The sequence below is a fragment of the Populus nigra genome, chromosome 4, assembly GCF_951802175.1.
Source record: "Populus nigra chromosome 4, ddPopNigr1.1, whole genome shotgun sequence".
Taxonomy (NCBI): domain Eukaryota; kingdom Viridiplantae; phylum Streptophyta; class Magnoliopsida; order Malpighiales; family Salicaceae; genus Populus; species Populus nigra.
Window position 1 is genome coordinate 6,202,557 of NC_084855.1, and position 60,948 is coordinate 6,263,504.

The 60,948-nt window shown below is 33.1% G+C and overlaps 5 protein-coding genes and 2 long non-coding RNA genes across 9 annotated transcripts; 4 read left to right on the top strand and 3 right to left on the bottom strand.

Moving 5' to 3' along the window:
- Positions 1-525: 525 nt before the first annotated feature.
- On the bottom strand, positions 526-8,352 carry LOC133691341 (fluoride export protein 1-like). Of its 3 annotated transcripts, none has more exons than XM_062111806.1 (8): positions 7,880-8,352; positions 7,433-7,507; positions 4,287-6,428; positions 4,021-4,104; positions 2,696-2,794; positions 1,775-1,967; positions 1,197-1,603; positions 526-859 (listed from the first exon to the last, which is right to left on the bottom strand). In XM_062111806.1, exons 3-8 carry the CDS (start codon positions 4,695-4,697, stop codon positions 641-643), a joined length of 1,413 nt encoding a protein of 470 aa, XP_061967790.1. In that variant the 5' UTR covers positions 4,698-6,428; positions 7,433-7,507; positions 7,880-8,352; the 3' UTR covers positions 526-640. The 3 variants fall into 3 exon arrangements, with proteins under 3 accessions (XP_061967790.1, XP_061967788.1, XP_061967787.1); XM_062111804.1 differs by having other exon boundaries at positions 4,287-6,415; positions 7,770-8,352; XM_062111803.1 differs by having other exon boundaries at positions 7,770-8,352.
- Positions 8,353-10,930: 2,578 nt separating this feature from the next.
- LOC133691342 (uncharacterized) lies at positions 10,931-11,592 on the bottom strand. Its single transcript, XR_009841646.1, has 3 exons — positions 11,509-11,592; positions 11,196-11,429; positions 10,931-11,013 (listed from the first exon to the last, which is right to left on the bottom strand). It is a non-coding gene; the product is annotated as an uncharacterized LOC133691342 (long non-coding RNA).
- A 6,423-nt stretch (positions 11,593-18,015) lies between these two features.
- On the top strand, positions 18,016-19,052 carry LOC133690909 (glycine-rich protein 2-like). Its single transcript, XM_062111190.1, has one exon. The coding sequence runs from the start codon at positions 18,268-18,270 to the stop codon at positions 18,829-18,831; it is 564 nt and encodes a 187-aa protein (XP_061967174.1). The 5' UTR covers positions 18,016-18,267; the 3' UTR covers positions 18,832-19,052.
- Positions 19,053-27,802: 8,750 nt separating this feature from the next.
- LOC133691019 (auxin transporter-like protein 3) lies at positions 27,803-30,806 on the bottom strand. Its single transcript, XM_062111326.1, has 8 exons — positions 30,563-30,806; positions 30,253-30,438; positions 29,924-30,036; positions 29,616-29,799; positions 29,370-29,467; positions 28,766-28,973; positions 28,332-28,589; positions 27,803-28,250 (listed from the first exon to the last, which is right to left on the bottom strand). Exons 1-8 carry the CDS (start codon positions 30,716-30,718, stop codon positions 28,056-28,058), a joined length of 1,398 nt encoding a protein of 465 aa, XP_061967310.1. The 5' UTR covers positions 30,719-30,806; the 3' UTR covers positions 27,803-28,055.
- A 5,852-nt stretch (positions 30,807-36,658) lies between these two features.
- LOC133691854 (pathogenesis-related thaumatin-like protein 3.5) lies at positions 36,659-38,483 on the top strand. Its single transcript, XM_062112469.1, has 3 exons — positions 36,659-36,814; positions 37,387-38,050; positions 38,153-38,483. Exons 1-3 carry the CDS (start codon positions 36,757-36,759, stop codon positions 38,274-38,276), a joined length of 846 nt encoding a protein of 281 aa, XP_061968453.1. The 5' UTR covers positions 36,659-36,756; the 3' UTR covers positions 38,277-38,483.
- A 4,198-nt stretch (positions 38,484-42,681) lies between these two features.
- Positions 42,682-53,722, top strand: LOC133692141 (ubiquitin-fold modifier 1). The gene is made up of 4 exons (XM_062112860.1): positions 42,682-42,844; positions 42,934-43,031; positions 52,911-52,943; positions 53,453-53,722. Exons 1-4 carry the CDS (start codon positions 42,756-42,758, stop codon positions 53,524-53,526), a joined length of 294 nt encoding a protein of 97 aa, XP_061968844.1. The 5' UTR covers positions 42,682-42,755; the 3' UTR covers positions 53,527-53,722.
- A 1,395-nt stretch (positions 53,723-55,117) lies between these two features.
- LOC133690657 (uncharacterized) lies at positions 55,118-58,074 on the top strand. The gene is made up of 2 exons (XR_009841490.1): positions 55,118-56,255; positions 56,540-58,074. It is a non-coding gene; the product is annotated as an uncharacterized LOC133690657 (long non-coding RNA).
- The last annotated feature ends 2,874 nt before the right edge of the window (positions 58,075-60,948 follow it).

The window sequence follows — 60,948 nt, forward strand, 5'->3', positions numbered from 1 at the left end:
GTGTCATCGGACATAGATTTTGCTTTTGGTTCAATTTTTCCCATCATTTTGTTGCAAACAATTTCCATACCCTGTATCTCAAAAACTCTAAATAAATTTAAAAAAACCCCATGTTCATCAAGAAGTTACAGGAAATATATAAATATTTTTTTTATATACATTAAGAATATATTTGTGACTCAATATGGTGTAGAACTTCGCTTACCGGCAGGATTTTTAGCTTTGGAAGAGTACTTCTCTTGTGCCTATTTGCAATGTTCGAAGGACGAAATCTCCGGTCCGACAAGAAAAGGAAGCGCTTTTGGTCACGACACCTGTTTATGAAATCTCCCTGTCTAGAGGTTGTGGGCATTTTGTTTATTTTTATATTTTAAAAATATTTTTTAAAAAAATTAAAATTTAATTTTGTTTTAAATTAATATTTTTAAATCATTTTAATATACTTATATCAAAAATAATTTTAAAAATAAAAAAATATTATTTTAATACATTTTAAAATAAAAAATATTTTTAAAAACAATCATATATTTTCAAACACAGAAACTATATCTATTAAGCAAGAGTCATGTTCTGCATAATGTCAAAATTGACAGACGGGAAGACAGCAACCGAAAGAGAGAATTAAAAGTAAACTGACATGCTATTTGTATCCCCTGGTCCAAACAGGTACAGAGTATATCAGGATCCCCAAGCCAAATGAGACAGCTATTGTAATCAGGGCATATGCATAAGCTCTCCAGTTTTTCTGGCTTTCTTCCATGGCGTTGTACTCGGCAATGAAAGTGGGAATTGTACTTAGAGAACCCAAAAATCCGAATTGTATGCCTGTTGCAATAGTATCGCAGGTTTTGGTATGGACCTGCATCACCCAGATCTCTTGTCATCAAAATTTTCAAAAAACACACAATTTATGATGTTGTATTCTTACTAAAACTCACTCCAGCTAAATAAGGATGGTATCATCACTGGGGTTAAAACAATTGAGGAAAATAAGAATTTAGAGCACAATAAACAAGGTGTGATTCATGCCTGCCCTGAAAGTTGAGATTGTGGTACTGGACCTAATAATGTAGAAATAGAATTAGCCAGGGCTATAATAATAATAATAATAATAATAATAATAAATGACTTCCGAAGGTATAGCACATGCAAGCAGGAGGGGAAACTAAGATTGGTTGGGAGAGCTAAAACCATACCGCTTTCTTCACAGTAGACAGTGCTGCCATGATACAAGCTGAGGAAACATTGGCAATAAGGGTTCCAAATGGAACCCATTTCAGAGAACCCGCCTTCCCTAACCCACGCCCATTGAGCCGTGCTAAGAACCACCTGATCCACACCCCTGGGGGTGCAACTATGCAAGCCAGCCATAGCTGAGCCCTACCACTGTCGTGGTTATACTCTTTCTTGAGCATTGCCCAGCTCCCGCTCCATAAAAGGCCTAGTATTACCACCAATACCACCAGGACTCCCAAATGATAATAGCGGTTGTCCACCCTCCGACTGGCTATATCTGAACTTCTGTTTGACCTTTCGAGAAATGACTTGAAACATTTGGCTGTACCAACACCCAATTTTATGGCGTATGCTGCAAGGAATAACCCTGCAAAGATACACAAGGAGAAATTACCCGTTTAACTTTTAATGGTCGGGCACAGTCGAGGTTTGTCTGCCATTAAAATTTTAACAGCACATACACGAGCAATAGTTGAGTTTCTATATGCCGCTTAACCTAAAACCTTCATGTTATATTAATCTGCGAGTGCCACATTACCTATGAGAAAGCCAACAAAAGAAAACACCCAATGGCCATCAACACTGAGATCAAGCATTTTCTGATTCCAACCACTGAAAGTTCCGAGACTTCCTAAGTAACCAGTGGTTAATCCAATAGCCAAATGATCAGACACTCTGGATATATCTCCTACGAACACAACACCCCACCATCCCATCAAGAACGAACCAACCTAGAAGAGCACATATTACTGATAAGTTAATGAACTTCGTTTTTCAAAGTTGAAAGAACAGAGTCCTCCAAGTATTAGTGAAACATTATAATTTATTAATCCATGCATCTTGAAGGTGACAGACAAGTTGTGGTATTCTTACACGATATTTTCAGTTTATTGAAAAGCCGGGGACGAACTGAGTGCCAGTGACCACAAGAAGAAGCTCTAATTCTGGATCATTCTATTGCAGTGGAGTTTCACCACAGAAACCCCAAAATTCAAATTACATGACAGTTGAATCTATCAAACACTAGTAACTCTACTTTTCCAAACAATATCAAGAACCTCTTAGATTCAATTAATCCAGTAATATGGGAATATCAGGGTCGTATTTAGAATGGGAATCATCCTGTTCAAGTTCCATGATGAGCAATGAGTAATGACATTTTTATACCATAACAAAATCAACCAGTTATATTTTTGTTAATCATATTTCAGGAAACTCTTGATCCAACCAAATCAAAACCTCATGAATCCTAATGAAGCCAATGTACGCATTACAAGGAACCAATTGAATGAAAAGCCGCCTAAAAGCTACGAAGATATTCTTTGGCGAAAGATGTTGCTTTTCTGTTCAAAAAAAGCTATATAGCTTATGAATAGAATGATCTCTACTTTAAACATAAAAATGATGAGATGCAAGATCTATGTGTGTATCTAAGTTAGTGAGTGCGGGAGAGAGAGACCATATTGGAAGGTAGGCCAAGAAATAGCGGGTAGTTGTCGCTTGTCACCCCAGCAACACCAGGGCCAAAGAGTTTCTGTACCATGTACCTTGTTAAAACCTGCAAATTATGCCATGCCCGAACATTAAGTTTTTTTTCATTTCAATCCGCATGCAACCCTTAAACTGCCCCCTCCCCCAACTATGACCAAATTTTCTTTTTGGTTGTGCACTCCTATCTAGCACAATAATTAATTAATGCATACATCAATCACCAAAAAACAAGGCAAATGGGAGAAATGGAAGCAACATGATAATCGATTTGAAAGAGAAACTAAATGCAACATTGCTTTATAGGTTGTGCGGCTGCTGCAACGTTTTTCTTATAAAACCAATTCAGGATGATGGAATTATGTATTAAACGTTACAATCGATCCAGATTATTTATGGAACAACCGAAATCAGATTAGACCTCTTCTGCAAACTTGACAAATAGAGTAGAGCAATATGATCCTTGCGTGCAAGAGTATTAGTAACTGATGGAAGAACATGACTGCTGGATGCCTTTTTCAAGGAATAGATTACACTCTGTTGCTAGATTAGCAAAGATACAGCAGATGTAAAAATCACTCGCCTCAACTAGTCCTCTTCTGACCAATATAGACTGTTTTAAGTAAATGAAATTAGCAAAAGCATAAGAAAGGTATTATAAAGTTTTCTTACTATCAATTTACGAAATCAAAATCCTCTTTTGGGTTATCTGCAAAGAAAGGCATAATAAAGTTTTCTTAGATGCATCACAAATTTCACCCAGCTAGTTTCCAAAGCAACACTTCCTAGGATTAAACATCCTCCTTGAAAGATACCCACTCCTTATAGTGATAACTAAAGAGCACCACTTTCCATAAACACTTATGTCAAGCAAAGAACATGTTCTATTGTTCTTTAATCTAGCTTACTGTATAACAATGTCCATGAGGCTATATGACTTCAATTTCAGATTCTATTCTTTTCAAGTGGTCACGTGAGTACTGAAAACTCTAAGTGATGGTAATGATGGAGTTATAGAAGAAATTTCATTAGCTTCCATAAAAATACTATTTGCCTTCTAAAATTTTAGGGGGTCAGTGTTTCTAGTACCGGAATGCTAGCAGGGAATGCAGAAGCAAGTATTCATGACAAAACTGCTCCAAAAAAAACCAACAAAGGTGACAAATAAGAAAACAGGGGAAAAGCACCAGAATCCAACTTTACAGGGAAAAAAAATAAAAAAGTTGAAGTGAGGTTACCTTTTCTAGTGCCACTTTAAAGTTTCAGAAAGTAAAAAGAAAAGGTTATGCATATTACCCCAAGAATTCCAAAAACTGCCAGATACACAAGACTGGACACATACTCGAGTAATGGTGGCAACGCAAATGCTTTCTCTTTGTCCTGGATTTAGTAGCGAGAAACGGAACTATCAGATAAACAAACATGGACAGGAACTGAAAGTTTGATCTTATATCATTTGACAAACAGTCGCTAAAGATAGAAAGCCTATTCATGAGGCAATAAACCAAACAAATCCTGTCAACAATAATGAAATTCATGCAAATGATCAAATGAATTCTCACTTCTTGTTTTTCCTTGGAGCAGACCAACACATCAATCGATATAGGAGGTATGGTTTCTTCTGGCAAAAGTGACACTGGGGATCTTGTATTCAAAGCTGTGGAATCATGACTCCACAACCCATAGGATTGTAATAAAATGTCCTCTGAAATGGGAACCGCCATACCATTTTCTAATTCCTTGTCAATGGATAGCCTGATGCTGCCACTTTCACTGTGTCTCTTGCCATGTAGAGCCCTGTCACCAATATCACCTTTCTCTGACACATTTTCACTTTCAATATCATCATCTATCTGGAAGGATAAGCTGCGCGGTAAAATTAAAGAGCGTCGACTCACTGGAGAGCCCACACTGCTTGTCTGACAAAATGAACCACTCAGATCGGGTTCCGCCTCATTAGTTTCATGATCCATGACTCCAACTCCAGGGTGCAAGAATTCGTTCCTCGAATAATTGTTAGGAAATTTCAGAAATAAAAAACACACAATTTATATGGTTCGGTAACTTGTTTACTTTGTTTACTTGATGGAGATACTGGTTTGTATTGATCTAAGTTTAGAAACCATTCAAATAACAAAACAAGAAGGAGAAAAAATTCGACTTAACTCTCTCTAGCTCTCTTTCTATGTTTCTCTTATTTCTTGTGTTTTTCAGCTTTTATTAGCACCGTATATTTATAGTTGATATGAAAGATAATTCTCCTCGTTTTAGTCAACTATAACAGTCATTTCTATTACCGTATTTAATGTGAAGTAATCACTCTTGACCTTCACCATGCAGCTATATTTGACATGAAAGCCAATAGCCAATAATAACTACAAGAATAGCATGAACACCGTTGTGACCATATATTGATACGAGATCCCAGAGATACGACAAGGATGTGATGTAAAGGCTGACATAGAAGAGGTTGATGAGATTAGCAATTGTTTATTAAAAAAATAATTGCAATGATACCAAAATAAAAATATAATAAGCAAGATCAGAAAGGAGGATACGACTTTATAAACAAATTAAGAAATCCGTTTTAGTCAAGGGGCAGCAAAGCTAATCTCACGAACAGCAGTACCACATTGGCTGTGTATCACCTCATCAACCATGAAGATTTCTACATTCCATCAAAATAGTAAGGTTGACCATAAAAAGCAGTGCATTTTTTTCCGATACAACTTTTTACAAGTTGCTTATTTGATTTGAACTTTTTAAGCTGACCAGAATCATCTTAAAGGGGTTGGTTCTTGTGAAAAATTTACTCAACTACAGTAACGGTTTAATAAGAGCAGGCGTGTTTTAGAATGAGATTATCATTGTTTTTTAAAATATTTTTATATCAAAATAATATTTTTTAAAAAAAAATTATTTTTGATATCCAAAAATATCAAAAAAATATTAATTTAAAAAAAAAAAAAAAATTTAAATTTTTTCAAAAATAATTTTAAAACACAAACAAATAAGGATGAATATGTGCAGCTACCGCATATTCAAATGATAGCATCAACAATATAAATTTATCAGATTTTTTTATATAAAATTAGCACAGTAAAAATAAAAATTTAATAGAATAATATTATTTCAAAAAACAATGAGTGAAATAGCACAATTTGATCATGTTGTGCTTTGAAAGTGCGACATTATCAAACTCTAATGTTCTGTATCAACTATTCAACCGGTTAGATCCAATTATATTAACTGGTCGACCGTTTCACACAAAAATCATAATTTTATAAAGTTTTTCCTTCAAATATGTTTTATAGGTCAAAATATACATCTTTGTCCATTTGTAGATTAAAAAATAGACTCTAATTAAAATTTCAAAAAGTTATGATTCACACATTAGTATGTGATTTTGAACAGTCGGGTATGAATTTGTCATGTCTAAATGAGAATTTGCTCCAAATAGATTATGTGGCTGGCCTAGCAAATGTATTTATATACCAGTAAAACAAGTTTAGACCCAAAAGAATGTTTGATCACGCTAGACCCTAATAATACAAGAAGAAAGATAATTTCTTTTGAAATTCATATTTAAAACAATATTTAAAAAATATCCAGCTCTTTGTGATTAAATAAAGAAAACACCGATGATAATCACATGCCCGTTTTGCAACTTCAGAAGGAGATCCATATGACCCTGTAGATAGCAGCTGATATAACATGTTTATCAATCATTATTTTAGTCATTAATAAATAAAATAACAACAAACCAAAAGCAACATTTACAAAATTCTTAATAACAGAGCAGAATTATGAATAATTTTTTAATCCTAAATAATAATACTATAGATTGTTATTATTGTTATTCACTGGAATTTCCAAAACCCCAATTCTAGTATTGTATTGAAAAAAATTTATTGAAGATTTGAGAATTGAGAATCATGCAACAAAGAAAAGAAATTAATAGTGTCGAAAAAATAAAGATGGCAATAATAAAAGAGTGTTTAAGAGTGATAATAGTTGTTTTTTAAAGTGTGTTTTTTAAAAAATATATCAAAATAATATATTTTTTATTTTTAATATTATTATATTAAAATAATTTAAAAATATAAAATAAAATTGTATTTGAAATTTGACGCTTCTTAATCTAAGAGAAAGAGCCTATCGTTTTTGAAATTTGACGCTTCTGAATCGAAGAGAAAGAGCCTATCAACCGACGAGCATCTCCGTTTGAATTACTCTACTCGATTCAAAGCTCACGGTCTCCAATGTAGGCCCAATAGAAGGCATTCGATGTGGGCTTCCTCGAAGTTTGCGTTCTACTGTATAAAAAATTATGAATATGCCCCGAAGACAAGCTTCAATTTACGGGGCTGTACTTGATAATAATATTGATTCTGGAAAAACGAGGAGGAGGACATGCTTCCTTAAAGGAACAAAATAAGTTAATATGCGTGATAATTGAATGGAAGTTCAATTGCCCAAGAACTTGCATATAATCTCTGCCTTGTGTCATCGGACATAGATTTTGCTTTCGGTTCAATTTTTCCCATCATTTTGTTGCAAACAATTGGCATACCCTGTATCTCAAAAACTCTAAATAAAATTTAAAGAACCCCATGTTCATCAAGAAGTTATGGGAAATATATAAATATATTTTTTTATACATTAAAGAATATATTTGTGATTCAATATGGTGTAGAACTTCGCTTACCAGCAGGATTTTTAGCTTTGGAAGAGCACTTCTCTCGTGCCTATTTGCGATGTTCGAAGGACGAAATCTCCGGTCCTACAAGAAAAGGTAGTGCTTTTGGTAACGACACCTGTTTAGAAAATCTCCCAGGTTGTCCGGCGGTTCATTTTTAAGTTAGCTTGTTTGTTGCTGTATTTTAAAAATATTTTAAAAAAAAATTATTTTTTTATTTTTTTATTTTAAATTAATATTTTTTTAGTATTTTAAAATATTTTAATATATAAATATCAAAAATAATTAAAAAAATAAAAAAATACTTTTTAAATAAAAAATATTTTAAGAAATAATTACAACTCACTCTCGACAACCCCTACACGATCTTCATTAAGCGAGAGTCAAAATCTGCATAATGTCAAAATTGACATACGTAAGACAGCAACTAAAAGAGAGAATTAAAAGTAAACTGACATGCTATTTGTATCCCCTGGTCCAAACAGGTACAGAGAATATCAGGATCCCCAAGCCAAATGAGACGGCTATTGTCATCAGGGCATATGCATAAGCTCTCCAGTTTTTCTGGCTTTCTTCCATGGCGTTGTACTCGGCAATGAAAGTGGAAACAGTACTCAGACAACCCAAAAATCCTAACTGTATGCCTGTTGAAATAGTATCACAGGTTTTGGTACGCACCTGTTTAGCACATGCAAGGAGGAGGGGAAACTAAGTTTGGTTGGGAGAGCAATAAAACCATACCGCTTTCTTCATTGTACACAAAGCTGCCATGATACAAGCTGCAGAAACATTGGCAATAAGGGTTCCAAATGGAACCCATTTCAGAGAACCCGCCTTCCCTAACCCACGCCCATGGAGCAGTGCTAAGAACCACCTGATCCACACCCCTGGGGGTGCAACTATGCAAGCCAGCCATAGCTGAGCCCCACCACTGTAGTGGTTATACTCTTTCTTGAGCATTGCCCAGCTCACGCTCCATAAAAGGCCTAGTATTACCACCAATACCACCAGGACTCCCAAATGATGATAGTGGTTGTCCACCCTCCAACCGGCTAAATCTGAACTTCTGTTTGACCTTTCGAGAAATGACTTGAAACATTTGGCCGTACCAACACCCAATTTTATGGCGTATGCTGCAAGGAATAACCCTGCAAAGATACACGAGGAGAAATTACTCATTTACCTTTTAATGGTCGGGCACAGTCGAGGTTTGTCTGCCATTAAAATTTTAACAGGCACATACACGAGCAATCGTTGAGTTTCTATAAGCCGCTTATCCTACAACCCTCATATTATATTAATCTGCGAGTGCCACATTACCTATGAGAAAGCCAACAAAAGAAAACACGCAATGGCCATCAACACTGAGATCAACCATTTTCTGATTCCAACCACTAAAAGTTGTGAGACTTCCTAAGTAACCAGTGGTTAATCCAATAGCCAAATGATCAGACACTCTGGATATATCTCCTTTGAAAACAACACCCCACTATCCCATCAAGAACGACCCAACCTAGAAGAGCACATATTACTGATAAGTTAATAAACTTCGTTTTTCAAAGTTGAAAGAACAGAGTCCTCCAAGTATCAGTGAAACATTATAATTTATTAATCCATGCATATTGAAAGTGACAGGCAAGTTGTGGTATTCTTACACGATATTTTCAGTTTTTTGAAAAGCCGGGGATAGACTGAGTGTCACTCACCACAAGAACAAGCTCTAATTCTGGATCATTCTAATGCAGTGGAGTGGAGTTTCACCACAGAAACCCCAAAATTCAAATTACATGACAGTTGAATCTATCAAACACTAGTAACTCTACTTTTCCAATCAATATCAACAACCTCTTAGATTCAATTAATCCAGTAATATGGGAATACCAGGGTCGTATTTAGAATGAGAATCATCCTGTTTAAGTTCCATGATGAGCAATGAGTAATGAAATTACCACAACAAAATCAACCAGTTATATTTTTGTTAATCATATTTCAGGAAACTCTTGATCCAACCAAATCAAAACCTCATGAATCCTAATGAAGCCAATGTACGCATTACAAGGAGCCAATTGAATGAAAAGCCGCCTAAAAGCTACGAAGATATTCTTTGGTAAAAGATGTTGCTTTCTGTTCAAAACAAGCTAGATAGCTTATGAATAGAATGATCTCTACTTTAAACACAAAAATGATAAGATGCAAGATCTGTGTGTGTATCTAGGTGAGTGAGTGTGAGAGAGAGACCATATTGGAAGGTAGGTCAAGGTATAGCGGGTAGTTGTCTCTTGTCACCCCAGCAACACCAGGGCCAAAGAGTTTCTGTAGTTTGTACCTTGTTAAAACCTGCAAATTATGCCATGCCCGGTTTTTTTTTCATCTTAATCCGCATGCAACCCTTAAAGTGCCCCCTCCCCCAACTATGACCAAATTTTCTTTTTGGTTGTGCACTCCTATCTAGCACAATAATTAATTAATGCATACATCAATCACCAAAAAACAAGGCAAATGGGAGAAATGGAAGCAACATGATATCGATTTGAAAGAGAAACTCAATGCAACATTGCTTTATAGGTTGTGGGGCTGCTGCAACGTTTTTCTTATAAAACCAATTCAGGATGATGGAATTATGTATTAAACGTTAGAATCGATCCAGATTATTTATGGAACAACCGAAATCAGATTAGACCTCTTCTGCAAACTCGACAAATAGAGTAGAGCAATATGATCCTTGTGTGCAAGACTATTAGTAACTAATGGAAGAACATGACTGCTGGATGCTTTTTTTAACGAATAGATTACACTCTGTTGCTAGATTAGCAAAAATACAGCAGATGTAAAAATCACTCGCCTCAACTAGTCCTCTTCTGACCAATATAGACTGTTTTAAGTAAATGAAATTAGCAAAAGCATAAGAAAGGTATTATAAAGTTTTCTTACTATCAATTTACGGAATCAAAATCCTTTTTTGGGTTATCTGCAAAGAAAGGCATAATAAAGTTTTCTTAGATGCATCACAAATTTCATCCAGCTAGTTTCCAAAGCAACACTTCCTAGGATTAATCATCCTCCTTGAAAGATACCCACTCCTCATAGTGATAACTAAAGAGCTCCACTTTCCATAACCACTTATGTCAAGCAAAGAACATGTTCTATTCTGCTTACTGTATAACAATTTCCATGAGGCTATATGACTTCAATTTCAAACTCTAAGTGATGGTAATGATGGAGTTATAGAAGAAATTTCATTAGCTTCCATAAAAATACTATTTGCCTTCTAAAATTTTAGGGGGTCAGTGTTTCTAGTACCGGAATGCTAGCAGGGAATGCAGATGCAAGTATTCATGACAAAACTGCTCCAAAAAAAACCAACAAAGGTGACAAATAAGAAAACAGGGGAAAAGCACCAGAATCCAACTTTGCAGGAAAAAAAAATAAAAAAGTTGAAGTGAGGTTACCTTTTCTAGTGCCACTTTAAAGTTTCAGAAAGTAAAAAGAAAAGGTTATGCATATTACCCCAAGAATTCCAAAACTGCCAGATACACAGGACAGTACATATACTCGAGTAATGGTGGCAACGCAAATGCTTTCTCTTTGTCCTGGATTTAGTAGCGAGAAACGGAACTATCAGATAAACAAACATGGACAGGAACTGAAAGTTTGATCTTATATCATTTGACAAACAGTCGCTAAAGATAGAAAGCCTATTCATGAGGCAATAAACCAAACAAATCCTGTCAACAATAACGAAATTCATGCAAATGATCAAATGAATTCTCACTTCTTGTTTTTCCTTGGAGAAGACCAACACATCAATCGATATTGGAGATGATTTCTTCTGGCAAAAGTGACACTGGCGATCTTGTATTCAAAGCTGTGGAATCATGCTGTGCAGAGCCCTCTAAAATGGGAACCGCCAAACCATTTTCTAATCCCTTGTCAATGGATAACCTGATGCTGCCACTTTCACTGTGCCTCTTGCTGTGCGGAGCCCTGTCACCAGTATCACCTGTCTCTGACACATTTTCACTTTCAATATCATCATCTACCTGGAAGGATAAGCTGCGTGGTAAACTTAAAGAGCATAGACTCACTGGAGAGCCCACACTGCTTGTCTGACAAAATGAGGCACTCAGATCGGGTTCCGCCTCATTAGTTTCATGATCCATGACTCCAACTCCAGGTTGCAAGAATTCGTTCCTCGCACAATAACTACAAGATTAGCATGAACAACGTTGTGACCACATATTGATACTAAAACCAAGAGATACGACAAGGATGTGATGTCAAGGCTGGTATAGAAGAGGTTGATGAGATTGGCAATTGTTCATAAAAAAATAATTGCAATGATACCAAAATAAAAATATAATAAGCAAGGTCAGAAAGGAGGATACGACTTTATAAACAAATTAAGAAATGCGTTTTAGTCACGGGGCAAAGCTAATCTCACGACCAGCATTACCACATTGGCTGTCTATCACCTTATCAAGTATCAACCATGAAGATTTCTACATTCCATCAAAATAGTAAGGTTGACCATAAAAAGCAGTGCATTTTTTTCCGATACAACTTTTTACAAGTTGCTTATTTGATTTGAACTTTTTAAGCTGACCCTAGTTCATCTTAAAGGGATTGGTTCATGTGAAAAATTTACTCAACTACAGTAACAGTTTAATAAGTGCAGAGGTGTGCTGGGAGTCTGGTTGCAGTAACTTTTCAAAGTATTTTTTACTCATAAATATATCAAAATAATATTTTTTTTATTTTTAAAAAATTATTTTGGACATCGACGCATCAAAATGATCTGAAAACATAAAAAAATATATTAATTTAAACCAAAAAAATTAAAAACAATAAAATTCTTTCAAAATACTTTTGAAACGTAAAAATAAACAAGAACAAACATGTGCAACTACCACATATTCGAATGATAGCATCACTAATCTAAATTGATCGGATTTGTTTATATAAAATTAGCATAGTAAACATAAAAATTTAACAGAATAATTTCATTTAAAAAAATGAGTGAAATAGCACAATTTGACCATGTTGTGCTTTAAAAGCGCGACATTGTCAAAATCTAATATTCTGCCTCAACTAATCGACCGGTTGGATCTAGTTATATTAACTAGTCGACCGTTTCATACAAAAATCATAATTTTATAAAAAATTTCCTCCAAATATGTTTTATAAGTCAAAATATACATATTTGTCCAACTTTTAGGCTAAAAAATACTCTAATTAAAATCTCAAAAAATTATTATTCACATGTTAATATGTGATTTTGAGCAGTCGGGTGTGAATCTGCTATATATAAATGAGAATTTGCTTCAAATAGATTATGTGGGTGGTCTAACAAATGTATTTATAGACCAGTGAAACAAGTTTAAGCTCAAAAAAAGGTTTGATCGCACCAGACCATAACAATAGCTTAAAAATACTATAACTTTTTATCCGACTTTTAGATTGTGATTAAATTTTTACAGGATTTTCTGGAGGTAATTTTCCCTATAATAGTCACAGTGTCGCTACGCGGACCGTCGATTATTTAGATATAAAAAATCTAGAACCTCGGTTTTGACAATTTTGATATTTTTCTTGTTATTTTCAAAGTCAGTCAACCGGTTTAACTAATTATTATGAATCGATCGGCCGGTTGAGCCAAAAATAGCATAGTTTCACTATGTCGCATTTCAGAAACGTAATATTTACTAAATAATATTATTTTGAAATATGACAACTATCTAGTTGTGTTTAAAAATAACTATATTATTTCGTTAAAAAATTTTGCTTCTATATTAATTCGTCAATCTTTTTTTAATTTTGTATGATAATTGCGAAATTTAATCAAATTTATCTTCCATCAGAATCAACATTATAGCTAAACGATAAAAACTACTTGTATTTTCTAAGTCCTAGAAAAACAAAGAGGGGATTGTCACTATCAGTATCAGCCACATGGGCTTCAATAATTTATATATTTATTTTGGCATAAGCTTCAATAATTTAATGGGTTGTTCTGTTTATTTATAAAGATACTAATAGAATACTTGCGCAACCCCGCTCTGATTTGACTCTGCTCAAGTTCTAAGTTCTAAGTTCTAACAGCAAATGAAATTGCTAATAATTCATCTTAAAAGTGCAGCTTGCTTTAAATGGCCTTTTTTGACGTTAAAGTAAACTACAGCTGATAGAGAAATACTCGTCATCTGAGCACACCTAAGCGTAGCCACCCAAAAAAGCAATTGTTAAATCAAATCACGAGAGAGAAAGCTAACTTTATTAGAAGATTCAATCCAAATAGAATAGCAAGAAAAAATCACCATGATACAGAAAAAAATGGAAAACTGATTTATAATATGAGCAGTCACAGAATTGGTGTGGAAATTGCCATAATAAAATGTGTAAGAGAATTAACCAGATGGGGAATCTCGAGAAGAGTCACCTTGATCTGGAGATGAGACGGAACACAGCTGATAAAACAGATGTCCTTCCGGATCCGGGGTTTCTTGGTTTTACCAAGTATTTAATTTAATTCGAGCACAGAAGACTTGATCGAATGAGGATTCCCTGGTGACTGCAAAAACAAACTGTAAGCGCTCTGTTCATGCAAGGATCATGAGACGAGACCTGATGGCAAAAAGAAAAGGGAACAAGAAGAAGAAAACGATAGTTATGGAGGGTTAGACGGTGCAACGGCTGTCGCCGTTAATTTTTGCGGCGGTTTTATACACAAACACGGCCCCCGGCTGGGGATGTTAATGACTATTTACGATCTGGTTTCTAGAACATATATATTAGTTATTAATTAAAAAAAATAAGTCATGCGGTAATTTTATTGTTGAAGTTGCATTGTTGCCTCTCTCTTCGATCATGAGTGTGAAATAGTTAATTTTTTTTCTAAAATTTTAATTTAACGTTTGATTTTTTATTTAGTAGAATTAAACCATTTTAAGTACAAATCAGAACTTAATTGCTTATATTTTTTTGAAAAAAAAGTTAGATTGAAAGATAGATAATGAAAATGAAAAGGGTAGGAAAAATAAAAGAAGAATTTGAATTTTGTTTGAAAAAATATCTTGTTTTTCTTCTTTTTTTAAACTGAAAAGTGATTAATCTTTTTAGTTGTCAGAAATTCAATTTGATACTAAACTTTATTTCTTTTATTTTTTAATTTTTTTTATAAGATGAGAGGAATTCACTGGATTCTGATATAAAAAGAAAAACACTCAATTAATAACAATTCTTGCGACCAAAATAGTCGTTATCAATGTCAATAAGTTTCTTTTTATGATAAAAGTTTTACCTATGTGTTTTTCTTTCTTTCTCCTTGATCGAGGAGGCAAATATGACTACAATAATATTTTCATGTTCGAGTTGATTTGAGCTATTTTTGAGGTCATTGATAGATTTATTAAAATATTTAGAGTGTTTTCTAGGTATTTTTGGGTCAAAAAGAATTAAAAATAGGTTTTTAGCAAAAAAAACTCGAGGTCTCGTTCTTTCAGCGACCTTTGGTTGTTGGATTCTGCAGATTGCAGACAACATGTTGTCTACTGTCTTTTTTCAAACAAAAAATAGGACGGAGACGTTTAAGAAATTTTTTTAAAATAAAGTCAAGCCAAAGTGCGCAAGCTGAGTTGGAAGGCCTATATGCCTAAGCTATTTGTTTTTAATGTCCATACATGTTGGGTCATCAAGCCTACGAGTTTAAGTTTTTTTATGCTTTTTTTTTATTTTTTATTTTTTATTTGCTTTAAAAAATTAATAAAAAATATTGAATCCGATTGAGTCCATAAGTCGAGCTGTCTGTTTAACAAATTAATTCGCAACATCCGAGCTATCTCGGAATGATCTACTTTTATTATCTTGGCTCAATGCCCTTACCACAAATTTTTTCCTTTTAAAAAAAATATTCATACAAAAAAATTCTCATGATCTTTGTTATCATGTAATAAAATAAAAAAATCTGCAATAAAAAATTTTATTAAATCTGATAACGTATATAACTTGCATCACTGATTTGTTTGGTTGACTCAAGTTCACTTAGGATTTTTTTTTAATTAAATGGTAATTTTTACTTATTTAATCTTTTAACATTAAGTTAATTAGAAATTGAGGTTTTTAATATGTTTTTTTTTAAATTATCCCTGCGAGTTACACAATTTAATCTAAATTAACTCAGATAGATCCAATATATTTCCATTTCAATATTAGAAAACAATACATTTCAATTCATAGTTAATTTTTTTTTTTGAAGACGCATACATTATCAATACCTATATGTTTTTTACACTTAAATTTTTTTTGCTCCGACCCCGGCATAGCAGGGACTAATGGGCTTGTGCGTGTGTATATATATCATCAAATAAAATAATTATTTAAAAATAACTCACGTTGTTCAAGTTGGTATCATTAAATTTAGGTTTAAGTTGTAATTTGTTATAAGATATAACTAGTGCTGGTATTGTATGACTTATTGCATGTTTGGAAGTTTTTAAATTGGATTTAATTTATAGGATTATGTTAATTTTTTTTTTCATTTTTTAAAAGATGTTGATTTCATAAAAAAAATGTAAAAGTAAACAAGAAGAAAAATATTTTTTTAAAAAATAATATTAAAACAATATTTAAAAAATATCCAGCTCTTTGTGATTAAATAAAGAAAACACCGATGATAATCACATGCCCGTTTTGCGACATCAGAAGGAGATCCATATGACCCTGTAGATAGCAGCTGATATAACATGTTTATCAAGCATTAATTTAGTCATTAATAAATAAAATAAAATAAAAAACCAAAAGCAACGTTAACAAAATTCTTAATAACAGAGCAGAATTATGGATAATTTTTTAATCCTAAATAATAATACTATAGATTGTTATTATTGTTATTCGCTGGAATTTCCGAAACCCCAATTCTAGTATTGTATTGAAAAAAAAATTATTGAAGATTTGAGAATGGAGAAAAAGAAAAGAAATTAATAGTTTTAGAAAGATAAGATGATAATAATAAAAGGGTTTTTGAGAGTATAATAATAATTTTTTTTTAAAGTATTTTTTATTTTAAAATATATTAAAATAATATTTTTTTATTTTTAATATTACCACTTCAAAATAATTTAAAAATATAAACAAAACTTTTTTTTAAAAAAATGAAATTTGACTGCTGCGTTGTTTCTAAATCTAAGAGAAAGAGTCTATCAACCGACGACCATCTCCGTTTGAATTACTCAACTCGATTCAATTCAAAGCTCATGGTCTCCAATATAGGCCCAATAGAAGGCATTCGATGCGGGCTTCCTTGAAGTTTTCATTCGACTCGCTTCGCTTGTATCAAAATTTATGAATATGCCCCGAAGACAAGCTTCAGCTTACGGGGCTGAACTTGATAATAATATTGAGTCTGGAAAAACGAGGAGGAGGACATGCTTCCTTAAAGGAACAAAATAAGTTATTATGCGTGATAATTGAATGGAAGTTCAATTGCCCAAGAACTTGCATATAATCTCTTCAGGCACCAAGTGTAAACTCACTTGTAAATTGTAAATCTTGATTATGGCTGTCTTTCTTGTCACCAACAAGGAATGTCGATCATGATGCTCAGCTAGTTATTCATTGAATTCCTGCGATGAGATTTGCAGGCCATCCTCTGGAGATCAAATTTTTCCCATTGCTGGAGATATCGCTCTTCCCAGCTGGTGTAAGATGATCATCATACTTTGTAGTCTGCCCTTGTTCATCATATCTGTCTGTCTCTTTCACATCCCCAGCATGATCTGTTGATGATGCTGCATTTCCATCTGACAACCTCCAAAATGAAACACCCTGTTAGTTAAAACCAAGAATTCATGAATCAAAGCCATATTAACTGATAACAATGAATGATTTAATGAACAAATTGTAGAATGCATCATGACATCGCAGAGAGTTGGTTAATAAAAATGTAGAGACCCCCCCCCCCCCCAACTCTCCAGCTTCCCATTCTCTCCCCTTGGTTTCCCTTTCTCTCAGCTCCCACGCACTGATCCCAAAGGAAACATTATCCAATACTAATTATAATCTTTACACATCTCGCCAACACATGACCGGCCTTCACATATTTTTCTTTTTTATAAAACAAATAGCACTTAGGAAAGAGCTTCCTTTAGTCAAATACTAATTAAAGGATATTTAATATATATATATATATATATGAACATCCAACATTTATTTTTATTGTTAAATGAAAAGAGCCTTTAACACGGAGAGCTTGTCAACCTTCAAGCAACTCACCATACAAGGTCAATGCACCAATATAGAATTCAAAGATCAAGTGTCAAATATATATATTAATTAATTACTTTGTTACACTAAACTAATTCAGCTAGAAGAATTGTTAAGCAATTTATATAATTCTGTCTTTTATTTTATTATATGCACAGGCAAAGCTAAAAAAATTAAATATTTTTCATACAAGAAAAGTGGCCAACAACTATTCTTTATTTTGTTTTCATTATTTCGTGGCAATGACTTGACGTGTATAATAAGAGGCTATTTTTTATGGTTGGCCAATCAGGCACAAGCGGATAGAAAGAAAAGCCCCCACTTGGCCACCCCATATGAGTGGTCAAAACTGGATTGGATAAAACACTAAACCCTTATCAACCGTTTGTACATGCCAATCGAATACCCTCCAGATCATCCGACCTCCCAACAACTGGGTCCTGCTTTACAAACTCATAAAACCCCAAACTCTGACACTCGCTAACACACAGCACACGCCATACTACATGCACTAACGCAAACATTCAGCCACTGACAAGCTCAAACCAAGTTGACAGCCTTCTAGGTTCTTCTGGAAGCTCATTTCCATGGCAGAGACCAAGAGATCCACTGGCACTGTCAAGTGGTTCAGCGCACAGAAAGGTTTTGGCTTCATTGCTCCCGATGACGGCGGAGAGGATCTGTTCGTCCACCAGACCTCGATCCAATCAGACGGCTTTCGTACCCTCTCCGACGGACAGCCCGTGGAGTTCTCTGTCGGTTCAGGAGAGGACGGCCGCGCCAAGGCCGCTGATGTCGTGGGAGTCTCCCGATCTCGCCGTCCTCCTCGTGGCGGCCGCGGTGGAGGTGGCGGAAGAGGGTACTACAGCGGAAGGGGACGAGGCGGCGGTTATGAGAGAGGCGGCCACTCAAGGGGTAGGGGATATGGCGGCGGAAGTAGCGGTGGTGCTTGTTTTAATTGTGGACGGTACGGTCATTTAGCAAGGGATTGTTATGAAGGTGGCGATGATGGTGGGAGATACGGTGGCGGTGGAGGCAGGAGATATTCTGGCGGAGGTGGAGGTAGAGGTGGAGGTGGAGGTGGAGGATGCTATAATTGTGGAGAGGAAGGGCATTTTGCGAGAGACTGTCCTAATGCTGGTAACAAGTGAGAGAATATATATGTCGGTGGTTTCAGTCAATGATCACACGACTGTGGTGTATTTCAGTAATTCTTTTGTGGGTTGTTGCCTTTCCAAGGTTTAGTGATTGCTTCTTCTTCCCCTCCTATTTTTTAAGGATGCAAATCAGCATAGAAGATGGAACAGAATTGCTTCCTGTTCTATTCATTGGGTGTTTTTTTATATATATATTTACTTGGTAATGTTGGTAATTGTTTGCGTAAGATATAGGTTCTTTTTTTATCGGTTATGTTTAACATGCAATTGATCACATTTTATCGGTTAATTTTAACCCTAATTTAAAGCTGGATAAATATTATTGGGGCGTGAATGTGATAGCCACTGTTTGAAAGTGATGGCACTGCTTCTTTTTTTTTGGATCTCTCGGTTGTGGATCAGATAGCAGTATTTATCTTAATAGTCATAAGTATTTGGTGAACGGATGACTATGCATATACTTTATTTTATGGCTAGAATTCATGCACAATCTTATCCAAAATTTGGTAGCCTATGAAAGGTTGAAATTGTATTTTCTAAGATTGGAGTTCTCCCGGGGCTAGACCAGCCACTCCCTGAAGGGTATCGTGTGTGTGGTCTTAATATCCCGCATCTCCTGTTTGGCTCCATGATATATCCGCAGTTTTGTTGTCTATGGTCTTTATCATTCACAAACTTGTACGAGAGATTATTGAAAACAAAGAGAAAGAATAATGTCAGATGACTGTATGCAATGATTACAATAGAAGGGTATAATGTTGAGAGGATTATGTATTCTTTTTTAACTGTAACATGCTGTCTCAAACCCAGAATGATGCTTGCAATCTATTATTGCATGCAGCTGATAAAAGTGTACTGGTTCCTTGAAATTCATTCGAGTGCCAGCTGGTTTCAAGGAAGGCCCAACTTCACATTTTTCCAATTTGTGAAATCCAATTCTCTTGTATTCCGGGCAATTATTTAGAAGCCTCCGCTACTGACATGATGGTGTTTTTCAGACTACAAGGATTTTGACGTGTGAGAGAGACATCATCACCTGAGTATCAAAATTAGCTCCTGAAATCGTGTCTGATTTGTCCAAAAAAAGTGTCAATATACATCCCATGTTTCTTTGCCCTCTTGTTTGTTTACGTTGATATAAGAGTGTTTTGAGTTCTGATGAAATGTGAAACTTCAGGATGCTGTTTCTTTGAATGGAGACACATATAAGGATTGACTTCATGAGCAGCTTGGCTCAATGTTTTGATGTGGTTTTAATTAATTATAGATCTGTAACGGGCGTGGTGAAAACTTGTTTCTCTTATCATCTATTCCCAACCCCTTAGGTTTTTTAGGAGGAATCTTGGTTAATAATTAGCAACTTAGCATACAGGCCTGTTTTGGTTATCTTTGAAGAAATCCCCGAGTTAGTAGCATACAGGTGTGTGTTAGTAGCTTGCCTGTGTCATTGCTGCTCCATATGAGAAAAGAAACGAAATTGAGAATTGCTTGTTTTTCTTTATCCTTTTCTTTTTACTCAAATCTGTGAGTTGAGAATGGCTGGTTCATCTAGCTGGCCTTTTACCTTGGAGTTAACCATAAATTTGTCACAAACTATGATACTTGTCCCAGCTGAGCCCGTCATCTATTGAGGGTTGATTCAATTAATTAATCCCATTGTTATATATTAGATTTGATGGTGCAAAATTGATGCTTTTTTTTTTAGAAGTATAATATTGCATTAAAATACATCAAGATCTAGCGGAGGAGACATATAAAACATAGATAATCTGCTTATAGCAAGTTTAGCAGATTTATAGAATAAAATGATGAACGATCCAATAAACTAAGAAAACAAAAAACAGCTAAGAGAAGCAAATATAATGTCAAAATAACAGCTAAAAGATACAAAATTGATGTTTTCTGAAACATTAATTTTGGCGTTATCAATAAAGATCTTTCGACGCTGAAATTGTAGATCATATTGTTGTTAAGAGGGCATGTGGTTGTATTTTTCAGCTCGCATATATTTTTCAGAGTCTCCGATGTTGTGTTGAAATGGGGAAGGCTCGCGGGTGTCGTGTTTGTAGATGATAGGAATTAATTGAGTAAAATCTCAATACATGGGGGCCTCAATTGAGACTTTTGGTAGGTGGGAGAACTCAATCAGCTTGACTAGCTTTGTACCTTGCAGTTGCTTTGATTTTGGATATGGCTGCCAGCATGCTCTCTTCCTCAAGTGGATTTAATGCTCTATAAGAACGGAGGGCTATGTGAGAAGTCTTTGTTGTTGCTAATTGGAACATGAAGAACAATGCCCAGTTACGGCCACAATTTCAAGCCGCATTGGATAGATTTTCCATAGTACTTTCCTTGCTCCCTCTCTCTGCTATACCTTTTGACCTTTATTCTTGGGGTGGATTCTACGCTTGTGGGAGACTGGGGTTCCTTGGTTAATTGGTGTTACAGTTTAATGGCCAATATTATTCAGTAAATATAATTGCAAAAAACAAAAACAAAAACAAAAAGCTTTGACAGGGACAAGTCCTGAAGAACCATTACGAAAGTCGCGCTTTTAGAAGTGGGCAGCCATAAAATATCAGGAGAAACTTCCATGAACCCCAGTGGTTTTGACCAACAGAGCCATCCATGAGCTCAGCTTTTATTTGAACCTCTTTTACCGCAGGCGGGCTCATTATAAAAGCCACGTGGGTGGCTTTCGCGAGCCGCTGTACTCAGTCTTGAGGAATTTCGAGGGAATTTCGCGTCACTTCTTTACTACTGGTCAGCTAGTGATATGGTACCATGTACATGCAAACGCACAGAAAAATAACAGAATGAGTAATAATAATGCGGGACAAAAAATAAAAAAATAAAAATAAAAAAAGTTTTTAAAATAAAAACTTAGAAGAAAACGTGAAGAAAAAAAAAAAAAAAGGGAGATCTGTAGTATTTTTATTACTCATCAAAACTCTAACATTTAGAAAAATAAGATATAACTATTAAAATTCTAATTAAAACAAGTATTTGGGTTTATGGTCCATTACATAAAATGTCCAATAATAATTAAATCTAACCCAATAAATAAAATCAAATTAATAAACTTTAACTAAAAATTCATATAAATTAAGTCCAAAAACATAAATTAAAATCCAATTTTTTAATAGTTTGAACTATTTTCTATTGTCTACAATCATACATGTACATAAACAATCAGTTCAGTGTACCATAAAATAACTCTACAGCCTCTTCATCAAAACTCAACTGCGTGAAATCCCCCAAAACAGGCATAGAAGTAGTTCCCATTTTCCAGTGTCCTGGATATCTTTCTGCCTATGACCTAATGTGGCAATAAATGCTTGCCACGGCTATTAACACCCAGTAAGCTAGGTCATATTGTCCAAATTTTGGTTAGATTCTAGACTTCACTTAATTTTGAAAATAGGAACTTATTACCTCATAAAATCTGATACCAACATGAAACGTCAAATATGCATGGGTCTATGCATGGTCTGGTACATGCTCGAGACAATCAAGAGAGTCCAACTACTTGGCGATGCAAGTTGATTCACATCACATGAGGTTTGTCAGATTGTCAGAGGTGACGATGGAGGACCCACACCCGTGTACCTTATCTACACTATAGACTTGATTTAGACGATCCCTGATCAAGATTTGATTCTTGCTCTACAAGCTTACAATATGCATGCATACAATAAAGTTTGATTTACTTGATACTTATTATGTTGTTGTTGTCTAGTAGATGATGTTGTTTTCTCTTTTCATCGCTGCTTCATGTAACAGTCATCGCATTTGTCAAGCTGGCAAGTTCCTGCTAGCTAACTCTTCAACATTACGATTGATGTATATGTTTTCATTGTTCATCATGGTATAACGAATGAGAGGCAGCTCCATCCTTTCTCCTATATATAATTTGAATCAAGTCAAACTCTCTCATTGCTTCTGTACGTAATTTTACCTTTCAGATCATACAATATGATGAGAATTGAGATCTATATATATTTATAACTGCAGTGTCCTAATCTTGTATGTTCTCAGTTTTAGTAGTGAAACATATTAATGCAAAGCAATTAAATATTCAAAAAAATTTGCGATGTTTCTTTATAGCCTGCTATACGTTTTTCACATTTGTACGAATTAGAAGGTACACTGTGCTATTGGCTGTTGCCTCGCTCGCTGATTTGATCTTTGAGGGGAAGAAGGAAAAAGGAAAAGGAACACCGATCTTCACGACCACTCCATGAGGATTAGGGTCCCCGCTGATCCAGGAAAGTCGCGGTTGCTGGTCAAAAGCAATCTTGGTAAATAGCCAAATTCATTGATGTTGGAGAAAGAAAGAAGAAAAATAATTCAAACATTCCACGACAATGACCTGATATTCCTTGTCTTGGAGAGTTCTTAAAAAATGTGATGGTCTCCTACTGATCAGTGACTGATCATGTGTATCTTTTGGTCAAGAACTAACCTACAACAAGTAGTTTTTATGGACAAACTGGGCAATTAGCACGGAAAAATCAAAAGAAATGGTGAGTTCAAACATGCAAAAGGCTTTGTCGAAAATAGCATATCTTTTATGTCGTGGTTTATGACATTAACTAAATTGGTCTGAGAATTCATTTAAATTTCATGACATGTAAGTTATTGTAATTTTAAAACATAATATGTTTAAATATAGATATTTTGAAAGACAATAATCATATATATCATTATTTAGTAAATATTGTATTTTGAAAATGCGATAAAGTAAAAATTTGTTATTTCATCAAAAAAAAATTAATATTATTTTTATGTCAAAAACTTTTAAATTAGTGTTATAATTTTTTTTTGAAAAAAAATCAGTTCTTAGTGCATTTTCGATCGAATGACAGTTCCCGCATCCAATTATTTGCTTTCTTATTTGTGCAGTGCAGTACTGCCTCTTTCCACACTCCCTTGCCATGCACACCATCGCTTCTTCGGAAGTAGTTTAATTTCCACGAGATGGTTTTGGATAAGGTTTTGAAAGTGGAATATTTGCTTTTGAGTTGCAGAGTACGTGTCCACTGTCCAGTAGTCATCGGTAATAGTATAGATTGCTTTTTGGAGCTTTTCTCCATGCTGTGATCATTCTCTATTTCTCAGATTCAAAGTCACTGTAGCCTTAAAGGCTGATGGTCGTTATAAGCCCACCAATTCCACCGGCCCATACTCTTTGCTAGATGCTTGTGACCCACAAAACCACAAGGCCTTTTACTTCTAAGAATCGTCCAAAAGAATACTGAATTAAAAAAATAATATATTATAAATTGAAATCGAATGATATAAATTAAAATGAATTAAAATTTTATGAAGGAGTTAATAATAAAAATTAAAAATTAAAAGAAAAGGAATGACAGTAGAATTCTCCTTAAATTAGATGACAATTCTAAATTTTTAAAGTTTTGCCGACAACAAACTGTATCACTACCAATTACACTTGTCGTCGTAAAAAAGAGAGGACATTGATGCCTTTCTAATGACACAATAAAAAGAGGTTTTGGCAATAAGGAGGCGTTGCACATGTCACCTGAAAGACACAAGCAGCTCCTGCACGCTAGTATGTATACTACATGTACCAATAATTTTTTTTATTTAATTAATATTTAATATTTATTAAAAAACTATAATAGAAAAAAAAGCCTTTGAGTGAAAGGACTAAAAAAACCCTCATCACAATCTTTAAAGTTTTGCAACAAAGTATAAAATTATCATTTTATTATAGTTTATACCTGTTTAAAAGTATGGTTGTGGTTGCTTTTAAAAGTGTTTTTTGTGCCAAAATACATCAAAATAATGTTTTTTTTTATTTTTTTAAAAAATTATTTTTAAAATCAGCGTATCAAAACGATCCAAAATACATAAAAAATTTAATTTTTAACAAAAAAATAAAACAAATTAATTTTTTTTAAAATACAAGTATAACCATATTTCCAAACTCTTGCAAGTACAGAAGCCCTTACATCGCCAACTTTAAAAAATCTATCTTTAATGACAATGTAAATCATTCACGGTGCTTAAATTTCCAGGAAAGACACATTTATTTTTAATTAATTTTTTAATAATTAATGAGCTGTATGAATAGATTTTAATAACTTCTATAATCGTTTAAGGATTATTTTTTTTACGAGAAAAGCAAAATCATCTCCCACTGTTTCATTGAACGGTGCACATAAATCTATATAAACAGTATTTTTCCAATCATAATTAGCCTCGGTTAATTAACACCTAATTTTCTTGCTGTCGCCAATAATTTATGTTACACTCAGGAGTCAGGACTCAGCTACTCCACCCAATCACAAAGCGTATGCATTTCCAAGTCGTTTTGTTCATTTCATTTGTCCTCTAGGAAGACTACAGACAGACCACATTGGACTATGTCTGCTTTCAATTTTAGCTATGTAAGAGGACCTAAGAATGCGAGAGGCACATCAAATGATCAGTAACCAGACCTTATATTTATCAGGATAGACCACTGTGATACACCATTTCTGGGTTAGAAGCTTGGAGTTCGTTAAGCATCTCTATCTGAATAGTTATAAAATGGAAATGGATCGATTGAAAGGAATAAATGGACGTATAAAAGAAATAACAAGAAACTTCAACAAAATTGTCATCTTCATCTTCTCCAATACGAAGAATCAATAAGAAATTCAAACCCGATCGAGCAAAAGTGAAATCCAACACCCACAACCCCTCCCTGTTGCAGATTGCAAAACGAATTAACCCAATCGAATTGCAAAACGCAGCAACACCACCCTCAACCTCCACAACGCAGAACCTGTAATCGTTGATGGTCGAATGAAACCCAAACCACGGACGAATTCATAGCCAAGTCAATTACAACACAGATTTCTAATATTAGTTGTCAAAGAATCTGCGTAATCTTGCCATTTTTAATTATTAATTTGACGACAAGCTGAGAGTTTTCTGGAGATGCGAGGGGACTAAAAAGACAAAAAAGGCTATTTTCTTCAAAAGGAAAAAGGACGAGGAAGATGTTGGATTTGGGGTTCTTCAAATGTCTTTGATTTTTTTCAAGTTCATAGAGGGCGTGTTGCTTGGTTAAAGGAGAAGGAATACAAAGTACTGGCAATAGGACTATAGTTTTATAAGGTTGCTGCTTTAAATATTTTCAGAGGCTTAACCCTATTAAAAAATATGTGGATTTCTTTTTCCATATCATCATCCAAAATTTCAATCTTAAAAAAAGCTCTGTGAAAATTAATATTTCTGAATGTATTGATCTAAGCATTAATGATTTATTAAAAACTGATCAATATTTGATGTTTATATTATACCTTTATGATTAATACAAAAAGTAAAAAAATAATAATTTAGGTAGTACAAACTTACATCATTGCAAACAATATTCTTTTGTAGTTAATGTGATATCCAAACAAGACTATAATTATCATTCTAGTTGTATTTTAAAGTATTTTTTATTTAAAAATAAATTTAAAAACTATATATATATATTCAGAAATTTTAAAAAATAAAAAATTTACAAAAATACAAAGTTATAAGATGTTTAAAAATTAATGTTAAGAAATATATATAAAAAAATCAATTTTAAATGAAAACGCACATGCTACTCAAATAAAAAGAGAAAATGTTATATATCTTTTATTGTTTCGGTGTTTTTTTTTAAAAAAAATCATTATTTACTCTTGTGATTTTTATATATTTTACATAATTGATGAACAATTTGACTTGATGATCTAAATCTTTTGAGGATTAATTTTCGAATCAAATATGATTAAACGGATAATAAAATTATGCCCTTCCTTTCCATGCACATTTGGGTCCATGAATATAACCCCAGACTTTGCGGCCGATGTTTACAGCTGTCTGTTTGAACGCAACACCTTGCAATGGCCGTCCCTCACAACATGGTGTGCAAGGGGTCATCCTGTAGCACATCACGCTTTTTCACACAAACTGATGAATTAATAGTCTAGATTTCCTTCCAAGAAAAAATTAACTATCAATTTTAGAAATATCCTAAGGTGCGTTTGTTTATCCTTAGTTTTTGTATTTGTGGTGTAAAAAATACAGTTAGATATTTGGTAATATATCAAATTATGTTTTATATCATGGATTCATTAAAAAATTAAGTTTGAAACGCAGTTTTTATAAAATAATTTTTATTTATTGAGTTTCGTAAAATTCTGTTTATTTTTGCGTTTCAAAAATATTTTTTAAAAAATTTGAAAATTTTTTATTTTTTTTCCTTCAAATTATTTTTTTTTGTATTTTCATATAAAACAATTTTTATTTATTGAGTTTCGTAAAATTCTGTTTATTTTTGCGTTTCAAAAATATTTTTTTTAAAATTTGAAAATTTTTTATTTTTTTTCCTTCAAATTATTTTTTTTTGTATTTTCATATAAAACAATTTTTATTTATTGAGTTTCGTAAAATTCTGTTTATTTTTACGTTTCAAAAATATTTTTTTCAAAATTTGAAAATTTTTTATTTTTTTTTTACTTCAAATTATTTTTTTTTGTATTTTCATATAAAACAATTTTTATTTATTGAGTTTCGTAAAATTCTGTTTATTTTTTGGTTTCAAAAATATTTTTTTCAAAATTTAAAAATTTTTTATTTTTTTTTACTTCAAATTATTATTTTTTTGTATTTTCATATCATTTTAATGAGTTGATATCAAAAATAATTTTTAAAAAATAAAAAAAAATTATTTTGATGCATTTTCAAGTAAAAAAACATTTTTAAAAAGCAACCACAATTAAATATTTTATACATGTTTTTCACTGAATATAAATATTAACTATAATTTTTACCAAACACGTATCAAAATGCAACTAATCACATCTATTTATATTTTTAAATTTTTTTTTTAAATTACAATCACAAAAACTTCTTTAAAAACATACACGTAGATTTGATGGGATAAAATGATAACTACTTGTATAGGAAGAGAGTGATGTATCCCGCAAAAACCAAGGGAGTTGCATTCTTAAAAGAGAGAGATTAATCAACACACAAGTTACAGCAACTGTGGGTCTTTCTTCACAAGGAGGGATGGCCATGATGGCCATCGCACCTTTTCAAAAAACATCAACAATAGCCCTTGCAAGGAAAAGGGGGGAAAAGTTGCAAATGCCGATCTCTCTTTACACACTTGCGTAAGTATCTTAATTTGTAAACCTTTCTTTTCTGAAAGTAGGGGAATCCAACAATCAAGCCTTGTGGGGAGGACACTGGTAGCACTTGGTGAAGAGGCCAAATGAATCGATCTGACGTATAAAGTTGAGCATGCTTGCCCATCCTCCAAATCCAAATCCCACAATAAAAACCCATACCATCACAAAAATGTTCACGCAATATAAGCCCACCCAACCTCCAAGAAATGGGGGCGGTCTCTCCACAGCATTCTGTGAAAACACAATGAATTAAGAGATTATTAATAACTTGCTTTAACTAATGATGATAAAAGGGAAATTAAGATGGCTAACCTCTCGAGCCGACGCTGAAGAGAAAGTGATCATGTGTGCTAATGATGGAATTATGTAGACAGTGAAGCTGACAAGAAGAGATCCGACAGTAGAGTTGATAGGTCCAAAGAAAGGGAAGATGATAGCTAGGAACCAAATTGGTATCACCACAGGAAGTCTAGCCAGAGCTCTCTTTAACACACTCTTCGTGTCGTGAACCCTTATGAATTTCTCCCACACGAAGTATAGCGGGGTGCATGCAAATCCAAATGTTATGAACTGCCAATAAATAAGAAAATAAAGCGTCAAATGAAGGACATGAACATATAAGACTTGAACCAGATCCGACTCGGATTAGAAACCTGTTCCGATCTGGAATTAATTAATCGAAGCCATGCTGGTGAAGTTATAAAAAACTTTGTAGGCACACTGGACAGAAGCGGTAATCAATTAACCTGATGAATGAGCATTAGTATGACAGCAGTATCTCTATATCCATTCTTCGGTAGCAAAGAGAGAGCATTAGAATGAGTAAGTAGCAAGTCCCCAAATGCCCAGTAAACAGCAGAAGCTGATGGTAGTGTCAAGGTTAAAACATAAAGTGTTGCTATCAAGTATATTAGCTTGAACTTCTGAGGCTTCCACATCGCATGCATAATTTCCCTACAATAACAATCACGCAGAGTCTCATCAATCAAAATTTAATTTCTGATACATCTGTGCATATACACACAGACAGGCGTGCACGGGCAGACGTATGGAGTGCTGTGCATTAATGCTTCTGTATGAAGGTGATTAAGATGGTCAACTTAAATTCCAAAATGATGGTATGGTTATATTTTTAAGTTTATCGCTAGCTTCTTTGGAAACCAAATGGAGAATTGTATAAAGTAATCAGAAAGTTGGTGTCCCAGCTTTTTCAGGAAAGATGTTCTTTTACAGGGAAAACTCTTTCCAGTAATTACATCTGGGTCCATATATATGTATTTATACATCAATTCCATCATTATCATAAAGTATATTTGTATATGCCATTATATATATTGAGTCATCACTCACACTGTGACAGCATGCCCACCAAAGGTATAAAGAATGTTGGTAGCCCCAGTAAAATACAGAACCATTGTGGTTGGACCAGAGTGTTTCACTTCTTCAATCTTCAATAAAATGGGGGGAAAGGGAGTTAGGTTAATACCTTAAAAAAATACTAAATTGACAGCGGAAATTAAGGGCATATCACGCCAAAATTGGATTTTTAAGCTGAATAACACTGCTAATTAATCAATGATAGAATATGCAACCAACCTGTCCATGGATTAGGGAAGCAATTGTCATATACCATGCGGTATAAGAGGTCATCATAAGGCCCAAGAATGACCAAATTCTGTAGTTGTGAAATGAGGGGACGAAGACAGTTGTTGCACAGCATGCACCAAAGATGTAGGTCCAGGTTCTCTTGTCTAGATTATCGTTTATGTAGTAGATATTGCTGCGAAACATTAGTGAAAAAAGAAGGATGAAAGTGCTGTTTGTTTATGATGAAATCATCTCAACCGAATAGGGCAGAAGAAAAAAGTTTATATCATGATTGATTGATGAATATGCAAGGATACCTTGCACAGGCAATTAACTGAATGACAGACCCAAATACAAGAAAAGTGCAGTTGAAAAGGAGGCCAATATTCCTCCAGTATTTCCCCAGCAGCCCATCAAGAACTTCAAACCACTGCAAACAACACCATTAAGTTAAAAAAAAAAAAAAAAAAACTTAAAGAACACTTGACAAGACTAAACTAGAAAATTTATTTTTCTCTCTCTCTTGTTTCTGTGTTGTTTTGGCACTGTATATATTGTACATAAAAGTTATACGATACGAATTATCAGTTATCATAGTCCAGATATACTAATTTGAATATACAAGTGTGTAGCTAGAATATATTACCTGAATTACATGATTCCTGAAATCAACCTTTTCTCTCTCTTTTCTAGTTCTATATTCAACATAAAGAACACTAATAAGGTAAGCAGTCCAGCTTCCCATCAAGCCGTATAAAAGTTGAAACAGGATTCCAGATAACAAGCCAAGTTGTGAGAATGAGTAGGGCAATGTGAGGAGCACTTGTGCAACCTACAATTCAAAAAAAAATAGAAGAAATTAAACATATATATGTGTGTGTGTGTTGATGTATTTATATTTCTTGCAAGATGGCAATGAAACCAGAAAATCCTGTAAGCATGCTTGAATATATTGCCTGATTCGAAGCACAGCTAAACCAAGCGTCATATACTGAACCACCATGCCATAAAAAATTTGAGAATTTGCTCTTAGTAGACTTGGAACTCCCCTCTTCTCTCTCCATTTCCACGTAGTTTCCAGCAATAACAGTCTCAACTTTCTCAGAAGCCATTGTTGTAGCTTACTGGTACTAATGCTGGGGAAGCAGTGGACTAATTGGAGTCTATAAATAGATAAAAGAAGCGCTTCTTTTCGCTATATTTTGCTACGCTTCTCCTTTTCCTTTCGTCTTTATAAAAAAAATATTGGAGCAATTATTGATTCACCGAAGTGGGGACCTAAGTAGTTATTCACCCTTTAAAATGTGATTTTCAGGTGACAGTTTAATTATCTCATGTTCATTTTCATGGGGTCTAGCTTTGAATCTCATTGGTAGGTGACATAGCAATGTCCCCTGCATGTGAGGAACTCATTACACTGTGCTCTCTCTTTCTTTTTCCCCCTACTTGCTACGGGCTTGAAAGGAGAATGGTGGACCCAGGCTCTCATGCATTACACGAGCGGGGTGGCCCACCACAGGCTTTTTCCAAGCCTAAAAGAGCCCATGTTTATAAACAACTGTAGGGTTTGATCTCGAAGAGAAATTTTAAATGTTTGGATTCTGGAAGAAGGATTAAAGAAAAGATGGCAATCTGGATTTGTGTGTTTGGTTTCGTGGAGGTAGAGGCTAAGATGGGGTGAATTATTGCTTTGACAAGGGGGCTTGGTGCTAAACATGATTAGTACCACACGTGTGCCAACTGTATTTGCAAAAGATTTGATTTTTTTCCCCTTCTTATCTTTCATCATCAAGACTAAACTAATAAGAATGAATTATTATTATTATTATTATTATTTTCATTTTCTTACGTGTCAATGTCTATTCTCTGGCCCACTTGATTAGGCATCATCTCATCTCAATCATGATCTTGAATGAATGGGGTGACAAGTCTACATCATGGAGTTGTAAATTTATTTATTATTACCGTTGATCGGTTGAATCTATTTGAAAGTTTAGTTAAAATCACTGGGAGAAGGATCATATTTTATTACAAAGAGAGAGTTCATTTTTTTATGGTCAATAATTAATTAATTGATAATTTTTCTCTTATATGTGACTTTTAAAATAGTCAATATATTGTCAAAATGAACAAATTATCCCTTCATGGCCTTCAAAAAATATTTTGCATTAAAGTTAATTACAAAATAACTCAAGATGTCGTTGGCTATTCCTAAATTAATTAATATCACAATCTCAACATAGCATCCTTAATTATCGACTATAAGCTTTAAATTGATATATCTGGATCCGTGTTTTCTTAGTTTCTACTCTGCACCCCATGGGTTCCACAATAATTGATTATCATTAAAATGTTGAAAATTAAAATTAAGATTGGGTGGAAAGTAACTACATTAATGATATGAGTTAGCATTTTAATTGATAAGTCACAGCCTAAATCTTCCTTCTTTTCTCACTAACAAAATGACTATAAAAACATTGGATTTCAAAGAGACTATTGTGATCATGAAGACATACATACAATCTTGCAGAGCCATGGTGAATTATTTTAAGAAATTGTATACAATAATCACGAATATAGAATATAATTAACACTAATCTATATAATAAGGAGGATATGATAGTATGATACCACATGTAAAATATCAATATAGTAAGAAGAAGGCTATGATATCACATGTAAAAATAACTTTAATAACATGCCAAGTATATAAACATGGTGAAAAATTAATAACCATGTGTGAACCGAAGAAATGGCATACATGTATTTAGTTGGGTTGAGTTTGAACTCATAATTGTATCCAATTCAAGTTTTTATATTTTACAAATTATAAATCCGATTTATTCAAATTTTTTTAGATAAGATAAGTTAAGAATATATATCAGGTTGGGCTATATTTTTAAGGATATTATAGATATTCACGAGTTGAGTTAATATTACTAATTTTTATAGGTTGAGCTTAATTAAAACTAAGTTTTTGGCTAAATAAATTAAATAATGTTTATTTCCAAGACCTATACTTCTCAGAGACTAATTAACATGTTCACTCCACAGCACAACTTTTAAACCTGAAAATATAAGCATTTAACCCATATTTCATATACTTAACACAACAATTAAAGGTCAACCGACATCTAACTACCAAGCCAAGTTCTAACATAGAGCTAAAGCTAACTGTTAGAGGATGCAACATGATCTCAATTGGAATTCTTTTACAGTTAATGAAGTGCCATTTATTATGTGAGAAATTAAGCTTTTCGAATCATGGAATGTGGGTATTATCATATCTAGCTAGTGTTCGATTCTCTTACCATAAATAGTGTTTTTAACATAAAACATATATAATTGTGGATTCTTTTCATCATTTTTCTCGTACCAGAAAAAATCATGTAGAAAAAAGAAAAAAAGAATCGCATGTTCTCTTGCTTTTGAGAAGGTTCTCTTTATCTCTCAATAACAAACACAATTATTAATTATAACTTCTCACAACTTTTTTCAAAAAGTAAAAGGATATTGAGATGGGAGTTTTGTTAATTAATTCATTTTTGCTTGCATAATCCCCAATCCCGGGGGGGTGGGGGGGCTCCCAATCCTTTTCTTTGTGGCATAACTTTCTGCAGCTAGGATGGAGAGGCTGGTGGGAATCGAGCATTACTGGCGGCGAGATCAGGAGGTGGGAATCGAGCATTACTGGCGGCGAGATCGGAGGAGCACCTGGTTGGTAAGGAGATCAATAGCTATGTGCTGTGAAAGCGGGGAGGAACTTCTTTTCTAATAGTTTTTTGTAAATTAGTAGTTTAGACTTTAGATTAGTTGGCCTGCTGTGAAGACAGAACGAATAGAAAAACAGATGGTTTGATTGTTGCACATTCGCTTAGTGACTGATCCAGTGCCGGGAAGGAGAACCCGACGCTAGGGCTCGAGCAAACAGTGACAGATTATAATTCCGCTATATTCTATAATCAGTAACATGTTCGGCGTGCTAGATTGATGAATTTATTCACTGAACAGATATGGTATTTTTGTTTTTTTTTATCCTTTAATTTTTTAAAAAAATTTCTTGATTGAGAAATAAATAGGCATGATTTATTTTTTTATTATTTTTTATAGAATTATTATGATCTTAAATAAATATCTATTTTTAAATTGGTGTTTAATTTTACATGCATATATTTTTTTCATGTAATTAAAAAAATTATTTATAAAAAATTATTAAACATCTATAACAAGTATTGTTGGGACTTGAATCAATTACTTCTATCATTATCTCAATAATTTTTTTAAAAAAATTATTATTATAAATTTTTTTAAAAAATTAAATCATGTTTTTACTAATTATAAGATTATATTTGGACTAATAAAATTAATCAATTTAATTTAAGTAAATTTCTACATAATTTAATTAAAAATTCAAGTTAAGTAAAAAGTTAAATTATAAGTTATTTTTAGAGTCCGTTTAGGAACATAGTGCAAACCGTATTCATTAAAAATTAAAAAAAATAAAAATTAATTTTTTGTGTGTTTTATATTTTTTTATGTACTAATTTTAAAAATAATTTTTTAAAAATAAAAAAAAATTTCAATACATTTTAACATAAAAAACACTTAAAAAAAATCTCATTACATCATATTTAATAAAACAATTAAGAAATTCTTTATGTTTTTAATATATTTTTATATTTTAAAAAATTATGCGGACCAGCGACGTGTATGTCTATAATTTGGCAACATTTACTTGACCTGAGGGTGTCCCTATCTTTATTAGTACGGCTTGATAAAAGTCTTTCATATCGTCATAGAGAAAAGGATCTGCATTCTGCACCCCCTCAGCCCATTATAATAGCTCTTTACAGCCACGTGTCCATGTCGACAAATGACTGAAGCCTAGCCCAAAGCACATGAAAACTGTGTTTTTTTTTTTTTCTAAGCCTACGAGTGCAAACCCGAACTGACAAATGTAGATCATTATTGTACGTATATCAATTTTCAGCTAATGGGTGGTTAGAAAAGGAGTTTGAGAACTTTTCGTATTGTTTATAAAACTGGAAATTAGATTTTTTAAATAAAAAAAAACTGAAAGGCGTAGATTTTTTTTTCCAGGAATCCACAATGTTTTTTTTTTTTAATTTGGTAGTTTATTTTTTTTTCTCTACGAATTAATCATTTTATGGCCACACTAGTACTCAATTTCCTTTGATTTGTCAAGAGATGATCAAATTGAAAGATTGAATATCAAAGTTAAAAATGCCAAGAAAATGTGTGGGACTTTTAAAGCCGAAGTGAAAGATTTATTTTGGTTATCTTACTTTTCAAGTGATAACTTTGTAGCCTCTTTATATTTTTTGAATATTCAATTTTAATAAAAAGAACTTCATTTCTTTTCACAATATATGGTTTAATATATGAAAGAGAGTTGTTGAATTCTGGTAGTAAAAAAAAAATCGATTGATAACGATTTTGACCATCAAAATAATCGATATTGATGTCAATATGTTTCATTAAATAAGAGTAGTTTCACTTGGGTATTCTTTCGCCTTGAAATTATATAAGGTAGTATATCTAATCTAAAAAAAATCTAGGTTTTAGGTTTATTTTTTTATTTTTAGATTTTTTTGGGTTATTAGAAGGCATAAAAAAATTATTTAGTTTTCTATAGTGTTTTTTTTGTCTTTTTAGGTCAAAAAATAGTTGAAGAATAAATTATTTAGTGTAAAACACCTTTACCATAATCTTATGCAACCCTTTAGCTGTCGAAATCTTTGCACAATAAGCAACGTGTCACTTATTCTCCTTTATTTTTTTAAAAAAATACAGGGTAGAAACATATCGTTCATCCTTTCAAAAAATAAAATAAAAATTAAAGCTCAAGTGCATGGGCCTAAGCTAGAGACATGTATGCTCATGTTTTTTTATCATGGCTCAAGAGCGCTGCCCTATCCAAACCCACCCAAGATTAACATTTGGTTTACTTTAAATTGGTTTTCACAAATTGTTTTATTTTGTTTTTTATTAAGTTATCGCAGTCTCAAATAAATGTTTTGTTATTTTGTTAGTGCTTGATTTTATGAGCGTTTATTTTTTTTATCGTTCAAATTGTTTTTAAACTCATTAAGTTGATTAGATTGCATTGGTTTAATCTTATAAGGTTTAATTTTTTTCTACTATAAAACACGCTAGCAACACTTCTTTTTCATTAAAAAAATTAATTTGGCTAGATATCCAAAACAAAACAAAAAATGGTAGAAATTGAAGTACTAATACTCTAGCACTATTTAAAAAAAAACCTAAAACCCACCAATATTTTATTATAGGGCTAGACTCATTGCATTATAGATTGCTATAGTATAATGATGTATTTTCCCTTCATTAAAAAAATTAAATGACCTTTTTATAGGGTAAAATGGTTTTTTCTAAGAAGTTCATATAGTATTATGAAATTAATTGATAGTATAATGATCTGTAAACCTTTTTTATATAGTAAAATGATATAAATGCCCTTAAAAAGCAAACAATAAGTTAAAGAATTCTAGGGCTCCTACATCTTTTTTTTTTTTAAGAACAGTAAAATTATTTCATTGTCCTTCAAGTAAAAAAAATTAAAGAGGTGAACCAGGTTGATCTTGATTATTTTTTAATTCTAATTTCATGTCATGGGTAGTAAGTTAGTGGAGTGAATCAGGTTGACGCGGTTTTTTTTAAAAAAATTAAAATTAATTTTATTTTTATTTTTATCCTTTGATTTTAGGTTGTTGCTGGAAAAATTTATAGTATAAATTATAAAGACAAATGAATACTAGTGTGGAAAAAAGTGGAGACGGATTACAGATTAATTATCGCAAGGTGGCACGTTCTGCTGATCCACCGTTGGCTTTTTTTTTTTTCGGGTTCCGGATCCACCGATCACATTGATGCATGAAACTGGAAAGTAAAGTAGAGAAAAAGGAATGAACGGAACCTGAATAAACTTGCATGAAAGGATGAGGAAAGGAATCATCCAGCTTTGCCCTACAGCCTCCCTAGAATAGACTCGTGTTTTGATTTTACGTCCTATCCCTCCCTCCACACGTATTCTTCGCCGCTCTGCTTTATATGTCGGGTACATTTTAAATCTTCCACTTCTATAGAGAGCACAACAAGCAAATTAAGAAAGATGACACGTCTCCATGTGCATTTGCCGCTACTGCTGATTCTACTCCTGATTTCATCAGGTAAATGCTTTCTAAATCTTTATCAGTTTTTTTCTTTATTTCCGTAATTAATTAGTTAATTTAGTCAGCAATGCCTTTGGTTTGGTGAGCTTGTTGCTACACTATATATTGACGACCAAGATGCTTACTTTTTTAATCTAACTAGGATTAAAAATATTTATATTTCATTTGATTTTTTTTTTAATTTTTTTAACATAAAAATGATAAATATTTTGGTTAAAGTAATTTGTAACTTTAATGAAAAAAGTTGTCACAGAATGGTGTCAAAGTCTAGCTTTAATTAAAAACTAAGATCGATCTTTAACTTACTTATTGACTGTGAGTACTTATATATCTTATTTTATAAAAAAAGATTAATTTATGCTAAATTTTTTTTTGAATTTAAATTATTTTTATCATAAGTTATTAAAAAATATATAAAATTTTAAAGCATTATTTAAACTTGAAAGCCATTTTTCATAAATTATACAATAAAGAAATTAGATCACTAGCAGCTGGCATTAAATTAAACATTTTGGATCGCGTCGATAATAATTTTTTCCCATTTTTATCTCAATTTTCGTGACTGGCAGGGCCAAAAATGATGGAGTGTGCGAGGATTTTTACCATAGTTAATTATTGCCAAGAAACGGTATGGCCGGGTGTCACCCCAGGTGACAACTTCAATGGTGGTGGATTTGAGTTAAAATCAGGACAATCAATTGTTTTCACTGCTCCGGTTGGCTGGAGTGGCCGGATATGGGGCAGAACAGGCTGCAAATTCGATAAAAATGGAAGTGGTTCATGCAAGACGGGGCCCTGTGGCACATCCCTGAAATGCAAGGCCTCCGGTGAGACCCCAGCCTCCCTTGCTGAATTTACCCTAACAACACTCGACTTTTACGATGTCAGCCTTGTCGACGGTTTTAATTTGCCAATAGCCGTTACACCAGTGAATGGTAAAGGAAATTGCAGCGTTGCTGGCTGTGATGCAGATCTGAGGGATACTTGTCCTTCCGAGCTCGCTGTTAAGTCCAACGGAAAGGTTATCGCTTGTCGAAGCGCTTGTGACGTGTTCAACACGGATGAATACTGTTGCAGGGGAGTTTATGGAAACCCTGTGGTTTGTCAACCTACATATTATTCAAAGAAGTTCAAAGAAGCATGCCCTACTGCTTATAGCTATGCATATGATGATCCTACCAGTATTTTTACGTGCTCAGGGACTGATTATATCGTTTCCTTTTGCTCGTCCAGGTCAGTAAACAGGAAGAACATCTACAGATACTGAGATTTTCAATCTCTCCTGTATATAATGATTCATAAACACGATTAACAGTACTGTTGTTTTAATTTCAGGAAGCAACCGGTTTGCACCTACCATGACAACAAGCTTGTTTGCAGTGGATCAGAAGGCCTGAAATCATTGATTACTAGATGGTGGGCTCTCGTGTTCGCAGTGCCACTGTTTCTTACTTTCTGATAAATAGTTTTCAAGTAAGAAAACACATTTTATTTTTTTTGAAATTTAAAGGAAGTCTCATTTTAATTCCATGAGCTTTACCTTGTACATCTTGAATAGCGAATTTGCTCATCTGTTTATTTCAACTTAATTTGTTCATTCTAAAAATAATTTAAAAAAAAGAATGTCATTTGTTTATTGTTTATATAGAATATACCTTCCTACCCATTTGCACCTCTTGCAGCGCGGCCAATTACATTTAACCATATCATAATTATTATATTATAAGTTATACGAAACTTTAAAACATACGAGTAAAATCAGAAATATAAACACAACTTAGTGTATAATTGATCAAATATGGTAATGGATATCTATCTTTTAATTTTTTTAATTTAATCTTTAGTTATAGCTATTTTTTTTTGTTTATTAGTACGGATGATTCTTCATTTATTTAATTAAATGTATGTATAAATTTTTTAATTTCTGATTGAAAATTTTTTTATATCAAAAATTAAAAAAATCCACATATTTATTTTTTATTAAAAAAATATTCAACTTTACTGGGATCTAATATCTAGCAATGTAATAAAATGAGAGAGATGAACATGGTGGTTGGGGAATAACCGGTAACAGCTTAGTAGTTATTCTCCTAAGTTTTCACTTCAGTATATATACGTCTGGATTTGGCACCGACTAGGACAAATCATCCCTGATTTAACACTTTTTAAAGCATTTATGTTAACCTTTTCTAGTTAAGTATATTTGGGACAAGAGCACTTAGGATGAAAAATATTATTGTATTATATAAGAAACTAACACATCATGTACTTCTACCGTCGTGTTTTTACTGTTTATTTACTATTAGCCTTCTAAGAAATGTTTTTGAATTTTATTTTATTTTGAATTTTTAGATCATTTAAAATGTATTTTATTATTTAAAATATGGTTTTATAGTTTGACAAAAAAATTTCCCGGTAAAAAAATAATTTTAATATAGTATGTTCTATTTATTTTTGTATTTAATATATTTTTAAATAAAAAATATTTTAAAAAACAAACCTAACAACAAATCAGCCAATTCAAAAACTATCATCTCGTATTTTCAGTCATCGAAGATGGGTTTGGTGATCAAAAGTGCTTGTAGACGGATGATATTTAGCATCGATGACTCATCGTGTGTAGTCTACTATATATATATATATATATATATATATATATATATATATATATATATATATATATATATATAAAAACTGGCCTGGGTGGACTTGCCGACGACACCGGAGTGCATTTGCTTGCTCCTCTAGGTTGTTGTATTTTTTTTATATCTCTGAATAAACTACTGTTTAGATAATTAATTACAATGATTTTGAAAAAACAATAAGTTAATCCATGTTATTTAAATTATATTTAAGTTTTTATTGTAATATTTTTAATTATAATATTTATTTTTTATGATTACATATAATACTAACATGCACTAGTTTTTAAAAACGGTGGCATAAATATTCAACAAGAACAAAATATGTATTTTATCATTATCAGTTTCTATATTACTATCTCCATATTTTTGTTTTTTATGTAGTTGCTTGAGAATAATTAAAATATTATTATTTTTCCTTAAAGTTACTTTATAAATCATGATAAGTTTTTATTTAAATAACCATGATTTTTATAAAAAAAATTTATTTTCTCTCAAAATTAAGAATAAAACAACATAAAAAAAGTGAAGCTTTGCCAAATAAATTGTTTCTTTCTTACTTAATTTAAATCATTTGAGTTTCGATAGATATTTATTTTAATTGCTATATATTTTTATTGATAAAAAACCACATCTCTATCAAAATAAAAATAAAAAACAAAAATGAATTTCAATTGTAGAAACACATTTTTTCTCAAAATTTAGATCATTAATTATGAATATTTATTTTAATTATCACCAAGATAGTAAAAAAAAAAATTTCTTAAAATTTAAATAAATAAATTTTAACAATCAAAATTAAACTTCATTAATGATAAATGAAAGAAAGCAAATAAGATAAGAAAGATAACTAAAGTAAAGTATTTGCATGTGCATTGATTTTTTGCTTCTTACAGTGAAGATTAATTTCTTTATTTTGTTTCTAATTGGCGTTAATAATTTTTTTATAATTAAAAATATTATTTTTAAAATAAATTCTGAGGTTTTTATTATGATATTATCAATTAATTTATAAAAAAATTTTATAAATATAATTTGCATGTTTTTTCAAAAACAAAATTGCTGATGAACATTCAATAAGACCTTATTTTCTATGCTATAATATTCTGAAATTAATTATTCTATCATTCCTTTTATATTGTTCCATTAGAATTACCATGTTATGACTTTTTTATGTTTTGAATGAAAATTATTTTCATATAACGCCTATTTTTTCTTTAAAATAGCACTTTTTTATATTAAAAAAAACATGAAAAAAGAAACGCATTTTTTCTCCCACGTTGAAATTTGAATTATTATAAATGTTTATTTTATTTGTATCATGTTTTCATTAAAAAATTTACCCTACATGTAAAAAATACATGATTTTATTGAAACAGTAATAAATTAAAAAAATTTAAATATAAATAGATAATATTTTTCCACGATTTAGATTGCTATAGTTATTTAAAATATAAATTTTTATTATATAATTAAATAAAAATAGATTTTGAAAATCTCCTCATTAAGGTATCATGCAACCGAAATGAAACTAGAGGTAAACTAGTATTCGTGTGATGAGGAGAAGAGAGGTGCCAACAATGTCAAACGGTGCCGTTAATGTCAATTTTATGAGATCAAGTTTTTTGATGGAGCAATGTGGTAAAAGTAAATGAGAGAGAAATTAAAAATATTTCAAAACCAAAATTTAGTTTTTTTTTTTTTGGAAAAGAAAATCATGAAAATATCAAAATTCAAGGAGAGTAGCGAAGAGATGGAATCGAATCAAGTTTACTTTTGAAGTATTCTTGTGTTTTTTAAATTTTAGGTTTTATTTAAACATAATAATTTTTATTACGGCTCTTCTTCTTTTTATTGTTTTACTCAATTTTTATTCTCAGTTTTTTTTTACCCCCTTATTTAAGTGAGGTGGCAATTGCTCCAAATCGATGTTTTAAAAAAATAATCTCCACTCTTTGGACATATCAAGGGTAAAATTGATGGGCATTTATGAATATAACTGGACGGGGTTTGAATACATAACTATATTTAACTCAAGTTTTAATATTTTACTAATTATAAATATGTTTCATTTCCTTTTTTTTTCCTAACAAGCTGATTTTTATATGGATATTATATAGATTCATAGGATTTATGCAGCTGATTTATATAGATTTTTATTTATAGACAAACCTACAATATAAATTATAGATGTCATATGATATTCTAATATTAAATATAATTTTAATACCTTGCATCAACATTAAATTATAACTATCTTTATCTCCTTTCTAGTAAACAGACAAGCTTTCTTTCGTTACATTAAACAAATCCAATACAAAACTTACTAATAAATACTTTGGAGATGAGATATTTTTAAATATAATAAAAATAAATGATTAATTCACAAACTAACATATATAAAAACAAAATAAATATAAAATATATGAGTTGAGTCGAGTTGGTCAAGTCTTAAATATCTCAATTTATCACATAACTCGTAATAATCATTTATCAGATTATTCTACTTACTATCATATATAATATTTATATTATTTTATTTTGATGGGTTGAGTTAATTCAACTTAAATAATATAAATATTACAAACGAGTTGTTTTTTTAACATCTTTTATAAAATTTATTTTTCCCCAACCATTATGAATATTCAAATATTATTTGTTTTCTTTTGTTTCCATTTCTCTGGTCATTACTAAAATTAAAAATCTTCCTTCAATTATTAAACCCGTATAAAATAAACAGCTGGGAAGTCACAAACTACTCAGTTCATCTCTCTAGTATGTGTTTGGCTTAAAGGTATGGATGACTTTTAAAAAAGATACAATCATCTCAAAGCATAAATTATACCCCATACTAATAAAACAAATACATGTTTTTTATGTGGTTCTATGAAACAAAATCAACCACACCTCTATCCCCAAGACCCTCTATAAATGTCAACTCCCTCCAGTATTTTTTTGACAATTAAATCCCTTTATTTCCTTATAATTAACTTAACTCCCTTTAACTAAAATAAATTCACAATTAACTATTAAGCTCTGTTTTTTAAACCCTAATCGAAATTCCCAAACAACGTACCCTGAGCCGAAAGAGCACTGGACCGTAGACACGATGGGCCGTACTTAGACCCAGCCCACTAAATATAAACCTGAGGCAGCGGTAAAGTACGGCCCATCCTTCTTACGTTTCTCAGTGCTGCGTTAAGGTTACGCAAGACGCGTCCAACGTAAGCAGTGCGTATATATAACGCGGTAAGATCTCTCCCTGGTCCGTTTCCAAAATCCCAACAGAGAAGAAAATGGCGAGTGGCGGTGCTGCTGCAGGTGGTGGTGGAAAGGTGTCGTTCAAAGTGACGCTCACCTCCGATCCGAAGCTCCCTTTCAAAGTGTGCGTTGATTCCTTTCAATTTCTTTTTCTTTTCCTTTCATGTGTGGTTTATCTCTTTTAATTCAATCTGTTAATTTTTGAAATTTCAGATTTAGCGTACCGGAAGCAGCCCCTTTCACGGCCGTTCTCAAATTCGCTGCCGAGGAATTCAAAGTTCCTCCCCAAACCAGTGCTATCATTACCAACGGTAATTCTCTCCCTTTGTGTTTGTTATTCGTATTGTTTAGAACAATTTATAATTTAGCATTCTCTTATTATTTATTATCAATATATACATGCCTCCGATAAATTAAGAAAAAAACATCGTTTCATAACTTTCTTTTCTTTTTTGTTACATGTAATGAGAAAGTGCTTATGTAAATATGAGAGCAGCAAAATATTGAGGTCGTTTAAAATAATTTGATGAGATCTTCTAAGATAGTGTTGAAACCAAAAGCTCTTAGTCGTGTTCGAGCGTAGAATAATTGTGACAGATTTTAACCTTATGCAAACATAAGGTTATGAACTGTGGCATCTAATGGAGCATATTCTATTAGCTGAGATGCCTGAACCCATGTTATATCATTAATCACATGCAGTTTCAGTTTCGCTGACAACCAATTTGACCTTCCAAAATTATCACACTGTGAACTGTTGTTTAACTTTTAATCCTTTCTACAATGAGTTGTTTGCGTCTTGTATTTCAAAACTGATCTCTTGTTTTTTTAGAGTAAGAGGTTTTTTTGTGACCGGAAAACTCATTGCCCTTGCAGTACTTTTTACTTTTCTGTGAATTTTGTACCGGAAAGCATCTCTTCTTTTAGAATTGAAAGAAACTTGAATTCGGGACAGCATGTTCTGAAAAAGCTCATGAAAAATAGATGTGCAAACAGAGAATGGAGGGTTTCAGTCGGTTTAAAATATTATGGTTCAACCCTGGTCTTTTGATTGGGAAAAGCTGCTAAATTCTATGTGACTGTGGGATAAGTAAACATCTAGTGGTTTTTCCTTTTCAAAAGTGGAAGGCTGCTCTCTTGATGCTTTTGCACTCAACTGAGATGGTTGAACCAGTGTCCCAACAGAGATTACATTTGGTATTTTTTGAATACCAATTTGAGCTTGGAAAATGATACCATGTGAACTATTTGTTCAGTCCCTGCTAAACTGTTATTTCGCAATGCAGTCCCTTGAAACATTGAGCCTTGTTTCCGTGGTTGAAAAGTCAAAACTTTTTTGCATTGTTTGTAGACCCAGAGGATTATTGGATGGCCCTGCAGCAGTTCTGCTGGAATTCTATTTTGGTCTGTGATTGTCTTGGACTTTGATTTGGTGGCGTGTGAGAAAAATTATGATTCAATTTCTGCTTCTCCTTTTTATTCAATTTCTGCATCTCCTCTTTCCATACATAAAACCAGAACTTTTTTATTGGGATGGTGTTGGATGATTTTCAACAACTGATTTAGACGCAAGCAAGCACTTGGGATTTCTGTAACAAAATTCTCCTGATTTATAGTTGCCTCGTCCCTGGGATTGGAGATTTCCTTGAAAAAATTGATTGTTTTGACGATTGCGTCATCTCATTTTGTTTTGCACCTGTACCCTCTCTCGCTCTGAAATTTAGAGTTGGTAAACGGGTTGCTTGGGTTTTTTGGGTCTTGTATTTGAAAAGTGATCTCTTGTTTTTTTAGAGTAAAAGGTTTTTTTGTGACCGGAAAACTCATTGCCCTTGCAGTACCTTTTACTTTTCTGTGAATTTTGTACCGGAAAGCATCTCTTCTTTTAGAATTGAAAGAAACTTGAATTCGGGACAGCATGTTCTGAAAATGCTCATGAAAAATAGATGTGCGAACAGAGAATGGAGGGTTTCAGTCGGTTTAAAATATTCTGGTTCAACCCTGGTCTTTTGATTGGGAAAAGCTGCTAAATTCTATGTGACTGTGGGATAAGTAAACATCTAGTGGTTTTTCCTTTTCAAAAGTGGAAGGCTGCTCTCTTGATGCTTTTGCACTCAACTGAGATGGTTGAACCAGTGTCCCAACAGAGATTACATTTGGTATTTTTTGAATACCAATTTGAGCTTGGAAAATGATACCATGTGAACTATTTGTTCAGTCCCTGCTAAACTGTTATTTCGCAATGCAGTCCCTTGAAACATTGAGCCTTGTTTCCGTGGTTGAAAAGTCAAAACTTTTTTGCATTGTTTGTAGACCCAGAGGATTATTGGATGGCCCTGCAGCAGTTCTGCTGGAATTCTATTTTGGTCTGTGATTGTCTTGGACTTTGATTTGGTGGCGTGTGAGAAAAATTATGATTCAATTTCTGCTTCTCCTTTTTATTCAATTTCTGCATCTCCTCTTTCCATACATAAAACCAGAACTTTTTTATTGGGATGGTGTTGGATGATTTTCAACAACTGATTTAGACGCAAGCAAGCACTTGGGATTTCTGTAACAAAATTCTCCTGATTTATAGTTGCCTCGTCCCTGGGATTGGAGATTTCCTTGAAAAAATTGATTGTTTTGACGATTGCGTCATCTCATTTTGTTTTGCACCTGTACCCTCTCTCGCTCTGAAATTTAGAGTTGGTAAACGGGTTGCTTGGGTTTTTTGCGTCTTGTATTTGAAAAGTGATCTCTTGTTTTTTTAGAGTAAAAGGTTTTTTTGTGACCGGAAAACTCATTGCCCTTGCAGTACCTTTTACTTTTCTGTGAATTTTGTACCGGAAAGCATCTCTTCTTTTAGAATTGAAAGAAACTTGAATTCGGGACAGCATGTTCTGAAAATGCTCATGAAAAATAGATGTGCGAACAGAGAATGGAGGGTTTCAGTCGGTTTAAAATATTCTGGTTCAACCCTGGTCTTTTGATTGGGAAAAGCTGCTAAATTCTGTGACTGTGGGATAAGTAAACATCTAGTGGTTTTTCCTTTTCAAAAGTGGAAGGCTGCTCTCTTGATGCTTTTGCACTCAACTGAGATGGTTGAACCAGTGTCCCAACAGAGATTACATTTGGTATTTTTTGAATACCAATTTGAGCTTGGAAAATGATACCATGTGAACTATTTGTTCAGTCCCTGCTAAACTGTTATTTCGCAATGCAGTCCCTTGAAACATTGAGCCTTGTTTCCGTGGTTGAAAAGTCAAAACTTTTTTGCATTGTTTGTAGACCCAGAGGATTATTGGATGGCCCTGCAGCAGTTCTGCTGGAATTCTATTTTGGTCTGTGATTGTCTTGGACTTTGATTTGGTGGCGTGTGAGAAAAATTATGATTCAATTTCTGCTTCTCCTTTTTATTCAATTTCTGCATCTCCTCTTTCCATACATAAAACCAGAACTTTTTTATTGGGATGGTGTTGGATGATTTTCAACAACTGATTTAGACGCAAGCAAGCACTTGGGATTTCTGTAACAAAATTCTCCTGATTTATAGTTGCCTCGTCCCTGGGATTGGAGATTTCCTTGAAAAAATTGATTGTTTTGACGATTGCGTCATCTCATTTTGTTTTGCACCTGTACCCTCTCTCGCTCTGAAATTTAGAGTTGGTAAACGGGTTGCTTGGGTTTTTTGGGTCTTGTATTTGAAAAGTGATCTCTTGTTTTTTTAGAGTAAAAGGTTTTTTTGTGACCGGAAAACTCATTGCCCTTGCAGTACCTTTTACTTTTCTGTGAATTTTGTACCGGAAAGCATCTCTTCTTTTAGAATTGAAAGAAACTTGAATTCGGGACAGCATGTTCTGAAAATGCTCATGAAAAATAGATGTGCGAACAGAGAATGGAGGGTTTCAGTCGGTTTAAAATATTCTGGTTCAACCCTGGTCTTTTGATTGGGAAAAGCTGCTAAATTCTGTGACTGTGGGATAAGTAAACATCTAGTGGTTTTTCCTTTTCAAAAGTGGAAGGCTGCTCTCTTGATGCTTTTGCACTCAACTGAGATGGTTGAACCAGTGTCCCAACAGAGATTACATTTGGTATTTTTTGAATACCAATTTGAGCTTGGAAAATGATACCATGTGAACTATTTGTTCAGTCCCTGCTAAACTGTTATTTCGCAATGCAGTCCCTTGAAACATTGAGCCTTGTTTCCGTGGTTGAAAAGTCAACTTTTTTGCATTGTTTGTAGACCCAGAGGATTATTGGATGGCCCTGCAGCAGTTCTGCTGGAATTCTATTTTGGTCTGTGCTTGTCTTGGACTTTGATTTGGTGGCGTGTGAGAAAAATTATGATTCAATTTCTGCTTCTCCTTTTTATTCAATTTCTGCATCTCCTCTTTCCATACATAAAACCAGAACTTTTTTATTGGGATGGTGTTGGATGATTTTCAACAACTGATTTAGACGCAAGCAAGCACTTGGGATTTCTGTAACAAAATTCTCCTGATTTATAGTTGCCTCGTCCCTGGGATTGGAGATTTCCTTGAAAAAATTGATTGTTTTGACGATTGCGTCATCTCATTTTGTTTTGCACCTGTACCCTCTCTCGCTCTGAAATTTAGAGTTGGTAAACGGGTTGCTTGGGTTTTTTGCGTCTTGTATTTGAAAAGTGATCTCTTGTTTTTTTAGAGTAAAAGGTTTTTTTGTGACCGGAAAACTCATTGCCCTTGCAGTACCTTTTACTTTTCTGTGAATTTTGTACCGGAAAGCATCTCTTCTTTTAGAATTGAAAGAAACTTGAATTCGGGACAGCATGTTCTGAAAATGCTCATGAAAAATAGATGTGCGAACAGAGAATGGAGGGTTTCAGTCGGTTTAAAATATTCTGGTTCAACCCTGGTCTTTTGATTGGGAAAAGCTGCTAAATTCTGTGACTGTGGGATAAGTAAACATCTAGTGGTTTTTCCTTTTCAAAAGTGGAAGGCTGCTCTCTTGATGCTTTTGCACTCAACTGAGATGGTTGAACCAGTGTCCCAACAGAGATTACATTTGGTATTTTTTGAATACCAATTTGAGCTTGGAAAATGATACCATGTGAACTATTTGTTCAGTCCCTGCTAAACTGTTATTTCGCAATGCAGTCCCTTGAAACATTGAGCCTTGTTTCCGTGGTTGAAAAGTCAACTTTTTTGCATTGTTTGTAGACCCAGAGGATTATTGGATGGCCCTGCAGCAGTTCTGCTGGAATTCTATTTTGGTCTGTGCTTGTCTTGGACTTTGATTTGGTGGCGTGTGAGAAAAATTATGATTCAATTTCTGCTTCTCCTTTTTATTCAATTTCTGCATCTCCTCTTTCCATACATAAAACCAGAACTTTTTTATTGGGATGGTGTTGGATGATTTTCAACAACTGATTTAGACGCAAGCAAGCACTTGGGATTTCTGTAACAAAATTCTCCTGATTTATAGTTGCCTCGTCCCTGGGATTGGAGATTTCCTTGAAAAAATTGATTGTTTTGACGATTGCGTCATCTCATTTTGTTTTGCACCTGTACCCTCTCTCGCTCTGAAATTTAGAGTTGGTAAACGGGTTGCTTGGGTTTTTTGGGTCTTGTATTTGAAAAGTGATCTCTTGTTTTTTTAGAGTAAAAGGTTTTTTTGTGACCGGAAAACTCATTGCCCTTGCAGTACCTTTTACTTTTCTGTGAATTTTGTACCGGAAAGCATCTCTTCTTTTAGAATTGAAAGAAACTTGAATTCGGGACAGCATGTTCTGAAAATGCTCATGAAAAATAGATGTGCGAACAGAGAATGGAGGGTTTCAGTCGGTTTAAAATATTCTGGTTCAACCCTGGTCTTTTGATTGGGAAAAGCTGCTAAATTCTGTGACTGTGGGATAAGTAAACATCTAGTGGTTTTTCCTTTTCAAAAGTGGAAGGCTGCTCTCTTGATGCTTTTGCACTCAACTGAGATGGTTGAACCAGTGTCCCAACAGAGATTACATTTGGTATTTTTTGAATACCAATTTGAGCTTGGAAAATGATACCATGTGAACTATTTGTTCAGTCCCTGCTAAACTGTTATTTCGCAATGCAGTCCCTTGAAACATTGAGCCTTGTTTCCGTGGTTGAAAAGTCAAAACTTTTTTGCATTGTTTGTAGACCCAGAGGATTATTGGATGGCCCTGCAGCAGTTCTGCTGGAATTCTATTTTGGTCTGTGCTTGTCTTGGACTTTGATTTGGTGGCGTGTGAGAAAAATTATGATTCAATTTCTGCTTCTCCTTTTTATTCAATTTCTGCATCTCCTCTTTCCATACATAAAACCAGAACTTTTTTATTGGGATGGTGTTGGATGATTTTCAACAACTGATTTAGACGCAAGCAAGCACTTGGGATTTCTGTAACAAAATTCTCCTGATTTATAGTTGCCTCGTCCCTGGGATTGGAGATTTCCTTGAAAAAATTGATTGTTTTGACGATTGCGTCATCTCATTTTGTTTTGCACCTGTACCCTCTCTCGCTCTGAAATTTAGAGTTGGTAAACGGGTTGCTTGGGTTTTTTGGGTCTTGTATTTGAAAAGTGATCTCTTGTTTTTTTAGAGTAAAAGGTTTTTTTGTGACCGGAAAACTCATTGCCCTTGCAGTACCTTTTACTTTTCTGTGAATTTTGTACCGGAAAGCATCTCTTCTTTTAGAATTGAAAGAAACTTGAATTCGGGACAGCATGTTCTGAAAATGCTCATGAAAAATAGATGTGCGAACAGAGAATGGAGGGTTTCAGTCGGTTTAAAATATTCTGGTTCAACCCTGGTCTTTTGATTGGGAAAAGCTGCTAAATTCTGTGACTGTGGGATAAGTAAACATCTAGTGGTTTTTCCTTTTCAAAAGTGGAAGGCTGCTCTCTTGATGCTTTTGCACTCAACTGAGATGGTTGAACCAGTGTCCCAACAGAGATTACATTTGGTATTTTTTGAATACCAATTTGAGCTTGGAAAATGATACCATGTGAACTATTTGTTCAGTCTCTGCTAAACTGTTATTTCGCAATGCAGTCCCTTGAAACATTGAGCCTTGTTTCCGTGGTTGAAAAGTCAAAACTTTTTTACATTGTTTGTAGACCCAGAGGATTATTGGATGGCCCTGCAGCAGTTCTGCTGGAATTCTATTTTGGTCTGTGATTGTCTTGGACTTTGATTTGGTGGCGTGTGAGAAAAATTATGATTCAATTTCTGCTTCTCCTTTTTATTCAATTTCTGCATCTCCTCTTTCCATACATAAAACCAGAACTTTTTTATTGGGATGGTGTTGGATGATTTTCAACAACTGATTTAGACGCAAGCAAGCACTTGGGATTTCTGTAACAAAATTCTCCTGATTTATAGTTGCCTCGTCCCTGGGATTGGAGATTTCCTTGAAAAAATTGATTGTTTTGACGATTGCGTCATCTCATTTTGTTTTGCACCTGTACCCTCTCTCGCTCTGAAATTTAGAGTTGGTAAACGGGTTGCTTGGGTTTTTTGGGTCTTGTATTTGAAAAGTGATCTCTTGTTTTTTTAGAGTAAAAGGTTTTTTTGTGACCGGAAAACTCATTGCCCTTGCAGTACCTTTTACTTTTCTGTGAATTTTGTACCGGAAAGCATCTCTTCTTTTAGAATTGAAAGAAACTTGAATTCGGGACAGCATGTTCTGAAAATGCTCATGAAAAATAGATGTGCGAACAGAGAATGGAGGGTTTCAGTCGGTTTAAAATATTCTGGTTCAACCCTGGTCTTTTGATTGGGAAAAGCTGCTAAATTCTGTGACTGTGGGATAAGTAAACATCTAGTGGTTTTTCCTTTTCAAAAGTGGAAGGCTGCTCTCTTGATGCTTTTGCACTCAACTGAGATGGTTGAACCAGTGTCCCAACAGAGATTACATTTGGTATTTTTTGAATACCAATTTGAGCTTGGAAAATGATACCATGTGAACTATTTGTTCAGTCTCTGCTAAACTGTTATTTCGCAATGCAGTCCCTTGAAACATTGAGCCTTGTTTCCGTGGTTGAAAAGTCAAAACTTTTTTGCATTGTTTGTAGACCCAGAGGATTATTGGATGGCCCTGCAGCAGTTCTGCTGGAATTCTATTTTGGTCTGTGATTGTCTTGGACTTTGATTTGGTGGCGTGTGAGAAAAATTATGATTCAATTTCTGCTTCTCCTTTTTATTCAATTTCTGCATCTCCTCTTTCCATACATAAAACCAGAACTTTTTTATTGGGATGGTGTTGGATGATTTTCAACAACTGATTTAGACGCAAGCAAGCACTTGGGATTTCTGTAACAAAATTCTCCTGATTTATAGTTGCCTCGTCCCTGGGATTGGAGATTTCCTTGAAAAAATTGATTGTTTTGACGATTGCGTCATCTCATTTTGTTTTGCACCTGTACCCTCTCTCGCTCTGAAATTTAGAGTTGGTAAACGGGTTGCTTGGGTTTTTTGCACCTTGTATTTGAAAAGTGATCTCTTGTTTTTTTAGAGTAAAAGGTTTTTTTGTGACCGGAAAACTCATTGCCCTTGCAGTACCTTTTACTTTTCTGTGAATTTTGTACCGGAAAGCATCTCTTCTTTTAGAATTGAAAGAAACTTGAATTCGGGACAGCATGTTCTGAAAATGCTCATGAAAAATAGATGTGCGAACAGAGAATGGAGGGTTTCAGTCGGTTTAAAATATTATGGTTCAACCCTGGTCTTTTGATTGGGAAAAGCTGCTAAATTCTGTGACTGTGGGATAAGTAAACATCTAGTGGTTTTTCCTTTTCAAAAGTGGAAGGCTGCTCTCTTGATGCTTTTGCACTCAACTGAGATGGTTGAACCAGTGTCCCAACAGAGATTACATTTGGTATTTTTTGAATACCAATTTGAGCTTGGAAAATGATACCATGTGAACTATTTGTTCAGTCCCTGCTAAACTGTTATTTCGCAATGCAGTCCCTTGAAACATTGAGCCTTGTTTCCGTGGTTGAAAAGTCAAAACTTTTTTGCATTGTTTGTAGACCCAGAGGATTATTGGATGGCCCTGCAGCAGTTCTGCTGGAATTCTATTTTGGTCTGTGCTTGTCTTGGACTTTGATTTGGTGGCGTGTGAGAAAAATTATGATTCAATTTCTGCTTCTCCTTTTTATTCAATTTCTGCATCTCCTCTTTCCATACATAAAACCAGAACTTTTTTATTGGGATGGTGTTGGATGATTTTCAACAACTGATTTAGACGCAAGCAAGCACTTGGGATTTCTGTAACAAAATTCTCCTATTTATAGTTGCCTAGTCCCTGGGATTGGAGATTTCCTTGAAAAAATTGATTGTTTTGACGATTGCGTCATCACATTTTTTTTTGCACTTGTACCCTCTTTGGCTCTGAAATTTAGAGTTGGTAACCAGGTAGCATGGGTTTTTTGCGTCTTGTATGTGAAAAGTGATCTCTTGTGTTTTTAAAGTAAAAGATTTTTTTGTGACCGGAAAACTCATCGCCCTTGATTTGTTTTGTGAATTTTGTACCGGAAAGCATCTCTTCTTTTAGAATTGAAAGAAATTTAAATTCGGGACAACATGTTCTGAAAAAGCTCATGAAAAATAGACGTGCGAACAGAGAATGGAGGGTTTGAGTCAGTTTAAAATATTCTGGTTCAACCCCGGTCTTTTGATCATATCTGAACTATTTGTTCAGTCTCTGTATACTGTTGTTTCACTTAATGTTTTTTCACTGTTTCTAGTCCCTGAGGATCATTTTATGCTTGTGCAGCAGTTCTGCTGTTGTTGTATTTTGTTCTGTATTTGTCTTCGATTTTGATTCGGTGTTGGGCGAGGAATTTAAAAAGTTTTGATTTCTGCTCCTCTTTTTCCTATATATAAAACCAGAAATTTATTGGTATGGTAATTGATGATTTTCAATGATTTAGACGTAAGCAAACACTTGATATTTCTGTAACAAATTGCCCTGATTTATGGTTGCCTTGTCTCTGGGATTTGGGACTTCATAACTAAAATTGACGGTGGTGTTATGAAGAGATTAGCCATCTCAAATCAACCGGACAGAAAAATCATATTTGGTTTCTTAAATGAATCGCCTGCATTTATCTTTATTATGCCTATGAACATGTGGTTTAGGCCATTCTGATCACTTTTTCCCTCGTGTCTTTCACTATTTCTTACATCATACTTCTTGTTTTACTGCTGTGTAGATGGAGTAGGAATCAATCCTCAGCAAAGTGCAGGTATGCCATGCTCCCTTTACATTTTAAGCTGTGTTGTCAGTGTTTTTTTTTATGTTGTCTCTTCAAGTATTTGTGATATTCGCATCTGTGCTGATTGATCATTATATTATTAAGCTGCATGCGTGCCTCGTGTCCCATCTCCATTTTCCGGTTGCCATTTTCAGCGTTATAATTTGAAAGAGAAGTATGCCACTGCCAGTAACCGCTGGCATCATGAGCAAGGCGCTAATCATTTAGCATTAACCTTGTCCATCTTCACCAGATAACACTAACAAGTGATAAGATTTCTGTTTAGGATATTATCACTATAGCATAAGTGCATTAACATGAATGCTACAGCAATGCAATGCATGAATGCTATTGCCTCCCTTTTCATTTGCTAGCTCCAGGCGATAGGAAGTATCTGTTGATGATAATATAATTTTAGTAATTTTAGTAGTGATTTGTGCACTACGCTGCAGTGTTTTTAAGTATTTTGATATTTGTTTCACGTGACTTTGATGTGCCAGGCAATGTCTTCCTTAAACATGGTTCTGAACTGCGCCTGATCCCGCGTGACAGGGTTGGAGCTTCTGAATGTTGAAAACATGATCATCATCAGACTAAAAAACTGGTTAATCTTTGTGCTTGCTCTGGATCTTATTTTCTTCTATACCATTCTATAACTTTTAATTAGTGTAACTGGTATCATAATCAATATGAATTGAGATGGAAGGTAGCTGCAATGCATGGTCTTTCAAGTTAATCATAATAGAAAGGTCTCTTTGCCCTTTTTCTTAGTCCTTTCTCTTTCATTATGTGGAGCCTTGTTTTCATCAGAGATTTGAGCTGGGGGTGGATGATAATAGGCCATAGGCCTGGTTGCTTCTAATCACGGCCGACACAGATGCAGTGGTTTTAATAGTTAAACTGCTGTACCTTGACTTACTGGGAGCTACCCTGTTGATGGATCGAGGTTAGATTCACCTGCCTTGTTGATAGGTTACTTACATTTTTTTTGTGGGAAACCGCTATGACATGAAAGCGTTGCTGCTGGACTCGCTGCTGTGTGAAAACGTTATTTCAACTTCAGCGTTATACTTGGTCTGAACTACGATGAAAAGTTTTGTTTTTTTTCTCTAGCAAGAGAATCCAGAAACTAATTGGTGTCGGAATGTGCATGCCTTGCCCGAGGATTAATTCAATAACGCATTGCCTAGGTACGGGGATGTGCATGTTTTATCTGAGCTCAATGTGCTAGTTGCAAACAGAAATCCAAATCGCACGATTGGTCAAAAATTGCCTTTTTTGTCCCCTTTATTTGTTGAAAATGATCGCTACCTAAGACCTTTTGCAGAGGCAGAGTAATGAGCTGGCTTTCCTACTCTTTCCATCAAAGTGCATGGTGCTTACCCTATACCCCCATTGTGAGGATAATACGAGCTCGCCGGCCAAGCTGTCCAATAGAATGTGTGTTCCAAATTCTCAAATTAAGTCATGTTCCTCACCAAGCACCCCCGAATATATATATATATATATATATATATATATATATATATATATATATATATTACCAATACTCTAAAAGGTATGGCTAATTATTATTTTTTTAATTATCTTTATTGAATTTTTTTTTATATTGAACTAGTTTCCCACATGTTTTTTTATTTTTTATTTTTTTTCTAAAATTATCTTTTTTTTGTGTTTTTTTCAAAATTATTTTTGTCGATTTTTTTTTCATACTGAGCTGGTAGAAAATTTAGCTTTGTAGTTTTTTTTTTATAACATCATTGATTGAGAATTACAAATGTAGTTTTTTTATGATTTTTTTGTTATAATTTTTTTCAAAATTATCTTTATCGATTTTATTGTTTTTAATATTGAGCTGGTTGAAAATTACAACCGTAGATTTTCTCATGAAATTATAGATTGCTACAATGTTTTCTTGCATAGTTTTTTTTTTTCTTTTGTTTTTTTTATGATTTTTTTTAAAACTATATTTATTGATTTTATTTTTTTAATATTAAGTTGGTTGAAAATTATAATTGTATATTTCCTCACAAAACACTATAAATTGCTGTAGTATTTTTCTATATAATTTTTTTTGTGTTTTATGATTTATTTTTAAAATTATTTGTTTATTTTTTTTTAATATTAAGTTGGTTGAAAATTTAATTTTGAAGTTTAATTTTTAAAAAAAATATTGTGATTATAATAATATTTTTTTTATAAATTTATGATAACGCACAAATATGCTATTAGCATGTGGCAACACACGGACAAAGCAACTAGTGTGTGTGTGTGTCTATATATATATATCACGTGGTCTCTTGCAAGTCGGTAAAGGAGGAGAAAGGTGGAGGGGCGTCCTGAAGAAACGAGGTCCACAGTGATGGGTATCGTCTTAGAAGAGAAGACGTGCATTTAAAGTTGCACTGAATCTTTTGGCTCTTGAAATCACAATTGAATCCGATCACTGACCCATCACAATAACCATCTTATTCATGTCTTCTAATAATGTTTGCCTGGTCGGGGCCAGCGACGGGAAGGAGCCCACCCCGCCAGTATTTTCAGATACTTTCTTGTGAGTGGCATTTGCACTTCTCAATTGTTACGTTTCCGGCTAGGGTTACGTGTTGCGTTGGAGACGGGACACGTCAACTACTGATATTATCAGTTTTGGTACGGCTTCAGCTTTTGATAAGGTCGGAGCTGCTAGCTATGGTTGCAGTAGCCGTGATTGTAGTTGTAAAAGAGTGGCAATGTGCTGTTATAGCTACTGCAACCATAGCTGACAAATGGTTTTCAAAATCTTTATTTTATAGCTTGTAACTTTTAGCTTTCAACTGGTTTCCAAAACTTTACTGAATATCGTTTTAGTATTTTTTGAGATTACGAGGGTTGATCGTGTTTTTTATTAAAAAATATAATAAAATAAAATTATTTTATTTTTAAAAAATTATTTTTAATATCAATTTATTAAAATAATTTGAAAATATATATAACAATATTATTTTAAACAAAAAAATTTTAATTTTTTTTTAAATGAATATGATTTCAAGATGTATAGTTTTTGTTGAAAAATCTCCTAGCTAAATACAGCCGGAGATCATGAATTGCCGAAGGGGCATTTAGATGCCTTGTGGAGATCCAGACGATACCGCAGCAGCGACCATAAAATACTTCGGTTCTTGTTATGCGTTTTGGAGGAAGCATTTTGTGACGTTAGCGAAGTTGGAAAATGGATTCTGGTGAGGGTTGCTTGGTTCGTCAACGTCCTCTCCTTTTTTGTTGGCGTCGATTTGAGTTTGAAAGGCTGATTGGACAGGGATAGTAAGCGATCCGACCGTTAGCCTATTCTATATTTACAATTTCACTCTCGCTCTATATCCGCTTAAAACATCTTTTTTTTTTTTTATCTTCTACGTTTGTTTTACCTGAAATTTTAGAGGTATAAAAATATATGGCAATTTTTTTTATAGCATCTAGTAATTAATTATAAAAGAAACACGGTAATAATAGAATGATGATAATTTGGGGGTAGAGAATATTTTTTCCATTTCTATTCTCATTTTTCTTCTCCGTCTTCTTATTTTCTCTTCATTCACTGTGTTCAGAGACGATGTGACAACTTAGCTAAAAGCCGTGAGCGAGTCCATCGAGATGAAAAGTAAAGTGGGCACAAACGAAAAGAATTAACAAGGGCGGAGTGCCGAGGCCGAATTGACAAGTTTAACCTCATAAGGTCATAACAACATCCCAAAACATCAGGGTACTTTGGTAAATGAGAGCCCCGTCAGTCCACTTTGCTGCTTGGGATCCCGCAAAAGTGGATAAAACCACATTTATCGGAGAGATTCGGGCCCTTCTTTTTCATGTCTTTTGTGCTTCTTCCATTCCCTCGCTCCTTTTATCAATCATTACATGATTTTTTCTTCGAATCTGTTTTTTCTGTTTTAAAAATATTTTAGAAAACTCTTATTTTTTTATTTTTTCTTTACTTAAATTTAATATTTTTTTATTTTTTGGTATTTTTATATTGTTTTTATATGATAATGTTAAAATTATTTTAAAAAAAAATAAAAAAAAATTAATATATTTTTTAAAAAAAGAAATACTGCCAGTTACCCCCAAGTTGCCATGAACGAATGATGCTCCAAATAAAACAAAACAGAGCATCAAACCCTTTTTGAAGTTTCCTCTCTGCCAGGTTGATGGATTAGAGTTCCCTTTCAACCTCAGCGAGTACGATACCTGCTGAGGAAAGCTACGGCCTACCTCTCTTCTTCTTTTTGGGTGCTAATTTAAAGTAATTAACGGGGTATCTTTATAGGTCAAGTTATATGCCTCTACTATTAATTAATCTTTGCTAATTTAAAGATATCCCGACCGTCCATGAGAAAGAAAATGATGAATTACTTTTCCAATTCTCATTGATGTGCGGCCATTGATCGGGTTTACTTTTCCAGTTCATAGTAACATCAGCTTTTCTCATTTTCCCCGTTGCCTTGGCACTGGAGTATCCTTGTGTTTTTTTTTTTTTAATTATTAATGTAGTAATGATTGTTTTTTAAAATACTTTTATTTAAAAATTTATTAAAATAATATTTTTTTATTTTTAACATCGCTCTATCAAAATATATTTAAAAACATAAATTAAAAAAAAAATAAACATCCCTCGTCGCAATTATTGCAAATAGTAGCTTTATCTCTGAAGTTGACCTGTGGTCCTTGAAGCTACTGGGGTGCTTTATTTTGACCTATCTATGTTTCATGGAAACATTGTTTGCGAAATATTGCGAGTAGGTTTTCTTGGTGGGAAGTATTACACACTCACATGTGCTTGACAGGCCAGGCAGCCGCATTCACTTAACTGAGATTCAGTGTTCTTGTCCACAACTCTGCTGTATAGATCAGTAAATACGTGTAAGGTAGTTTTCCATGCAGTGTGTGCAATCCAAAGCGCCATGTGACCTTTTACTTGCTGCTCTGAAGATTCTCCAAGATCCATCTGGGTGCTGTCATCCTTTTTTATTTATATATTTGTTTGAAATTTAACCCAAATTTGTGAACCAAACTCATGATCTGTTTATATATATAATAAATTCTTGTATTTTTATATAATAAAAAAAAGTTACATGTTGAACTACTATTATTATTGTTATTTAATCTTTTCAGTGTCGTCATGCTCTTTTTATCTTGTTTATTTTAACATTTTAAAAGTATTTTTTAATTATTTTTATATCGTTTTGATATACTAATATCAAAAATAAATTTAAAATACATAAAATAAATAAATTTTCCTAAACCTCTCTTCTCTTAATAGATCAACCAAAAATAATTTTATGTAGTACAAAAAATTATTTTACAATAAATTCAAACCCATGCTAAGCATGGGCACAAGCAAAAGTCCATGCGTAAGGGTTTAAGCTCAAAGCCTATTATATTTATGATGGTTTTTTCTGAAAACTTGAATATCTTTTGAGCTTAATATTAACTATTTACCTCTTTACTAAATAAGCCATGAGAAAAACTTGTTTTTTTATGGAATATAGTTTTTAAAGGATGCTATATTTCATCAAAACATGTCAATAAAAAATTCCTTGATATTAGTTTTTTATTCACTCGCATTTTATTTAAATCATGCTAATATTTCATGTTAAAAAAAGTATATTAAAGATTAACAAGATTTTAACTCTAAAAACAAATAAACCTCATTTTCAATCTAAAAATAAATAAACTTTACTTTTAATTTGACCTCAAGTATTTTCATTAGCCATATTATTAAACAAATCATGCAACAGGTTGATCATGGATAAGTTGCATAACTAGATAGTGATTTTCACAATCTTCTACGATATGGTGTTTGACTTCTGGTCTCGAATTTTGCTTTAGGAGATTTATTTTATAATTTTTCCTCTGGCTTATCACGCTTTCAATTATTTTTCCTGTTGTGCCTTGGATTTTGAAGATGCTTTGAAAAATAAGAGTGGGCATTTTTCTTTTCTTATCACGCTTTCAATACATGTTACAATATTTTTAGCTAAATATTATTATTTTTTAAAAAAAAATTATAACTAAAAATATTTTTTTAATTTATTTTTCAAAAACTATCATGGTATCAGGAAAACGCTGATCAAATTGAAAGCTAAATAAACCCGGCCGGCTAGTAGGGAAAAGGATGGTCTTTGGACAGTAATCCTACTATCTAGTATTAGCTGAAAACTCTTGGTTAGCTCCATTATTTACAATCAATCGATGCTGGACAGTAATCCTGCGAGTTAGCCGTGAATCAAAGTTGCTAGAGGTTAATTATTCCAATTGTGGTTTCCAGGTCTTTCCTCAGCTTTCTGTTTTGTCTTAAAATAGGTAGGTGACCCGCGCTGCATTCATGAGCCGGATTAAATATTTTCTAATATATAAAAAAAATATTTAAGTATTTATAATTAAAGTAAATCTGGATTAATTTTACCAGCATTGTATCCGGGATATAAAATTAAAATAATTTATAAAAAGAAAAGCAAAAAGAATTTATAAAACTCAAAGTATAATAACTTAATGTCAAGAAACAAAAAAAAACTCAAAAAAAATTAACATTAAAAGAAAATTAAGTTAATCCAACCTAACTTAACTAATTCATAATTGTGCAAGATTAATAAAAATAATAAAATTTTAAAAAATGACCTAGTGAAAAAAAAAACCGAGCGAGTTTCCCTAGTCCTCCTGTGCTGATCTTTGTGGCTTATCAGGGGTCTGGGCATGTGTCTCTTTTAGGCCTTGTCTTTTAGAAATCACTCCTTATACTGAAAAACATTTATATAAAAAAAAAGCTATAAAAAAAAAGTTAATTTTACTGACATGCTCTCACGGTAATCTAATAAAAAATATAAAAAAAACAAAAAAATTCAAGAATCAATAATTTAATGTCAAATAAAAAAATTAAAAAAATAATATCATAAAAAAATTGAGGGAAAAAAAACTCGAGTTAACCCGGGTTAATTTAACTAACTTGCCACCTGCAACATGGAATCAAGATAAAAAGGTTAGACTTCCAAAAAAAAGACCTGGCAAGAAAAACCAAATTTAAATTAAAAAAAAACATTGAAAAGGAAAACATAAGCTAACCCGAGCTAATTTGACTATCCTGTACTTAGGATAGCCCAGTGGAAATAAAAGCAAAAAAATCAAAAAGCTCAAGAGCCAATAATTTAATGCTAATTGATTAAATTAAAAAAAATAATCTAAAAAAAATATAGAAAAAAAGTGTGAGTCAACCTATGTTAACTCGACTAGCCTGTTATCTTGGATATGAGATTGAGATAACTTAACAAAAAAAAAGTAGAACAAACAATGAAGTTAAATGCCTAGTAACCAAATGTCAAATTATGAATTTGAAAAAAAAATTTAATAAACAACCCTAAAAAAAGACTAAACTTAAATCGGGTTTGAGTTGTGAGACGAGAATTATCCTATAGAAAGACAATCATAAAAAATGATAAGGTAAATTTCTCAACCGTGAAACAATTTAAAACCTAAGTAATGTGGATCAAATATAGTATAAAAACAGAATAAAATAAAATAATTAGGGGTTTATTTTAAAAAAAAACTAAGAAAATGATAATTAAAAAAAAAGTAATTGAAAGAATAAGGATCAAAATTGGATTAAAAAAAATAAATGAAAAAAATGTCAAGGGAAAAAAAGAAAAGAAAAATCAAGAAAAGAGATGAAAAATTACCAAAAAAAAAAACGATGATCAAAGTTGAATTAAAAATAATAAATGCAATCATATGATAAATAATGAAATTGAAAGAAAAAAACAATAAAGAGAAGTACAAAACACATAAAAAAGCAATTAAAAATAGAAGAGATAAATTGGATAAAAAAAATCAAATAGAATAAAATGACTAGGGATGGGATTGAAAAAAAGCCAAACTTTAAAAAGTATCAAAAATAAAATAAGCAATAATCAAAAGAATAATAGCAAAATCGATAAAATTATAAACCGGAAAACACAATTGTTTTCTG

Bases quoted from the DNA above. Each gene is read 5' to 3' on its own strand.
- LOC133691854 (XM_062112469.1), top strand. From the start codon at position 36,757: ATGACACGTCTCCATGTGCATTTGCCGCTACTGCTGATTCTACTCCTG. The intron at 36,815-37,386 runs GTAAATGCTTTC...CGTGACTGGCAG, and splicing joins TCTACTCCTGATTTCATCAG to GGCCAAAAATGATGGAGTGT. The intron at 38,051-38,152 runs GTCAGTAAACAG...TTTTAATTTCAG, and splicing joins GTTTCCTTTTGCTCGTCCAG to GAAGCAACCGGTTTGCACCT.
- LOC133692141 (XM_062112860.1), top strand. From the start codon at position 42,756: ATGGCGAGTGGCGGTGCTGCTGCAGGTGGTGGTGGAAAGGTGTCGTTC. The intron at 42,845-42,933 runs GTGCGTTGATTC...TTGAAATTTCAG, and splicing joins CCGAAGCTCCCTTTCAAAGT to ATTTAGCGTACCGGAAGCAG. The intron at 52,944-53,452 runs GTATGCCATGCT...TTGATGTGCCAG, and splicing joins CAATCCTCAGCAAAGTGCAG to GCAATGTCTTCCTTAAACAT.
- LOC133691341 (XM_062111806.1), bottom strand. From the start codon at position 4,697: ATGGATCATGAAACTAATGAGGCGGAACCCGATCTGAGTGGTTCATTT. The intron at 4,105-4,286 runs GTGAGAATTCAT...TACTAAATCCAG, and splicing joins GCTCCAAGGAAAAACAAGAA to GACAAAGAGAAAGCATTTGC. The intron at 2,795-4,020 runs GTAATATGCATA...CATAATTTGCAG, and splicing joins CAGTTTTTGGAATTCTTGGG to GTTTTAACAAGGTACATGGT.
- LOC133691019 (XM_062111326.1), bottom strand. From the start codon at position 30,718: ATGGCTTCTGAGAAAGTTGAGACTGTTATTGCTGGAAACTACGTGGAA. The intron at 29,800-29,923 runs GTATCCTTGCAT...AATGTTTCGCAG, and splicing joins CAGTTAATTGCCTGTGCAAG to CAATATCTACTACATAAACG. The intron at 29,468-29,615 runs GTTGGTTGCATA...ATTTTATTGAAG, and splicing joins CTTCCCTAATCCATGGACAG to ATTGAAGAAGTGAAACACTC.
- LOC133690909 (XM_062111190.1), top strand. From the start codon at position 18,268: ATGGCAGAGACCAAGAGATCCACTGGCACTGTCAAGTGGTTCAGCGCA.